This window comes from Oncorhynchus mykiss, chromosome 21 (genome assembly GCF_057628025.1).
Source record: "Oncorhynchus mykiss isolate SJ-2025 chromosome 21, ASM5762802v1, whole genome shotgun sequence".
NCBI lineage: Eukaryota > Metazoa > Chordata > Actinopteri > Salmoniformes > Salmonidae > Oncorhynchus > Oncorhynchus mykiss.
Window position 1 is genome coordinate 56,672,501 of NC_143042.1, and position 65,000 is coordinate 56,737,500.

The following is a 65,000-nucleotide window of genomic DNA, read 5'->3' on the forward strand; positions in this document are numbered from 1 at the left end:
TGTCTTGACCTCTGACCTCTGTCCGTTTCCTGTGTGTTGACCTCTGACCGTTTCCTGTGTGTTGACCTCTGATCTCTGTCCGTTTCCTGTGTTGACCTCTGTCTTGACCTCTGACCTCTGTCCGTTTCCTGTGTGTTGACCTCTGACCGTTTCCTGTGTGTTGACCTCTGATCTCTGTCCGTTTCCTGTGTGTTGACCTCTGTCCTGACCTCTGACCTCTGTCCGTTTCCTGTGTGTTGTCTCCAGGATTCGGAAGGCACAGGATAAACCCAGGAAGGAGTATGTTCCTAAACCCCGGATGGTCCTGGAGCTGCTTCCCTCCAGCGACAGCCACAATGAGGGGCTCAACACCGCCCCAGGCCCCGCCCGCTCCCCAGGCCCCGCCCGCTCCCCAGGCCCCGCCCGCTCCCCAGGCCCCGCCCACTCCCCAGGCCCCCAACGCACTCCTGGGCGCTCCCCTGGTGAGAATACACACAGACACACTTTATTTCATTTTAGTTCTCCTTTATTTAACCATGTATATATATATATATAACCCTTTATTTAACCAGGTATTTATATATATAACCCTTTATTTAACCAGGTATTTATATATATAACCCTTTATTTAACCAGGTATTTATATATATAACCCTTTATTTAACCAGGTATTTATATATATAACCCTTTATTTAACCAGGTATTTATATATATATAACCCTTTATTTAACCAGGTATTTATATATATAACCCTAACCCTTTATTTAACCAGGTATTTATATATATAACCCTTTATTTAACCAGGTATTTATATATATAACCCTTTATTTAACCAGGTATTTATATATATAACCCTTTATTTAACCAGGTATTTATATATATAACCCTTTATTTAACCAGGTATTTATATATATAACCCTTTATTTAACCAGGTATTTATATATATAACCCTTTATTTAACCAGGTATTTATATATATAACCCTTTATTTAACCAGGTATTTATATATATAACCCTTTATTTAACCAGGTATTTATATAAATAACCCTTTATTTAACCAGGTATTTATATATATAACCCTAACCCTTTATTTAACCAGGTATTTATATAAATAACCCTTTATTTAACCAGGTATTTATATATATAACCCTTTATTTTACCAGGTATTTATATATATAACCCTTTATTTAACCAGGTATTTATATATATATAACCCTTTATTTAACCAGGTATTTATATATATAACCCTTTATTTAACCAGGTATTTATATATATAACCCTATCCCTTTATTTAACCAGGTATTTATATATATAACCCTTTAGTTAACCAGGTATTTATATATATAACCCTAACCCTTTATTTAACCAGGTATTTATATATATAACCCTTTATTTAACCAGGTATTTATATATATAACCCTTTATTTAACCAGGTATTTATATATATAACCCTAACCCTTTATTTAACCAGGTATTTATATATATAACCCTTTATTTAACCAGGTATTTATATATATAACCCTTTATTTAACCAGGTATTTATATATATAACCCTTTATTTAACCAGGTATTTATATATATATAACCCTTTATTTAACCAGGTATTTATATATATAACCCTAACCCTTTATTTAACCAGGTATTTATATATATAACCCTTTATTTAACCAGGTATTTATATATATAACCCTAACCCTTTATTTAACCAGGTATATATATATATAACCCTTTATTTAACCAGGTATTTATATATATAACCCTAACCCTTTATTTAACCAGGTATTTATATATATAACCCTAACCCTTTATTTAACCAGGTATTTATATATATAACCCTAACCCTTTATTTAACCAGGTATTTATATATATAACCCTTTATTTAACCAGGTATTTATATATATAACCCTTTATTTAACCAGGTATATATATATATAACCCTTTATTTAACCAGGTATTTATATATATAACCCTAACCCTTTATTTAACCAGGTATTTATATATATAACCCTAACCCTTTATTTAACCAGGTATTTATATATATAACCCTAACCCTTTATTTAACCAGGTATTTATATATATAACCCTTTATTTAACCAGGTATTTATATATATAACCCTTTATTTAACCAGGTATTTATATATATAACCCTTTATTTTACCAGGTATTTATATATATAACCCTTTATTTAACCAGGTATTTATATATATATAACCCTTTATTTAACCAGGTATTTATATATATAACCCTTTATTTAACCAGGTATTTATATATATAACCCTATCCCTTTATTTAACCAGGTATTTATATATATAACCCTTTATTTAACCAGGTATTTATATATATAACCCTAACCCTTTATTTAACCAGGTATTTATATATATAACCCTTTATTTAACCAGGTATTTATATATATAACCCTTTATTTAACCAGGTATTTATATATATAACCCTAACCCTTTATTTAACCAGGTATTTATATATATAACCCTTTATTTAACCAGGTATTTATATATATAACCCTTTATTTAACCAGGTATTTATATATATAACCCTTTATTTAACCAGGTATTTATATATATAACCCTTTATTTAACCAGGTATTTATATATATAACCCTTTATTTAACCAGGTATTTATATATATAACCCTAACCCTTTATTTAACCAGGTATTTATATATATAACCCTAACCCTTTATTTAACCAGGTATTTATATATATAACCCTTTATTTAACCAGGTATTTATATATATAACCCTTTATTTAACCAGGTATTTATATATATAACCCTAACCCTTTATTTAACCAGGTATTTATATATATAACCCTTTATTTAACCAGGTATTTATATATATAACCCTTTATTTAACCAGGTATTTATATATATAACCCTTTATTTAACCAGGTATTTATATATATAACCCTTTATTTAACCAGGTATTTATATATATAACCCTTTATTTAACCAGGTATTTATATATATAACCCTAACCCTTTATTTAACCAGGTATTTATATATATAACCCTAACCCTTTATTTAACCAGGTATTTATATATATAACCCTTTATTTAACCAGGTATTTATATATATAACCCTTTATTTAACCAGGTATTTATATATATAACCCTTTATTTAACCAGGTATTTATATATATAACCCTAACCCTTTATTTAACCAGGTATTTATATATATAACCCTAACCCTTTATTTAACCAGGTATTTATATATATAACCCTTTATTTAACCAGGTATTTATATATATAACCCTTTATTTAACCAGGTATTTATATATATAACTCTAACCCTTTATTTAACCAGGTATTTATATAGATAACCCTTTATTTAACCAGGTATTTATATATATAACCCTTTATTTAACCAGGTATTTATATATATAACTCTAACCCTTTATTTAACCAGGTATTTATATATATAACCCTTTATTTAACCAGGTATTTATATATATAACCCTTTATTTAACCAGGTAGGCCAGTTGAGAACAAGTTCTCATTTACAACTGTGACCTGGCCAAGATAAAGCAAAGCAGTGTGACACAGACAACAACACAGAGTTACACACGCAGACAGACACACACACACACTCCGACACACACACACAGACAGACATACACACACACACACACACACACAGACAGACACACACTCAGACACACACACACACAGACACACACACACACACAGACACACACACAGACACACACACACACACACACACTCACAGACAGACATGACAGGACTAACCTGTAATACGGTCTGTCTGTCTGTCTGTCTGTCTGTCTCTTTCTGTTTGTCTGTCTCTTTCTGTTTGTCTGTCTCTGTCTGACTACCTGTCTCTCTCCCTGTCTCTCTCCCCGTCTCTCCCTGTCTCCCTCCCCGTCTCCCTCCCCGTCTCCCTCCCCGTCTCTCCCTGTCTCCTTCCCCGTCTCCCTCCCTGTCTCCCTCCCCGTCTCTCCCTGTCTCTCCCTGTCTCCCTCCCCGTCTCCCTCCCCGTCTCCCTCCCCGTCTCCCTCCCCGTCTCTCCCTGTCTCCTTCCCCGTCTCCCTCCCTGTCTCCCTCCCCATCTCTCCCCGTCTCTCCCTGTCTCCCTCCCCGTCTCCCTCCCCGTCTCCCTCCCCGTCTCCCTCCCCGTCTCTCCCTGTCTCCTTCCCCGTCTCCCTCCCTGTCTCCCTCCCCGTCTCTCCCTGTCTCCCTCCCGTCTCCCTCCCCGTCTCCCCGTCTCTCCCCGTCTCTCCCTGTCTCCTTCCCCGTCTCTCCCCGTCTCCCTCCCCGTCTCCCTCCCCGTCTCTCCCTGTCTCCCTCCCCGTCTCCCTCCCCGTCTCTCCCTGTCTCCCTCCCGGTCTCTCCCCGTCTCCCTCCCCGTCTCTCCCTGTCTCCCTCCCGTCTCCCTCCCCGTCTCTCCCTGTCTCCCTCCCCGTCTCCCTCCCCGTCTCTCCCTGTCTCCCTCCCGTCTCCCTCCCGTCTCCCTCCCCGTCTCTCCCTGTCTCCCTCCCGTCTCCCTCCCCGTCTCTCCCTGTCTCCCTCCCCGTCTCCCTCCCCGTCTCTCCCTGTCTCCCTCCCGTCTCCCTCCCCGTCTCTCCCTGTCTCCCTCCCCGTCTCCCTCCCCATCTCTCCCCGTCTCCCTCCCCGTCTCCCTCCCCGTCTCTCCCTGTCTCCCTCCCCGTCTCTCCCGTCTCCCTCCCGTCTCCCTCCCGTCTCCCTCCCCGTCTCTCCCTGTCTCCCTCCCCGTCTCCCTCCCCATCTCTCCCCGTCTCCCTCCCCGTCTCTCCCTGTCTCCCTCCCGTCTCCCTCCCCGTCTCTCCCTGTCTCCCTCCCCATCTCCCTCCCCGTCTCCCTCCCCGTCTCTCCCTGTCTCCCTCCCGTCTCCCTCCCCGTCTCCCTCCCCGTCTCTCCCTGTCTCCCTCCCGTCTCCCTCCCTGTCTCCCTCCCCGTCTCTCCCTGTCTCCCTCCCGTCTCCCTCCCCCCCTGTCTCCCTCCCCGTCTCCCTCCCCGTCACCCTCCCCCTCTCTCCCTCTCCCTCCCCCTCTCTCCCCCAGTTCCTATGGACCAGCCGTGCTGCCAGGCGCTGTATGACTTTGACCCCGAGAACGAGGGTGAGATGGGCTTCAAGGAGGGCGACGTCATCACCCTAACCAATCAGATCGACGATAACTGGTACGAGGGCATGATCAACGGCCAATCAGGTTTCTTCCCCATCAACTACGTAGATATCCTGGTTCCACTTCCTCATTAGGCCGTACCCCCGACCCCACCCACCTAACCTTCTTCTCTTCACTTATGTGACACTTTTCACAACTTTGAGGAACAAAAGACTGCAGTTGTACAGGATTCTGCTGACAGACGAAGAAGAGGAGGAGAATAATAAAAGGGAGATGAAGAATCGTCTGCTTCATCCCCCTCAGGGGGTTCAGTGTGCTTGCAGTGGTGAATGTCTGTATTACGGAGGGGATGATTTTAAAGATGGATTCCTGTGTAGAGGCTGCTGAGGGGAGGACGGCTCATAATAATGGCTGGAACGGAATCAATGGAATGGAATAAAACACATAAACCCTCCTGTAGGTTTTAACTCCAACCCTGTTCCTGGAGAGGCACCCTCCTGTAGGTTTTAACTCCAACCCTGTTCCTGGAGAGACACCCTCCTGTAGGTTTTTAACTTCATCCCTGTTCCTGGAGAGAAACCCTCCTGTAGGTTTTAACTCCAACCCTGTTCCTGGAGAGATACCCTCCTGTAGGTTTTAACTCCAACCCTATTCCTGGAGAGAGACCCTCCTGTAGGTTTTAACTCCAACCCTGTTCCTGGAGAGAGACCCTCCTGTAGGTTTTAACTCCAACCCTGTTCCTGGAGAGATACCCTCCTGTAGGTTTTAACTCCAACCCTGTTCCTGGAGAGAAACCCTCCTGTAGGTTTTAACTCCAACCCTGTTCCTGGAGAGAGACCCTCCTGTAGGTTTTAACTCCTACCCTATTCCTGGAGAGAGACCCTCCTGTAGGTTTTAACTCCAACCCTGTTCCTGGAGAGAGACCCTCCTGTAGGTTTTAACTCCAACCCTGTTCCTGGAGAGAGACCCTCCTGTAGGTTTTAACTCCAACCCTGTTCCTGGAGAGAGACCCTCCTGTAGGTTTTAACTCCAACCCTGTTCCTGGAGAGAAACCCTCCTGTAGGTTTTAACTCCAACCCTGTTCCTGGAGAGATACCCTCCTGTAGGTTTTAACTCCAACCCTGTTCCTGGAGAGAGACCCTCCTGTAGGTTTTAACTCCAACCCTGTTCCTAGAGAGAGACCCTCCTGTAGGTTTTAACTCCAACCCTGTTCCTGGAGAGAAACCCTCCTGTAGGTTTTAACTCCAACCCTGTTCCTGGAGAGATACCCTCCTGTAGGTTTTAACTCCAACCCTGTTCCTGGAGAGAAACCCTCCTTTAGGTTTTAACTCCAACCCTGTTCCTGGAGAGATACCCTCCTGTAGGTTTTAACTCCAACCCTGTTCCTGGAGAGAGACCCTCCTGTAGGTTTTAACTCCAACCCTGTTCCTGGAGAGAGACCCTCCTGTAGGTTTTAACTCCAACCCTGTTCCTGGAGAGAGACCCTCCTGTAGGTAACTCCAACCCTGTTCCTGGAGAGAGAGACCCTCCTGTAGGTTTTAACTCTAACCCTGTTCCTGGAGAGAGAGACCCTCCTGTAGGTAACTCCAACCCTGTTCCTGGAGAGAGAGACCCTCCTGTAGGTTTTAACTCCAACCCTGTTCCTGGAGAGAGACCCTCCTGTAGGTTTTAACTCCTACCCTATTCCTGGAGAGAGACCCTCCTGTAGGTTTTAACTCCAACCCTGTTCCTGGAGAGAGACCCTCCTGTAGGTTTTAACTCCAACCCTGTTCCTGGAGAGAGACCCTCCTGTAGGTTTTAACTCCAACCCTGTTCCTGGAGAGAGACCCTCCTGTAGGTTTTAACTCCAACCCTGTTCCTGGAGAGAAACCCTCCTGTAGGTTTTAACTCCAACCCTGTTCCTGGAGAGATACCCTCCTGTAGGTTTTAACTCCAACCCTGTTCCTGGAGAGAGACCCTCCTGTAGGTTTTAACTCCAACCCTGTTCCTAGAGAGAGACCCTCCTGTAGGTTTTAACTCCAACCCTGTTCCTGGAGAGAAACCCTCCTGTAGGTTTTAACTCCAACCCTGTTCCTGGAGAGATACCCTCCTGTAGGTTTTAACTCCAACCCTGTTCCTGGAGAGAAACCCTCCTTTAGGTTTTAACTCCAACCCTGTTCCTGGAGAGATACCCTCCTGTAGGTTTTAACTCCAACCCTGTTCCTGGAGAGAGACCCTCCTGTAGGTTTTAACTCCAACCCTGTTCCTGGAGAGAGACCCTCCTGTAGGTTTTAACTCCAACCCTGTTCCTGGAGAGAGACCCTCCTGTAGGTAACTCCAACCCTGTTCCTGGAGAGAGAGACCCTCCTGTAGGTTTTAACTCTAACCCTGTTCCTGGAGAGAGAGACCCTCCTGTAGGTAACTCCAACCCTGTTCCTGGAGAGAGAGACCCTCCTGTAGGTAACTCCAACCCTGTTCCTGGAGAGAGACCCTCCTGGAGGTTTTAACTCCAACCCTGTTCCTGGAGAGAGACCCTCCTGTAGGTTTTAACTCCAACCCTGTTCCTGGAGAGAGACCCTCCTGTAGGTTTTAACTCCAACCCTGTTCCTGGAGAGAGTCCCTCCTGTAGGTTTTAACTCCAACCCTGTTCCTGGAGAGAAACCCTCCTGTAGGTAACTCCAACCCTGTTCCTGGAGAGATACCCTCCTGTAGGTTTTAACTCCAACCCTGTTCCTGGAGAGAGACCCTCCTGTAGGTTTTAACTCCAACCCTGTTCCTGGAGAGATACCTTCCTGTAGGTTTTAACTCCAACCCTGTTCCTGGAGAGATACCTTCCTGTAGGTAACTCCAACCCTGTTCCTGGAGAGATACCTTCCTGTAGGTAACTCCAACCCTGTTCCTGGAGAGATACCTTCCTGTAGGTTTTAACTCCAACCCTGTTCCTGGAGAGATACCTTCCTGTAGGTAACTCCAACCCTGTTCCTGGAGAGATACCTTCCTGTAGGTAACTCCAACCCTGTTCCTACCTACAAGTAATGTATTGTCCTGTTTTTATCTCTTCTACACCAGCAATCTCAAGCGCTATATTTTTCTGCTCTCTCTCTCTCATTCTCTCTCTTCCTCTCTCCCCACCTCTCTCTCCCCACCTCTCTCTCTCTCATTCTCTCTCTCTCTCTCTCCCCACCTCTCTCTCTCTCATTCTCTCTCTCTCTCTCGTTCAGTGTATAATATCTGTGTCTGACCCTGCACTGAAGCTGGATGAACTAACTAAAGACTAGTAGAAACAGAGAGCTGGTTGAACTAACTAAAGACTGGTAGAAACAGAGAGCTGGTTGAACTAACTAAAGACTGGTAGAAACAGAGTAGAGAGCTGGTTGAACTAACTAAAGACTGGTAGAAACAGAGAGCTGGTTGAACTAACTAAAGACTGGTAGAAACAGAGAGCTGGTTGAACTAACTGAAGACTGGTAGAAACAGAGAGCTGGTTGAACTAACTGAAGACTGGTAGAAACAGAGAGCTGGTTGTATTGAAAGCAATAGATGGATCTATATACAGTATATCTCTGGTTGTATAGACTGTAATCGGGTACAATTTATTGCATGCTGGGACATTTAAGGTTTAGTGTTGACGTTTAAAAAGTGAATAACATAAGAACTGTGACATGAGGATGATAGTGGTGAGGATGAAGATGATGTTACCTATGTACATAGGCTTCTGTTGTTTCCTATATTATGTATGTAATACCTGTCAGAGGTCAATAAACAGTTTAACCTGTCAGAGGTCAATAAACAGTTTAACCTGTCAGAGGTCAATTTACTATCCAGTGGTTGTATCCGTCACAGACTCTCAATTGCACCCCAAAGCCTGGTGGTTAAGAGCGTTGGGCCAATAACTGAAAGGTCGTTGGTTCGAAATCCCAGAGCTGACAAGGTGGACAAATCTGCCGTTCTGCCCTTGAGCACGGCAGTTAACGCCCAACAACTGCTCCCCATGCGCCGATGATGTGGACGCCGATTAAGGCAGCCCCTTAATGGCACTCGAGCATCAACACATTACCCATCCCCCCCAACACTGTCAACCAAGAGTCAAGACTACATTACCCATCCCCCCCAACACTGTCAACCAAGAGTCAAGACTACATTACCCATCCCCCAACACTGTCAACCAAGAGTCAAGACTACATTACCCATCCCCCCAACACTGTCAACCAAGAGTCAAGACTACATTACCCATCCCCCAACACTGTCAACCACTACATTACCCATCCCCCAACACTCAACCAAGATTCAAGACTACAGAGTCAAGACTACATTACCCATCCCCCAACACTCAACCAAGATTCAAGACTACAGAGTCAAGACTACATTACCCATCCCCCAACACTGCCAACCAAGAGTCAAGACTACATTACCCATCCCCCAACACTGTCAACCAAGAGTCAAGACTACATTACCCATCCCCCCAACACTGTCAACCAAGAGTCAAGACCACATTACCCATCTTCCCCAACACTATCAACCAAGAGTCAAGACCACATTACCCATCCCCCAACACTGTCAACCAAGAGTCAAGACTACATTACCCATCCCCCAACACTGTCAACCAATAGTCAAGACTACATTACCCATCCCCCAACACTGTCAACCAAGAGTCAAGACTACATGAGGTCAACCTACCCCCGCCCCCCTACCTCGGGCTTCCAGAGGGGAGACCTGAGGTCAACCTTCCCCCGCCCCCCTACCTCGGGCTTCCAGAGGGGAGACCTGAGGTCAACCTACCCCCGCCCCCCTACCTCGGGCTTCTAGAGGGGAGACCTGAGGTCAACCTACCCCCGCCCCCCTACCTCAGGCTTCCAGAGGGGAGACCTGAGGTCAACCTACCCCCGCCCCCCTACCTCGGGCTTCCAGTGTGGAGACCTGAGGTCAACCTACCCCCACCCCCCTACCTCGGGCTTCCAGAGGGGAGACCTGAGGTCAACCTACCCCCACCCCCCTACCTCGGGCTTCCAGAGGGGAGACCTGAGGTCAACCTACCCCCACTCCCCTCCCCATCTCGTACTTGTGTGCTATTTGATAGATTCCCCCGCTCCCCCTACCTGAGGTCAACCTACCCCCACCCCCCTACCTCGGGCTTCCAGAGGGGAGACCTGAGGTCAACCTACCCCCACCCCCCTACCTCAGGCTTTCTAGTGTGGAAACCCAAGGTCAACCTACCCCCACCCCCCTCCCCATCTCGTACTTCTGAGTGGGAGACCTTCCCAGGAAGTAGCCTGCCTAGCTTACAAACGACAAGGTAAATTGAGCCACAGTCCCACACGGTGACATGATATCATTGACTTGACATGCTAATGAGCGATAGAAAACCCGTGTTTTCCGTGCCGTGTGCCGCCCTGGACGGATGCCCATGTCGCCTATACCTAAATCCTCCACTGATATTACCTATGTAGCTCCTATGTAGCCACCAAGCCTGAATAGAACCCTATTCCTTATGTAGTGCACTATCCTATAGGCCCTGGTCTAAAGTAGTGCACTACCCCTATAGGCCCTGGTTTAAAGTAGTGCACTACCCTATAGGACCAGGTCTAAAGTAGTGCACTACCCTATAGGCCCTGGTCTAAAGTAGTGCACTACCCCTATAGGCCCTGGTCTAAAGTAGTGCACTACCCTATAGGCCCTGGTCTAAAGTAGTGCACTACCCCTATAGGCCCTGGTCTAAAGTAGTGCACTACCCCTATAGTTCCTGGTCTAAAGTAGTGCACTACCCTATAGGCCCTGGTCTAAAGTAGTGAGCTACCCTATAGTCCCTGGTCTAAAGTAGTGCACTACCCTATAAACCCTGGTCTAAAGTAGTGCACTACCCCTATAGGCCCTGGTCTAAAGTAGGCCACTATATTGGGAATAGGGTGCCATTTTTAATGCACACCCAGTCTGTTAAGCTACTATTGAGATAGGTTGGGCTTTATACAGCTGTCTGCCTGCCTGCCTGCCTGTCTGTCTGCCTGTCTGTCTGTCTGCCTGACTGTCTGCCTGTCTGCCTACCTGCCTGACTGTCTGTCTGACTGTCTGTCTGACTGTCTGTCTGACTGTCTGTCTGACTGTTTGTCTGCCTGTCTGTCTGTCTGTCTGCCTGACGGTCTGCCTGACGGTCTGTCTGCCTGTCTGCCTGTCTGTCTGTCTGCCTGTCTGTCTGTCTGTCTGTCTGTCTGTCTGCCTGTCTGTCTGTCTGTCTGTCTGTCTGTCTGTCTGTCTGTCTGCCTGACGGTCTGCCTGACGGTCTGTCTGCCTGTCTGTCTGTCTGTCTGTCTGTCTGCCTGACGGTCTGCCTGACGGTCTGTCTGCCTGTCTGCCTGTCTGCCTGTCTGTCTGTCTGTCTGTCTGCCTGTCTGTCTGCCTGTCTGTCTGCCTACCTGTCTGCCTACCTGTCTGTCTGTCTGCCTGGTGCAATTGGATCACTACAGCGCTTTTATAAAATGTATGGAAAGAATTGTATTTCTTTTTAATCAACGTATGTAAATGAATTATTATAATTGCCTGTGTTACCACAAACAAAACAGCTATTAGTATTTATAAATATTGATTAGTATCCATCATTCCTATATGCTGTAAATGTACTACTGAATGACGTATATACTGTACATACACACCCGTTGTAGGGCTGACAGGCTATTCATATTCAAGGTATTTGAAAGTATATATGTGGTGTGTTTTCTTGTATATGTATTTGAAAGTATATATGTGGTGTGTTTTCTTGTATATGTATTTGAAAGTATATATGTGGTGTGTTTTCTTGTATAGGTATTTGAAAGTATATATGTGGTGTGTTTTCTTGTATATGATACAGTATTGTTTGTTCTTTAGACACCTCTTCCTCTGCTGTTAACTGTTACATGCTGACGATGTTTATCAATGTTGTCATTGAAAGAAAAAAAAAATATTTAACCTTTTATTTAACCAAGTAGTTCAGTTGAGAACAAGTTCTCATTTGGTACGGTGGGATTCGAAATGGTCGGTGATCTGTTTGTTAACTTGGCTTTCGAAGTTACTGTCTGTAACAGTTTGGGTCTAGAGTGTCACCCCCTTTGAAGAGGGGGATGACCGCGGCAGCTTTCCAATCTTTGGGGATCTCAGACGATATGAAAGAGGTTGAACAGGCTAGTAATAGGGGTTGCAACAATTTCTGTGGAAATCTTAGAAAGAGAGGGTCCAGATTGTCTAGCCCAGCTGATTTGTAGGGATCCATTTTTTTGCAGCTCTTTCAGAACATCAGCTATCTAGATTTGGGTGAAGGATCGTTATAATCTGAGCTAATGGCCCAGAACCACAGATAACTCTGAGCATTATAACAGTTCAAACTGGAGCAGCAGCACGGCCAGGTGGACTGGGGACATGACTCCTGATGACTCCTGGCTGTCCCCAGTGTATATATACACCATACGTACCCTATATACACCATACGTACCCTATATACACCTTACGTACTGTATATACACCATACATACTGTATATACACCATACGTACCCTATATACACCAGACATACTGTATATACACCATACGTACCCTATATACACCATACGTACCCTATATACACCATACGTACCCTATATACACCATACGTACTGTATATACACCAGACATACTGTATATACACCATACGTACCCTATATACACCAGACATACTGTATATACACCATACGTACCCTATATACACCATACGTACTGTATATACACCATACGTACCCTATATACACCGGACATACTGTATATACACCATACGTACCCTATATACACCATACGTACCCTATATACACCATACATACTGTATATACACCATACGTACCCTATATACACCAGACATACTGTATATACACCATACGTACTGTATATACACCATACGTACCCTATATACACCATACGTACTGTATATACACCATACGTACTGTATATACACCAGACATACTGTATATACACCATACGTACCCTATATACACCATACGTACCCTATATACACCATACGTACTGTATATACACCATACGTACTGTATATACACCATACGTACTGTATATACACCATACGTACTGTATATACACCATACGTACTGTATATACACCATACGTACTGTATATACACCATACGTACCCTATATACACCATATGTACTGTATATACACCATACGTACCCTATATTCATACGTACCCTACACCATACGTACCCTTTGTTCTATTCACTGCTTTAGCACACTCTGCCAACCCGGATGTTCTAGCTGTGTCTGAATCCTGGCTTAGGAAGACCACCAAAAATTCAGACATTTTAATTCCAAACTACAACATTTTCAGACAAGATAGAACTGCCAAAGGGGGCGGTGTTGCAATCTACTGCAAAGATAGCCTGCAGAGTTCTGTCCTACTATCCAGGTCTGTACCCAAACAATTTGAACTTCTACTTTTAAAAATCCACCTCTCTAAAAACAAGTCTCTCACCGTTGCCGCCTGCTATAGACCACCCTCTGCCCCCAGCTGTGCTCTGGACACCATATGTGAACTGATTGCCCCCCATCTATCTTCAGAGCTCGTGCTGCTAGGCGACCTAAACTGGAACATGCTTAACACCCCAGCCATCCTACAATCTAAACTTGATGCCCTCAATCTCACACAAATTATCAATGAACCTACAAGGTACCTCCCCAAAGCCTTAAACATGGGCACCCTCATAGATATCATCCTAACCAACTTCCCCTCTAAATACACCTCTGCTGTCTTCAACCAAGATCTCAGCGATCACTGTCTCATTGCCTGCATCCGTAATGGGTCAGCGGTCAAACGACCTCCTCTCATCACTGTAAAACGCTCCCTGAAACACTTCAGCGAGCAGGCCTTTCTAATCGACCTGGCCGGGGTATCCTGGAAGGATATTGACCTCATCCCGTCAGTAGAGGATGCCTGGATATTTTAAAAAAATGCCTTCCTAACCATCTTAAATAAACATGCCCCATTCAAGAAATTTAGAACCAGGAACAGATATAGCCCTTGGTTCTCCCCAGACCTGACTGCCCTTAACCAACACAAAAACATCCTATGGCGTTCTGCATTAGCATCGAACAGCCCCCGTGATATGCAGCTGTTCAGGGAAGCTAGAAACCATTATACACAGGCAGTTAGAAAAGCCAAGGCTAGCTTTTTCAAGCAGAAATTTGCTTCTTGCAACACTAACTCAAAAAAGTTCTGGGACACTGTAAAGTCCATGGAGAATAAGAACACCTCCTCCCAGCTGCCCACTGCACTGAAGATAGGAAACACTGTCACCACTGATAAATCCACCATAATTGAAAATTTCAATAAGCATTTTTCTACTGCTGGCCATGCTTTCCACCTGGCTACTCCTACCCCTGTCAACAGCACTGCACCCCCAACAGCAACTCACCCAAGCCTTCCCCATTTCTCCTTCTCCCAAATCCATTCAGCTGATGTTCTGAAAGAGCTGCAAAATCTGGACCCCTACAAATCAGCCGGGCTAGACAATCTGGACCCTTTCTTTCTAAAATTATCTGCCAAAATTGTTGCCACCCCTATTACTAGCCTGTTCAACCTCTCTTTCGTGTCGTCTGAGATTCCCAAAGATTGGAAAGCAGCTGCGGTCATCCCCCTCTTCAAAGGGGGGGACACTCTTGACCCAAACTGCTACAGACCTATATCTATTCTACCATGTCTTTCTAAGGTCTTCGAAAGCCAAGTCAACAAACAGATTACCGACCATTTTGAATCTCACCATACCTTCTCTGCTATGCAATCTGGTTTCAGAGCTGGTCATGGGTGCACCTCAGCCACGCTCAAGGTCCTAAACGATATCTTAACCGCCATTGATAAGAAACATTACTGTGCAGCCGTATTCATTGATCTGGCCAAGGCTTTCGACTCTGTCAATCACCACATCCTCATCGGCAGACTCAACAGCCTTGGTTTCTCAAATGATTGCCTCGCCTGGTTCACCAACTACTTCTCTGATAGAGTTCAGTGTGTCAAATCGGAGGGTCTGTTGTCCGGACCTCTGGCAGTCTCTATGGGGGTGCCACAGGGTTCAATTCTTGGACCGACTCTCTTCTCTGTATACATCAATGAGGTCGCTCTTGCTGCTGGTGAGTCTCTGATCCACCTCTACGCAGACGACACCATTCTGTATACTTCCGGCCCTTCTTTGGACACTGTGTTAACAACCCTCCAGGCAAGCTTCAATGCCATACAACTCTCCTTCCGTGGCCTCCAATTGCTCTTAAATACAAGTAAAACTAAATGCATGCTCTTCAACCGATCGCTACCTGCACCTACCCGCCTGTCCAACATCACTACTCTGGACGGCTCTGACTTAGAATACGTGGACAACTACAAATACTTAGGTGTCTGGTTAGACTGTAAACTCTCCTTCCAGACCCATATCAAACATCTCCAATCCAAAGTTAAATCTAGAATTGGCTTCCTATTTCGCAACAAAGCAACCTTCACTCATGCTGCCAAACATACCCTTGTAAAACTGACCATCCTACCAATCCTCGACTTTGGCGATGTAATTTACAAAATAGCCTCCAATACCGTACTTAACAAATTGGATGCAGTCTATCACAGTGCAATCCGTTTTGTCACCAAAGCCCCATATACTACCCACCATTGCGACCTGTACGCTCTCGTTGGCTGGCCCTCGCTTCATACTCGTCGCCAAACCCACTGGCTCCATGTCATCTACAAGACCCTGCTAGGTAAAGTCCCCCCTTATCTCAGCTCGCTGGTCACCATAGCATCTCCCACCTGTAGCACACGCTCCAGCAGGTATATCTCTTTAGTCACCCCCAAAACCAATTCTTTCTTTGGCCGCCTCTCTTTCCAGTTCTCTGCTGCCAATGACTGGAACGAACTACAAAAATCTCTGAAACTGGAAACACTTATCTCCCTCACTAGCTTTAAGCACCAACTGTCAGAGCAGCTCACAGATTACTGCACCTGTACATAGCCCACCTATAATTTAGCCCTATCAACTACCTCTTTCCCAACTGTATTTAATTTATTTATTTATTTTGCTCATTTGCACCCCATTATTTTTATTTCTACTTTGCACTTTCTTCCATTGCAAAACTACCATTCCAGTGTTTTACTTGCTATATTGTATTTACCTTGCCACCAAGGCCTTTTTTGCCTTTACCTCCCTTCTCACCTCAATTGCTCACATTGTATATAGACTTGTTTATACTTTATTATTGACTGTATGTTTGTTTTACTCCATGTGTAACTCTGTGTTGTTGTATCTGTCGAACTGCTTTGCTTTATCTTGGCCAGGTCGCAATTGTAAATGAGAACTTGTTCTCAACTTGCCTACCTGGTTAAATAAAGGTAAAATAAAATAAATATACACCATACGTACTGTATATACACCATACGTACCCTATATACACCATACGTACTGTATATACACCATATGTACCCTATATACACCATACGTACCCTATATACACCATACGTACTGTATATACACCATACGTACCCTATATACACCATACGTACCCTATATACACCATACGTACTGTATATACACCATACGTACCCTATATACACCATACGTACCCTATATACACCATACATACCCTATATACACCATACGTACCCTATATACACCATACGTACTGTATATACACCATACGTACTGAATATACACCATACGTACCCTATATACACCATACGTACTGTATATACACCATACGTACCCTATATACACCATACGTACCCTATATACACCATACGTACCCTATATACACCATACATACCCTATATACACCATACGTACCCTATATACACCATACGTACTGTATATACACCATACGTACTGTATATACACCATACGTACCCTATATACACCATACGTACTGTATATACACCATACGTACCCTATATACACCATACGTACCCTATATACACCATACGTACCCTATATACACCATACGTACTGTATATACACCATACGTACCCTATATACACCATACGTACCCTATATACACCATACGTACTGTATATACACCATACGTACTGTATATACACCATACGTACTGTATATACACCATACGTACCCTATATACACCATACGTACTGTATATACACCATACGTACTGTATATACACCATACGTACCCTATATACACCATACCTTGGTTGTTAAAGCAGTACTGGTATATATTTTCTTTCTGTGCTTTTTCCAGTGGTCTCACTGTGCTTTGGTGATGGAGTATTGGTGCTGCTGTGGTGGTGACATCATCACTAAGGGCCTGGCTGGAACCTTACAGTGTATATATTTTATTATTACCTCAGTGGTGTTGATGTTGCTATTCATCTCCTGTGTTGGACCACCAACACATGTTATGAATGTGTCTTGTTGTGAGATGACTACAGTATAATCATGTGACTTATTAAAATAAACATTATGACACAACAACAACAAAAAACTAGTCTCTTTCTTAAACTCACACAATATGTTGTTTGAATTACAGACAGACTGCCGCTTTAAAACAGGGAAGGCAGCAATAAACAACAGTAGGCTACAGGGATGCACAATGAATGGGACTTCAGGGGGTAAAACAAGAGACTTGAGAAGGTGTGAAGGAACTGGGTAGAACACCAGAGCTGGTGAAAGTTCTAAATTAGAATAATGGAACCCAGTAAAACATTCAAAGCCACGTGGTTTCATACCTTACAACCGGAGATGGTTCAAATTCGTAATTCTACGGCTCCAACTCCAGACAGTTCCATAGTAGGTGAATTATTGTACTTTTGAATTTAAGGCCTGAGGAACACAGTCTATAGTCATGCAAATGAGATAGCAACATTGCCACCGTGTGGTAACAACTGATAGTCCATCAACATTACCGGCAGCAAAAAACTTGAAAGGAGGGAATTATATTCGATTAATTAAATACAGTAATAATAATAATACCGGTCAAATTATCTCATAAATAGCCAAGAAACAGACAGTTACGTGTCTATCCGTCGTATATTTAAAAAAATGCATCATTTGTTATTTTCAGCTTAATAACAAGCTGCATTAGCAGGAAATCAGGCACGCATGTTTGGTTGCAGTGTGGGAACGCAACCACACGGGGGCGCTGTGGAGGATTTCGTTTCTCCGGGGCTTAGACTCGGCGCAACAAAAAAACAAGTTATTCGCATTTGACCCACTTTCTGATTTGAACGAAAAGGCTGCTCTCTCTCTTCCCGATAGATAGTTATATAGCAGGCGGTAGAAACCAACACTTTCCAACCAGATCCGAGAGAGAGAAGAGGGGAACATGGACATGAAAAAGAGAATTCACCTAGAACTGAGAAATAGGACGCCGTCGGATGTAAGTAACTCATTTGATTTATCTAGATCTGTAGGGATTTAAGTAGGTAACACCAAAGTTTACGGTGTGTGGGAAGTCATGGCGAGCACATGGGGTCCTTTCATATAAGAACCAAGCCTACTGCTAGAAATGTATGATAGTTACAAACTTTACGTTTTCTCCAAATCAAAATTCAGAAGATAAATATGTATATTGTAAACTAGATAGCAAAACTGTATTTGATTTCGTTGGTTTTCGGCACCGCCAGTTTAAGTTAACCGGGTTCATGAGGTAAACATGAGGTAAACAGGAAAATGGTAAGTACACATTTTACCCAAATAAAGAGATGGTTGTATTTCTATATTGCAAGCCATCTGCTGCAGTTTTATTTTATACATATGTATATTTTGTAACAAACAGGCTTACTATCAGCCAGCTATAGTAGTTAGCATCAGCTAGCTATCAGCCAGCTACAGTAGTTAGCATCAGCCAGCTATCGTAGTTAGCATCAGCCAGCTACAGTAGTTAGCATCAGCCAGCTATCGTAGTTAGCATCAGCCAGCTATCGTAGTTAGCATCAGCCAGCTATCGTAGTTAGCATCAGCCAGCTATCGTAGTTAGCATCAGCCAGCTACAGTAGTTAGCATCAGCTAGCTATCGTAGTTAGCATCAGCCAGCTATAGTAGTTAGCATCAGCTAGCTATAGTAGTTAGCATCAGCCAGCTATAATAGTTAGCACACTGAACTTAGCTAGAAGCTAGCATAGCAGTAGCCATTATTATGAGACCTCAACGTGTTAGCATGTTGGCTAACTAGCTAGCTACAAAGACAGCGAATCATCACACCATTTTTCACCGTTTAAAAGCTACCAAATATAAAATTTTTAGTCGACTGAAACTATATTAAATGTACATTGGCCATGAACCGTTTGGGTCCACTTTAACCGGTTAAATATCATTATTTAGTTGGCTAACAACGCGTTTCTACTTTAGCTGGTCAAATAACGCTACATCACGTGTCCCGAGTTTACAAACAGTTCCGTTTCTGAGCATGACCACTATTCACAGGCCAAATAAAATAACTTCGAAACACAAAATGAAAGTTTTTGATATAAATAGTGGTCAAATATTTCCCTATAACTAGCTTTACTAGTGAAACGACAGACTCGTCTCTTTCTCGTGTCCCAGGTTCAGGAGCTGGTCCTGGACAACTGCCGGTCCAACGAGGGGAAGATGGAGGGCGTAACGGAGGAGTTTGAGAACCTGGAACTGTTGAGTCTCATCAACGTCGGCCTCGTCAACGTCTCAAACATACCCAAACTGGGGAAATTAAAAAAGGTACGGCCACAATGGTTTGTGTTTATTTTACATCTCTATACCCAAACTGGGAAAGGGTCGTTAGCCTGCACACTAGGTCTCACTGCTGTAGTACTGTTTTTAAAATAACGTTGCATCATAGTAGACCAGCATGAAACTACTGTAGTAGGTTATCTTATCTCTTTAACTGAAAGTTGGGCCATGTGGAGCAGAATAACGTGTTTACTACCCTCAGCTCGAGGGTATATAAGGTTATATAAAATAAATACAATTTTAGATTAATTTGACTAAAAATAATTGCACTGGGGGCATAGTTATTTCACAGTAAAGCCTTACCTATGGTTTGTAGATCAATGACATGGGGTATCAGTCTACTCAGTGACACCCAGAGTATGTTTCCTCCTCTTCTTCTTCTGTAGTTGGAGCTGAGTGACAACAGGATATCCGGTGGTCTGGAGGTGCTGGCTGAGAGGCTGGTCAACCTCACACACCTCAACCTCTCTGGGAACAAGTTCAAGGACATCAGCACACTGGAACCACTGGTGAGACTGTGTATAAGACGACTTTAGCTGGGAGTACGATTGGTTATAACCTCATTGTCTAACTTGAAATAAGACTGTTCACTGGTCTTCGTGTGTCTTGTAACCGTGACTACGTCAGTTGTAGTTTGAATGAACTGTCATGACCTCCTCACCCCCCCCCCCCACCATTTAGAAAAAACTTCCCGTGTTGAAGTCCCTGGACCTGTTTAACTGCGAGGTCACCAACCTGGGAGACTACAGAGAGAGCATCTTCAAGCTCCTCCCACAGCTCACGTACCTGGATGGCTACGATATCGAAGACTGCGAGGCCTCCGACTCGGACGGCGAGGGAGACGGGATCGATGACGACGACGACGATGAAGGTAGAACTTACATCGGATTTAGAAATAGCAACTGGTTGACAAACGGAAAGAACATCAAGGGACACCGTATGATAGATGGACATAATCTGACTGGACATCTCTCTGTCTCTCTCTGTGTCTCTCTCTGTCTCTCTCTCTCTGTCTCTCTGTCTCTGTCTGTCTCTCTCTCTCTGTCTCTCTCTCTCTCTGTCTCTCTCTCTCTCTGTCTCTCTCTCTGTCTCTCTCTCTGTCTCTCTCTCTGTCTCTCTCTCTGTCTCTCTCTCTGTCTCTCTCTCTCTGTCTCTCTCTCTGTCTCTCTCTGTCTCTCTGTCTCTCTCTCTCTCTCTCTCTCTGTCTCTCTCTGTCTCTCTCTGTCTGTCTCCCTCTCTGTCTCCCTCCCTCTCTGTCTCCCTCTCTGTCTCTCTCTGAATGGACCTGTTTGGTTATTAGTCTTTATGATGGTCTGTTTCTGAAATATCCAACTAGTTGAAATGGCACTTAACTGAGCTGATGTTTTCCATAGTCTGTCCTGTGGAACAGAGGGGGAGGAGGGAGACTGATGTACTCTGATTTTAGAGGTCTTCCGCGTCCGGATCCAGAATTTTAAATGTCACCGGCTGGATCTGGTATGATTGTCTCGAGTGTCGTCTTAACTGATTTGTCTGGAAGGACCCATATAGATCCGAATGTGACCGCTGGGGGGGGGGGGCTGCAGGAGAGGGGCGTGACTGCTGGGGGGGGGCCCTGCTCATGGATTAGTGAAGGCATCTAACTCCGATCAGAATTAGATCAGTGTCCTCGGGATGCGATGTGTTGGCACGTTGTCCTTCCAGTCTCTGCCCAGTGCATCAGGCAACAGCTGTTTTTCAGCCATGTCGTCGCTAGGTGTGTTTTTGAGATTATCGTGCATCGCTAGTGCGATATGTTATATTTGTTGATATTCATTCTTAGTGACTTATTTGTCCTGTAGAACACAGGGGGAGGATAGTGGGTCTAATGTTGTCTCTGGTCTGTCCTGTAGAACACAGGGGGAGGATAGTGGGTCTAATGTTGTCTCTGGTCTGTCCTGTAGAACACAGGGGGGAGGATAGTGGGTCTAATGTTGTCTCTGGTCTGTCCTGTAGAACACAGGGGGAGGATAGTGGGTCTAATGTTGTCTCTGGTCTGTCCTGTAGAACACAGGGGGAGGATAGTGGGTCTAATGTTGTCTCTGGTCTGTCCTGTAGAACACAGGGGGGAGGATAGTGGGTCTAATGTTGTCTCTGGTCTGTCCTGTAGAACACAGGGGGAGGATAGTGGGTCTAATGCTGTCTCTGGTCTGTCCTGTAGAACACAGGGGGGAGGATAGTGGGTCTAATGTTGTCTCTGGTCTGTCCTGTAGAACACAGGGGGGAGGATAGTGGGTCTAATGTTGTCTCTGGTCTGTCCTGTAGAACACAGGGGGGAGGATAGTGGGTCTAATGTTGTCTCTGGTCTGTCCTGTAGAACACAGGGGGAGGATAGTGGGTCTAATGCTGTCTCTGGTCTGTCCTGTAGAACACAGGGGGGAGGATAGTGGGTCTAATGTTGTCTCTGGTCTGTCCTGTAGAACACAGGGGGGAGGATAGTGGGTCTAATGTTGTCTCTGGTCTGTCCTGTAGAACACAGGGGGGAGGATAGTGGGTCTAATGTTGTCTCTGGTCTGTCCTGTAGAACACAGGGGGAGGATAGTGGGTCTAATGTTGTCTCTGGTCTGTCCTGTAGAACACAGGGGGAGGATAGTGGGTCTAATGTTGTCTCTGGTCTGTCCTGTAGAACACAGGGGGAGGATAGTGGGTCTAATGTTGTCTCTGGTCTGTCCTGTAGAACACAGGGGGAGGATAGTGGGTCTAATGTTGTCTCTGGTCTGTCCTGTAGAACACAGGGGGGAGGATGGTGGGTCTAATGTTGTCTCTGGTCTGTCCTGTAGAACACAGGGGGAGGATAGTGGGTCTAATGTTGTCTCTGGTCTGTCCTGTAGAGCACAGGGGGGAGGATAGTGGGTCTAATGTTGTCTCTGGTCTGTCCTGTAGAACACAGGGGGGAGGATGGTGGGTCTAATGTTGTCTCTGGTCTGTCCTGTAGAACACAGGGGGGAGGATAGTGGGTCTAATGTTGTCTCTGGTCTGTCCTGTAGAGCACAGGGGGAGGATAGTGGGTCTAATGTTGTCTCTGGTCTGTCCTGTAGAACACAGGGGGAGGATAGTGGGTCTAATGTTGTCTCTGGTCTGTCCTGTAGAACACAGGGGGAGGATGGTGGGTCTAATGTTGTCTCTGGTCTGTCCTGTAGAACACAGGGGGAGGATAGTGGGTCTAATGTTGTCTCTGGTCTGTCCTGTAGAGCACAGGGGGGAGGATAGTGGGTCTAATGTTGTCTCTGGTCTGTCCTGTAGAACACAGGGGGGAGGATAGTGGGTCTAATGTTGTCTCTGGTCTGTCCTGTAGAACACAGGGGGAGGATAGTGGGTCTAATGCTGTCTCTGGTCTGTCCTGTAGAACACAGGGTGGGGGAGGATAGTGGGTCTAATGTTGTCTCTGGTCTGTCCTGTAGAACACAGGGTGGGGGAGGATAGTGGGTCTAATGTTGTCTCTGGTCTGTCCTGTAGAACACAGGGGGGAGGATAGTGGGTCTAATGTTGTCTCTGGTCTGTCCTGTAGAACACAGGGGGAGGATAGTGGGTCTAATGCTGTCTCTGGTCTGTCCTGTAGAACACAGGGGGGAGGATAGTGGGTCTAATGTTGTCTCTGGTCTGTCCTGTAGAACACAGGGGGGAGGATAGTGGGTCTAATGTTGTCTCTGGTCTGTCCTGTAGAACACAGGGGGGAGGATAGTGGGTCTAATGTTGTCTCTGGTCTGTCCTGTAGAACACAGGGGGAGGATAGTGGGTCTAATGTTGTCTCTGGTCTGTCCTGTAGAACACAGGGGGAGGATAGTGGGTCTAATGTTGTCTCTGGTCTGTCCTGTAGAACACAGGGGGAGGATAGTGGGTCTAATGTTGTCTCTGGTCTGTCCTGTAGAACACAGGGGGAGGATAGTGGGTCTAATGTTGTCTCTGGTCTGTCCTGTAGAACACAGGGGGGAGGATGGTGGGTCTAATGTTGTCTCTGGTCTGTCCTGTAGAACACAGGGGGAGGATAGTGGGTCTAATGTTGTCTCTGGTCTGTCCTGTAGAGCACAGGGGGGAGGATAGTGGGTCTAATGTTGTCTCTGGTCTGTCCTGTAGAACACAGGGGGGAGGATGGTGGGTCTAATGTTGTCTCTGGTCTGTCCTGTAGAACACAGGGGGGAGGATAGTGGGTCTAATGTTGTCTCTGGTCTGTCCTGTAGAGCACAGGGGGAGGATAGTGGGTCTAATGTTGTCTCTGGTCTGTCCTGTAGAACACAGGGGGAGGATAGTGGGTCTAATGTTGTCTCTGGTCTGTCCTGTAGAACACAGGGGGAGGATGGTGGGTCTAATGTTGTCTCTGGTCTGTCCTGTAGAACACAGGGGGAGGATAGTGGGTCTAATGTTGTCTCTGGTCTGTCCTGTAGAGCACAGGGGGGAGGATAGTGGGTCTAATGTTGTCTCTGGTCTGTCCTGTAGAGCACAGGGGGGAGGATAGTGGGTCTAATGTTGTCTCTGGTCTGTCCTGTAGAACACAGGGTGGGGGAGGATAGTGGGTCTAATGTTGTCTCTGGTCTGTCCTGTAGAACACAGGGTGGGGGAGGATAGTGGGTCTAATGTTGTCTCTGGTCTGTCCTGTAGAACACAGGGTGGGGGAGGATAGTGGGTCTAATGTTGTCTCTGGTCTGTCCTGTAGAACACAGGGGGGAGGATAGTGGGTCTAATGTTGTCTCTGGTCTGTCCTGTAGAGCACAGGGGGAGGATAGTGGGTCTGTTGTCTCTGGTCTGTCCTGTAGAACACAGGGGGAGGATAGTGGGTCTAATGTTGTCTCTGGTCTGTCCTGTAGAACACAGGGGGAGGATGGTGGGTCTAATGTTGTCTCTGGTCTGTCCTGTAGAACACAGGGGGGAGGATAGTGGGTCTAATGTTGTCTCTGGTCTGTCCTGTAGAGCACAGGGGGGAGGATAGTGGGTCTAATGTTGTCTCTGGTCTGTCCTGTAGAACACAGGGGGAGGATGGTGGGTCTAATGTTGTCTCTGGTCTGTCCTGTAGAACACATGGGGAGGATAGTGGGTCTAATGTTGTCTCTGGTCTGTCCTGTAGAACACAGGGGGAGGATAGTGGGTATAATGTTGTCTCTGGTCTGTCCTGTAGAACACAGGGGGAGGATAGTGGGTCTAATGTTGTCTCTGGTCTGTCCTGTAGAGCACAGGGGGGAGGATAGTGGGTCTAATGTTGTCTCTGGTCTGTCCTGTAGAGCACAGGGGGGAGGATAGTGGGTCTAATGTTGTCTCTGGTCTGTCCTGTAGAACACAGGGGGAGGATGGTGGGTCTAATGTTGTCTCTGGTCTGTCCTGTAGAACACAGGGGGAGGATGGTGGGTCTAATGTTGTCTCTGGTCTGTCCTGTAGAACACAGGGGGAGGATGGTGGGTCTAATGTTGTCTCTGGTCTGTCCTGTAGAACACAGGGGGGAGGATAGTGGGTCTAATGTTGTCTCTGGTCTGTCCTGTAGAGCACAGGGGGAGGATAGTGGGTCTAATGTTGTCTCTGGTCTGTCCTGTAGAACACAGGGGGAGGATGGTGGGTCTAATGTTGTCTCTGGTCTGTCCTGTAGAACACAGGGGGGAGGATAGTGGGTCTAATGTTGTCTCTGGTCTGTCCTGTAGAGCACAGGGGGAGGATAGTGGGTCTAATGTTGTCTCTGGTCTGTCCTGTAGAACACAGGGGGAGGATGGTGGGTCTAATGTTGTCTCTGGTCTGTCCTGTAGAACACAGGGGGAGGATGGTGGGTCTAATGTTGTCTCTGGTCTGTCCTGTAGAACACAGGGTGGGAGAGGATAGTGGGTCTAATGTAGTTTCTGGTCTGTCCTGTAGAACACAGGGGGAGGATAGTGGGTCTGTTGTCTCTGGTCTGTCCTGTAGAACACAGGGGGGAGGATGGTGGGTCTAATGTTGTCTCTGGTCTGTCCTGTAGAACACAGGGGGAGGATGGTGGGTCTAATGTTGTCTCTGGTCTGTCCTGTAGAACACAGGGTGGGAGAGGATAGTGGGTCTAATGTTGTCTCTGGTCTGTCCTGTAGAACACAGGGGGGAGGATAGTGGGTCTAATGTTGTCTCTGGTCTGTCCTGTAGAACACAGGGGGAGGATAGTGGGTCTAATGTTGTCTCTGGTCTGTCCTGTAGAGCACAGGGGGAGGATAGTGGGTCTAATGTTGTCTCTGGTCTGTCCTGTAGAACACAGGGGGAGGATGGTGGGTCTAATGTTGTCTCTGGTCTGTCCTGTAGAACACAGGGGGGAGGATGGTGGGTCTAATGTTGTCTCTGGTCTGTCCTGTAGAACACAGGGGGGAGGATAGTGGGTCTAATGTTGTCTCTGGTCTGTCCTGTAGAACACAGGGGGGAGGATGGTGGGTCTAATGTTGTCTCTGGTCTGTCCTGTAGAACACAGGGGGGAGGATAGTGGGTCTAATGTTGTCTCTGGTCTGTCCTGTAGAGCACAGGGGGAGGATAGTGGGTCTAATGTTGTCTCTGGTCTGTCCTGTAGAACACAGGGGGAGGATAGTGGGTCTAATGTTGTCTCTGGTCTGTCCTGTAGAACACAGGGGGAGGATGGTGGGTCTAATGTTGTCTCTGGTCTGTCCTGTAGAGCACAGGGGGGAGGATAGTGGGTCTAATGTTGTCTCTGGTCTGTCCTGTAGAGCACAGGGGGGAGGATAGTGGGTCTAATGTTGTCTCTGGTCTGTCCTGTAGAACACAGGGGGAGGATGGTGGGTCTAATGTTGTCTCTGGTCTGTCCTGTAGAACACAGGGGGAGGATGGTGGGTCTAATGTTGTCTCTGGTCTGTCCTGTAGAACACAGGGGGAGGATGGTGGGTCTAATGTTGTCTCTGGTCTGTCCTGTAGAACACAGGGGGGAGGATAGTGGGTCTAATGTTGTCTCTGGTCTGTCCTGTAGAGCACAGGGGGAGGATAGTGGGTCTAATGTTGTCTCTGGTCTGTCCTGTAGAACACAGGGGGAGGATAGTGGGTCTAATGTTGTCTCTGGTCTGTCCTGTAGAACACAGGGGGGAGGATAGTGGGTCTAATGTTGTCTCTGGTCTGTCCTGTAGAACACAGGGGGGAGGATAGTGGGTCTAATGTTGTCTCTGGTCTGTCCTGTAGAACACAGGGGGGAGGATAGTGGGTCTAATGTTGTCTCTGGTCTGTCCTGTAGAACACAGGGGGGAGGATAGTGGGTCTAATGTTGTCTCTGGTCTGTCCTGTAGAACACAGGGGGAGGATAGTGGGTCTAATGTTGTCTCTGGTCTGTCCTGTAGAACACAGGGGGAGGATAGTGGGTCTAATGTTGTCTCTGGTCTGTCCTGTAGAACACAGGGGGAGGATAGTGGGTCTAATGTTGTCTCTGGTCTGTCCTGTAGAACACAGGGGGAGGATAGTGGGTCTAATGTTGTCTCTGGTCTGTCCTGTAGAACACAGGGGGGAGGATAGTGGGTCTAATGTTGTCTCTGGTCTGTCCTGTAGAACACAGGGGGAGGATAGTGGGTCTAATGTTGTCTCTGGTCTGTCCTGTAGAACACAGGGGGAGGATAGTGGGTCTAATGTTGTCTCTGGTCTGTCCTGTAGAACACAGGGGGGAGGATAGTGGGTCTAATGTTGTCTCTGGTCTGTCCTGTAGAACACAGGGGGAGGATAGTGGGTCTAATGCTGTCTCTGGTCTGTCCTGTAGAACACAGGGGGGAGGATAGTGGGTCTAATGTTGTCTCTGGTCTGTCCTGTAGAACACAGGGGGGAGGATAGTGGGTCTAATGTTGTCTCTGGTCTGTCCTGTAGAACACAGGGGGGAGGATAGTGGGTCTAATGTTGTCTCTGGTCTGTCCTGTAGAACACAGGGGGAGGATAGTGGGTCTAATGCTGTCTCTGGTCTGTCCTGTAGAACACAGGGGGGAGGATAGTGGGTCTAATGTTGTCTCTGGTCTGTCCTGTAGAACACAGGGGGGAGGATAGTGGGTCTAATGTTGTCTCTGGTCTGTCCTGTAGAACACAGGGGGGAGGATAGTGGGTCTAATGTTGTCTCTGGTCTGTCCTGTAGAACACAGGGGGAGGATAGTGGGTCTAATGTTGTCTCTGGTCTGTCCTGTAGAACACAGGGGGAGGATAGTGGGTCTAATGTTGTCTCTGGTCTGTCCTGTAGAACACAGGGGGAGGATAGTGGGTCTAATGTTGTCTCTGGTCTGTCCTGTAGAACACAGGGGGAGGATAGTGGGTCTAATGTTGTCTCTGGTCTGTCCTGTAGAACACAGGGGGGAGGATGGTGGGTCTAATGTTGTCTCTGGTCTGTCCTGTAGAACACAGGGGGAGGATAGTGGGTCTAATGTTGTCTCTGGTCTGTCCTGTAGAGCACAGGGGGGAGGATAGTGGGTCTAATGTTGTCTCTGGTCTGTCCTGTAGAACACAGGGGGGAGGATGGTGGGTCTAATGTTGTCTCTGGTCTGTCCTGTAGAACACAGGGGGGAGGATAGTGGGTCTAATGTTGTCTCTGGTCTGTCCTGTAGAGCACAGGGGGAGGATAGTGGGTCTAATGTTGTCTCTGGTCTGTCCTGTAGAACACAGGGGGAGGATAGTGGGTCTAATGTTGTCTCTGGTCTGTCCTGTAGAACACAGGGGGAGGATGGTGGGTCTAATGTTGTCTCTGGTCTGTCCTGTAGAACACAGGGGGAGGATAGTGGGTCTAATGTTGTCTCTGGTCTGTCCTGTAGAGCACAGGGGGGAGGATAGTGGGTCTAATGTTGTCTCTGGTCTGTCCTGTAGAGCACAGGGGGGAGGATAGTGGGTCTAATGTTGTCTCTGGTCTGTCCTGTAGAACACAGGGTGGGGGAGGATAGTGGGTCTAATGTTGTCTCTGGTCTGTCCTGTAGAACACAGGGTGGGGGAGGATAGTGGGTCTAATGTTGTCTCTGGTCTGTCCTGTAGAACACAGGGTGGGGGAGGATAGTGGGTCTAATGTTGTCTCTGGTCTGTCCTGTAGAACACAGGGGGGAGGATAGTGGGTCTAATGTTGTCTCTGGTCTGTCCTGTAGAGCACAGGGGGAGGATAGTGGGTCTGTTGTCTCTGGTCTGTCCTGTAGAACACAGGGGGAGGATAGTGGGTCTAATGTTGTCTCTGGTCTGTCCTGTAGAACACAGGGGGAGGATGGTGGGTCTAATGTTGTCTCTGGTCTGTCCTGTAGAACACAGGGGGGAGGATAGTGGGTCTAATGTTGTCTCTGGTCTGTCCTGTAGAGCACAGGGGGGAGGATAGTGGGTCTAATGTTGTCTCTGGTCTGTCCTGTAGAACACAGGGGGAGGATGGTGGGTCTAATGTTGTCTCTGGTCTGTCCTGTAGAGCACAGGGGGAGGATAGTGGGTCTAATGTTGTCTCTGGTCTGTCCTGTAGAACACAGGGGGAGGATGGTGGGTCTAATGTTGTCTCTGGTCTGTCCTGTAGAACACATGGGGAGGATAGTGGGTCTAATGTTGTCTCTGGTCTGTCCTGTAGAACACAGGGGGAGGATGGTGGGTCTAATGTTGTCTCTGGTCTGTCCTGTAGAACACAGGGGGAGGATGGTGGGTCTAATGTTGTCTCTGGTCTGTCCTGTAGAACACAGGGGGAGGATAGTGGGTCTAATGTTGTCTCTGGTCTGTCCTGTAGAACACAGGGGGAGGATAGTGGGTCTAATGTTGTCTCTGGTCTGTCCTGTAGAGCACAGGGGGGAGGATAGTGGGTCTAATGTTGTCTCTGGTCTGTCCTGTAGAGCACAGGGGGGAGGATAGTGGGTCTAATGTTGTCTCTGGTCTGTCCTGTAGAACGCAGGGGGAGGATGGTGGGTCTAATGTTGTCTCTGGTCTGTCCTGTAGAACACAGGGGGAGGATGGTGGGTCTAATGTTGTCTCTGGTCTGTCCTGTAGAACACAGGGGGAGGATGGTGGGTCTAATGTTGTCTCTGGTCTGTCCTGTAGAACACAGGGGGGAGGATAGTGGGTCTAATGTTGTCTCTGGTCTGTCCTGTAGAGCACAGGGGGAGGATAGTGGGTCTAATGTTGTCTCTGGTCTGTCCTGTAGAACACAGGGGGAGGATGGTGGGTCTAATGTTGTCTCTGGTCTGTCCTGTAGAACACAGGGGGGAGGATAGTGGGTCTAATGTTGTCTCTGGTCTGTCCTGTAGAGCACAGGGGGAGGATAGTGGGTCTAATGTTGTCTCTGGTCTGTCCTGTAGAACACAGGGGGAGGATGGTGGGTCTAATGTTGTCTCTGGTCTGTCCTGTAGAACACAGGGGGAGGATGGTGGGTCTAATGTTGTCTCTGGTCTGTCCTGTAGAACACAGGGTGGGAGAGGATAGTGGGTCTAATGTAGTTTCTGGTCTGTCCTGTAGAACACAGGGGGAGGATAGTGGGTCTGTTGTCTCTGGTCTGTCCTGTAGAACACAGGGGGGAGGATGGTGGGTCTAATGTTGTCTCTGGTCTGTCCTGTAGAACACAGGGGGAGGATGGTGGGTCTAATGTTGTCTCTGGTCTGTCCTGTAGAACACAGGGTGGGAGAGGATAGTGGGTCTAATGTTGTCTCTGGTCTGTCCTGTAGAACACAGGGGGGAGGATAGTGGGTCTAATGTTGTCTCTGGTCTGTCCTGTAGAACACAGGGGGAGGATAGTGGGTCTAATGTTGTCTCTGGTCTGTCCTGTAGAGCACAGGGGGAGGATAGTGGGTCTAATGTTGTCTCTGGTCTGTCCTGTAGAACACAGGGGGAGGATGGTGGGTCTAATGTTGTCTCTGGTCTGTCCTGTAGAGCACAGGGGGGAGGATAGTGGGTCTAATGTTGTCTCTGGTCTGTCCTGTAGAGCACAGGGGGGAGGATGGTGGGTCTAATGTTGTCTCTGGTCTGTCCTGTAGAACACAGGGGGGAGGATAGTGGGTCTAATGTTGTCTCTGGTCTGTCCTGTAGAACACAGGGGGGAGGATGGTGGGTCTAATGTTGTCTCTGGTCTGTCCTGTAGAACACAGGGGGGAGGATAGTGGGTCTAATGTTGTCTCTGGTCTGTCCTGTAGAGCACAGGGGGAGGATAGTGGGTCTAATGTTGTCTCTGGTCTGTCCTGTAGAACACAGGGGGAGGATGGTGGGTCTAATGTTGTCTCTGGTCTGTCCTGTAGAACACAGGGGGAGGATGGTGGGTCTAATGTTGTCTCTGGTCTGTCCTGTAGAACACAGGGGGAGGATGGTGGGTCTAATGTTGTCTCTGGTCTGTCCTGTAGAACACAGGGGGGAGGATAGTGGGTCTAATGTTGTCTCTGGTCTGTCCTGTAGAGCACAGGGGGAGGATAGTGGGTCTAATGTTGTCTCTGGTCTGTCCTGTAGAACACAGGGGGAGGATAGTGGGTCTAATGTTGTCTCTGGTCTGTCCTGTAGAACACAGGGGGGAGGATAGTGGGTCTAATGTTGTCTCTGGTCTGTCCTGTAGAACACAGGGGGGAGGATAGTGGGTCTAATGTTGTCTCTGGTCTGTCCTGTAGAACACAGGGGGGAGGATAGTGGGTCTAATCTTGTCTCTGGTCTGTCCTGTAGAACACAGGGGGGAGGATAGTGGGTCTAATGTTGTCTCTGGTCTGTCCTGTAGAACACAGGGGGAGGATAGTGGGTCTAATGTTGTCTCTGGTCTGTCCTGTAGAACACAGGGGGAGGATAGTGGGTCTAATGTTGTCTCTGGTCTGTCCTGTAGAACACAGGGGGAGGATAGTGGGTCTAATGTTGTCTCTGGTCTGTCCTGTAGAACACAGGGGGAGGATAGTGGGTCTAATGTTGTCTCTGGTCTGTCCTGTAGAACACAGGGGGGAGGATAGTGGGTCTAATGTTGTCTCTGGTCTGTCCTGTAGAACACAGGGGGAGGATAGTGGGTCTAATGTTGTCTCTGGTCTGTCCTGTAGAACACAGGGGGAGGATAGTGGGTCTAATGTTGTCTCTGGTCTGTCCTGTAGAACACAGGGGGGAGGATAGTGGGTCTAATGTTGTCTCTGGTCTGTCCTGTAGAACACAGGGGGAGGATAGTGGGTCTAATGCTGTCTCTGGTCTGTCCTGTAGAACACAGGGGGGAGGATAGTGGGTCTAATGTTGTCTCTGGTCTGTCCTGTAGAACACAGGGGGGAGGATAGTGGGTCTAATGTTGTCTCTGGTCTGTCCTGTACAACACAGGGGGGAGGATAGTGGGTCTAATGTTGTCTCTGGTCTGTCCTGTAGAACACAGGGGGAGGATAGTGGGTCTAATGCTGTCTCTGGTCTGTCCTGTAGAACACAGGGGGGAGGATAGTGGGTCTAATGTTGTCTCTGGTCTGTCCTGTAGAACACAGGGGGGAGGATAGTGGGTCTAATGTTGTCTCTGGTCTGTCCTGTAGAACACAGGGGGGAGGATAGTGGGTCTAATGTTGTCTCTGGTCTGTCCTGTAGAACACAGGGGGAGGATAGTGGGTCTAATGTTGTCTCTGGTCTGTCCTGTAGAACACAGGGGGAGGATAGTGGGTCTAATGTTGTCTCTGGTCTGTCCTGTAGAACACAGGGGGAGGATAGTGGGTCTAATGTTGTCTCTGGTCTGTCCTGTAGAACACAGGGGGAGGATAGTGGGTCTAATGTTGTCTCTGGTCTGTCCTGTAGAACACAGGGGGGAGGATGGTGGGTCTAATGTTGTCTCTGGTCTGTCCTGTAGAACACAGGGGGAGGATAGTGGGTCTAATGTTGTCTCTGGTCTGTCCTGTAGAGCACAGGGGGGAGGATAGTGGGTCTAATGTTGTCTCTGGTCTGTCCTGTAGAACACAGGGGGGAGGATGGTGGGTCTAATGTTGTCTCTGGTCTGTCCTGTAGAACACAGGGGGGAGGATAGTGGGTCTAATGTTGTCTCTGGTCTGTCCTGTAGAGCACAGGGGGAGGATAGTGGGTCTAATGTTGTCTCTGGTCTGTCCTGTAGAACACAGGGGGAGGATAGTGGGTCTAATGTTGTCTCTGGTCTGTCCTGTAGAACACAGGGGGAGGATGGTGGGTCTAATGTTGTCTCTGGTCTGTCCTGTAGAACACAGGGGGAGGATAGTGGGTCTAATGTTGTCTCTGGTCTGTCCTGTAGAGCACAGGGGGGAGGATAGTGGGTCTAATGTTGTCTCTGGTCTGTCCTGTAGAGCACAGGGGGGAGGATAGTGGGTCTAATGTTGTCTCTGGTCTGTCCTGTAGAACACAGGGTGGGGGAGGATAGTGGGTCTAATGTTGTCTCTGGTCTGTCCTGTAGAACACAGGGTGGGGGAGGATAGTGGGTCTAATGTTGTCTCTGGTCTGTCCTGTAGAACACAGGGTGGGGGAGGATAGTGGGTCTAATGTTGTCTCTGGTCTGTCCTGTAGAACACAGGGGGGAGGATAGTGGGTCTAATGTTGTCTCTGGTCTGTCCTGTAGAGCACAGGGGGAGGATAGTGGGTCTGTTGTCTCTGGTCTGTCCTGTAGAACACAGGGGGAGGATAGTGGGTCTAATGTTGTCTCTGGTCTGTCCTGTAGAACACAGGGGGAGGATGGTGGGTCTAATGTTGTCTCTGGTCTGTCCTGTAGAACACAGGGGGGAGGATAGTGGGTCTAATGTTGTCTCTGGTCTGTCCTGTAGAGCACAGGGGGGAGGATAGTGGGTCTAATGTTGTCTCTGGTCTGTCCTGTAGAACACAGGGGGAGGATGGTGGGTCTAATGTTGTCTCTGGTCTGTCCTGTAGAACACATGGGGAGGATAGTGGGTCTAATGTTGTCTCTGGTCTGTCCTGTAGAACACAGGGGGAGGATAGTGGGTCTAATGTTGTCTCTGGTCTGTCCTGTAGAACACAGGGGGAGGATAGTGGGTCTAATGTTGTCTCTGGTCTGTCCTGTAGAGCACAGGGGGGAGGATAGTGGGTCTAATGTTGTCTCTGGTCTGTCCTGTAGAGCACAGGGGGGAGGATAGTGGGTCTAATGTTGTCTCTGGTCTGTCCTGTAGAACACAGGGGGAGGATGGTGGGTCTAATGTTGTCTCTGGTCTGTCCTGTAGAACACAGGGGGAGGATGGTGGGTCTAATGTTGTCTCTGGTCTGTCCTGTAGAACACAGGGGGAGGATGGTGGGTCTAATGTTGTCTCTGGTCTGTCCTGTAGAACACAGGGGGGAGGATAGTGGGTCTAATGTTGTCTCTGGTCTGTCCTGTAGAGCACAGGGGGAGGATAGTGGGTCTAATGTTGTCTCTGGTCTGTCCTGTAGAACACAGGGGGAGGATGGTGGGTCTAATGTTGTCTCTGGTCTGTCCTGTAGAACACAGGGGGGAGGATAGTGGGTCTAATGTTGTCTCTGGTCTGTCCTGTAGAGCACAGGGGGAGGATAGTGGGTCTAATGTTGTCTCTGGTCTGTCCTGTAGAACACAGGGGGAGGATGGTGGGTCTAATGTTGTCTCTGGTCTGTCCTGTAGAACACAGGGGGAGGATGGTGGGTCTAATGTTGTCTCTGGTCTGTCCTGTAGAACACAGGGTGGGAGAGGATAGTGGGTCTAATGTAGTTTCTGGTCTGTCCTGTAGAACACAGGGGGAGGATAGTGGGTCTGTTGTCTCTGGTCTGTCCTGTAGAACACAGGGGGGAGGATGGTGGGTCTAATGTTGTCTCTGGTCTGTCCTGTAGAACACAGGGGGAGGATGGTGGGTCTAATGTTGTCTCTGGTCTGTCCTGTAGAACACAGGGTGGGAGAGGATAGTGGGTCTAATGTTGTCTCTGGTCTGTCCTGTAGAACACAGGGGGGAGGATAGTGGGTCTAATGTTGTCTCTGGTCTGTCCTGTAGAACACAGGGGGAGGATAGTGGGTCTAATGTTGTCTCTGGTCTGTCCTGTAGAGCACAGGGGGAGGATAGTGGGTCTAATGTTGTCTCTGGTCTGTCCTGTAGAACACAGGGGGAGGATGGTGGGTCTAATGTTGTCTCTGGTCTGTCCTGTAGAACACAGGGGGGAGGATGGTGGGTCTAATGTTGTCTCTGGTCTGTCCTGTAGAACACAGGGGGGAGGATAGTGGGTCTAATGTTGTCTCTGGTCTGTCCTGTAGAACACAGGGGGGAGGATGGTGGGTCTAATGTTGTCTCTGGTCTGTCCTGTAGAACACAGGGGGGAGGATAGTGGGTCTAATGTTGTCTCTGGTCTGTCCTGTAGAGCACAGGGGGAGGATAGTGGGTCTAATGTTGTCTCTGGTCTGTCCTGTAGAACACAGGGGGAGGATAGTGGGTCTAATGTTGTCTCTGGTCTGTCCTGTAGAACACAGGGGGAGGATGGTGGGTCTAATGTTGTCTCTGGTCTGTCCTGTAGAGCACAGGGGGGAGGATAGTGGGTCTAATGTTGTCTCTGGTCTGTCCTGTAGAGCACAGGGGGGAGGATAGTGGGTCTAATGTTGTCTCTGGTCTGTCCTGTAGAACACAGGGGGAGGATGGTGGGTCTAATGTTGTCTCTGGTCTGTCCTGTAGAACACAGGGGGAGGATGGTGGGTCTAATGTTGTCTCTGGTCTGTCCTGTAGAACACAGGGGGAGGATGGTGGGTCTAATGTTGTCTCTGGTCTGTCCTGTAGAACACAGGGGGGAGGATAGTGGGTCTAATGTTGTCTCTGGTCTGTCCTGTAGAGCACAGGGGGAGGATAGTGGGTCTAATGTTGTCTCTGGTCTGTCCTGTAGAACACAGGGGGAGGATAGTGGGTCTAATGTTGTCTCTGGTCTGTCCTGTAGAACACAGGGGGGAGGATAGTGGGTCTAATGTTGTCTCTGGTCTGTCCTGTAGAACACAGGGGGGAGGATAGTGGGTCTAATGTTGTCTCTGGTCTGTCCTGTAGAACACAGGGGGGAGGATAGTGGGTCTAATGTTGTCTCTGGTCTGTCCTGTAGAACACAGGGGGGAGGATAGTGGGTCTAATGTTGTCTCTGGTCTGTCCTGTAGAACACAGGGGGAGGATAGTGGGTCTAATGTTGTCTCTGGTCTGTCCTGTAGAACACAGGGGGAGGATAGTGGGTCTAATGTTGTCTCTGGTCTGTCCTGTAGAACACAGGGGGAGGATAGTGGGTCTAATGTTGTCTCTGGTCTGTCCTGTAGAACACAGGGGGAGGATAGTGGGTCTAATGTTGTCTCTGGTCTGTCCTGTAGAACACAGGGGGGAGGATAGTGGGTCTAATGTTGTCTCTGGTCTGTCCTGTAGAACACAGGGGGAGGATAGTGGGTCTAATGTTGTCTCTGGTCTGTCCTGTAGAACACAGGGGGAGGATAGTGGGTCTAATGTTGTCTCTGGTCTGTCCTGTAGAACACAGGGGGGAGGATAGTGGGTCTAATGTTGTCTCTGGTCTGTCCTGTAGAACACAGGGGGAGGATAGTGGGTCTAATGCTGTCTCTGGTCTGTCCTGTAGAACACAGGGGGGAGGATAGTGGGTCTAATGTTGTCTCTGGTCTGTCCTGTAGAACACAGGGGGGAGGATAGTGGGTCTAATGTTGTCTCTGGTCTGTCCTGTAGAACACAGGGGGGAGGATAGTGGGTCTAATGTTGTCTCTGGTCTGTCCTGTAGAACACAGGGGGAGGATAGTGGGTCTAATGCTGTCTCTGGTCTGTCCTGTAGAACACAGGGGGGAGGATAGTGGGTCTAATGTTGTCTCTGGTCTGTCCTGTAGAACACAGGGGGGAGGATAGTGGGTCTAATGTTGTCTCTGGTCTGTCCTGTAGAACACAGGGGGGAGGATAGTGGGTCTAATGTTGTCTCTGGTCTGTCCTGTAGAACACAGGGGGAGGATAGTGGGTCTAATGTTGTCTCTGGTCTGTCCTGTAGAACACAGGGGGAGGATAGTGGGTCTAATGTTGTCTCTGGTCTGTCCTGTAGAACACAGGGGGAGGATAGTGGGTCTAATGTTGTCTCTGGTCTGTCCTGTAGAACACAGGGGGAGGATAGTGGGTCTAATGTTGTCTCTGGTCTGTCCTGTAGAACACAGGGGGGAGGATGGTGGGTCTAATGTTGTCTCTGGTCTGTCCTGTAGAACACAGGGGGAGGATAGTGGGTCTAATGTTGTCTCTGGTCTGTCCTGTAGAGCACAGGGGGGAGGATAGTGGGTCTAATGTTGTCTCTGGTCTGTCCTGTAGAACACAGGGGGGAGGATGGTGGGTCTAATGTTGTCTCTGGTCTGTCCTGTAGAACACAGGGGGGAGGATAGTGGGTCTAATGTTGTCTCTGGTCTGTCCTGTAGAGCACAGGGGGAGGATAGTGGGTCTAATGTTGTCTCTGGTCTGTCCTGTAGAACACAGGGGGAGGATAGTGGGTCTAATGTTGTCTCTGGTCTGTCCTGTAGAACACAGGGGGAGGATGGTGGGTCTAATGTTGTCTCTGGTCTGTCCTGTAGAACACAGGGGGAGGATAGTGGGTCTAATGTTGTCTCTGGTCTGTCCTGTAGAGCACAGGGGGGAGGATAGTGGGTCTAATGTTGTCTCTGGTCTGTCCTGTAGAGCACAGGGGGGAGGATAGTGGGTCTAATGTTGTCTCTGGTCTGTCCTGTAGAACACAGGGTGGGGGAGGATAGTGGGTCTAATGTTGTCTCTGGTCTGTCCTGTAGAACACAGGGTGGGGGAGGATAGTGGGTCTAATGTTGTCTCTGGTCTGTCCTGTAGAACACAGGGTGGGGGAGGATAGTGGGTCTAATGTTGTCTCTGGTCTGTCCTGTAGAACACAGGGGGGAGGATAGTGGGTCTAATGTTGTCTCTGGTCTGTCCTGTAGAGCACAGGGGGAGGATAGTGGGTCTGTTGTCTCTGGTCTGTCCTGTAGAACACAGGGGGAGGATAGTGGGTCTAATGTTGTCTCTGGTCTGTCCTGTAGAACACAGGGGGAGGATGGTGGGTCTAATGTTGTCTCTGGTCTGTCCTGTAGAACACAGGGGGGAGGATAGTGGGTCTAATGTTGTCTCTGGTCTGTCCTGTAGAGCACAGGGGGGAGGATAGTGGGTCTAATGTTGTCTCTGGTCTGTCCTGTAGAACACAGGGGGAGGATGGTGGGTCTAATGTTGTCTCTGGTCTGTCCTGTAGAGCACAGGGGGAGGATAGTGGGTCTAATGTTGTCTCTGGTCTGTCCTGTAGAACACAGGGGGAGGATGGTGGGTCTAATGTTGTCTCTGGTCTGTCCTGTAGAACACATGGGGAGGATAGTGGGTCTAATGTTGTCTCTGGTCTGTCCTGTAGAACACAGGGGGAGGATGGTGGGTCTAATGTTGTCTCTGGTCTGTCCTGTAGAACACAGGGGGAGGATGGTGGGTCTAATGTTGTCTCTGGTCTGTCCTGTAGAACACAGGGGGAGGATAGTGGGTCTAATGTTGTCTCTGGTCTGTCCTGTAGAACACAGGGGGAGGATAGTGGGTCTAATGTTGTCTCTGGTCTGTCCTGTAGAGCACAGGGGGGAGGATAGTGGGTCTAATGTTGTCTCTGGTCTGTCCTGTAGAGCACAGGGGGGAGGATAGTGGGTCTAATGTTGTCTCTGGTCTGTCCTGTAGAACACAGGGGGAGGATGGTGGGTCTAATGTTGTCTCTGGTCTGTCCTGTAGAACACAGGGGGAGGATGGTGGGTCTAATGTTGTCTCTGGTCTGTCCTGTAGAACACAGGGGGAGGATGGTGGGTCTAATGTTGTCTCTGGTCTGTCCTGTAGAACACAGGGGGGAGGATAGTGGGTCTAATGTTGTCTCTGGTCTGTCCTGTAGAGCACAGGGGGAGGATAGTGGGTCTAATGTTGTCTCTGGTCTGTCCTGTAGAACACAGGGGGAGGATGGTGGGTCTAATGTTGTCTCTGGTCTGTCCTGTAGAACACAGGGGGGAGGATAGTGGGTCTAATGTTGTCTCTGGTCTGTCCTGTAGAGCACAGGGGGAGGATAGTGGGTCTAATGTTGTCTCTGGTCTGTCCTGTAGAACACAGGGGGAGGATGGTGGGTCTAATGTTGTCTCTGGTCTGTCCTGTAGAACACAGGGGGAGGATGGTGGGTCTAATGTTGTCTCTGGTCTGTCCTGTAGAACACAGGGTGGGAGAGGATAGTGGGTCTAATGTAGTTTCTGGTCTGTCCTGTAGAACACAGGGGGAGGATAGTGGGTCTGTTGTCTCTGGTCTGTCCTGTAGAACACAGGGGGGAGGATGGTGGGTCTAATGTTGTCTCTGGTCTGTCCTGTAGAACACAGGGGGAGGATGGTGGGTCTAATGTTGTCTCTGGTCTGTCCTGTAGAACACAGGGTGGGAGAGGATAGTGGGTCTAATGTTGTCTCTGGTCTGTCCTGTAGAACACAGGGGGGAGGATAGTGGGTCTAATGTTGTCTCTGGTCTGTCCTGTAGAACACAGGGGGAGGATAGTGGGTCTAATGTTGTCTCTGGTCTGTCCTGTAGAGCACAGGGGGAGGATAGTGGGTCTAATGTTGTCTCTGGTCTGTCCTGTAGAACACAGGGGGAGGATGGTGGGTCTAATGTTGTCTCTGGTCTGTCCTGTAGAGCACAGGGGGGAGGATAGTGGGTCTAATGTTGTCTCTGGTCTGTCCTGTAGAGCACAGGGGGGAGGATGGTGGGTCTAATGTTGTCTCTGGTCTGTCCTGTAGAACACAGGGGGGAGGATAGTGGGTCTAATGTTGTCTCTGGTCTGTCCTGTAGAACACAGGGGGGAGGATGGTGGGTCTAATGTTGTCTCTGGTCTGTCCTGTAGAACACAGGGGGGAGGATAGTGGGTCTAATGTTGTCTCTGGTCTGTCCTGTAGAGCACAGGGGGAGGATAGTGGGTCTAATGTTGTCTCTGGTCTGTCCTGTAGAACACAGGGGGAGGATGGTGGGTCTAATGTTGTCTCTGGTCTGTCCTGTAGAACACAGGGGGAGGATGGTGGGTCTAATGTTGTCTCTGGTCTGTCCTGTAGAACACAGGGGGAGGATGGTGGGTCTAATGTTGTCTCTGGTCTGTCCTGTAGAACACAGGGGGGAGGATAGTGGGTCTAATGTTGTCTCTGGTCTGTCCTGTAGAGCACAGGGGGAGGATAGTGGGTCTAATGTTGTCTCTGGTCTGTCCTGTAGAACACAGGGGGAGGATAGTGGGTCTAATGTTGTCTCTGGTCTGTCCTGTAGAACACAGGGGGGAGGATAGTGGGTCTAATGTTGTCTCTGGTCTGTCCTGTAGAACACAGGGGGGAGGATAGTGGGTCTAATGTTGTCTCTGGTCTGTCCTGTAGAACACAGGGGGGAGGATAGTGGGTCTAATGTTGTCTCTGGTCTGTCCTGTAGAACACAGGGGGGAGGATAGTGGGTCTAATGTTGTCTCTGGTCTGTCCTGTAGAACACAGGGGGAGGATAGTGGGTCTAATGTTGTCTCTGGTCTGTCCTGTAGAACACAGGGGGAGGATAGTGGGTCTAATGTTGTCTCTGGTCTGTCCTGTAGAACACAGGGGGAGGATAGTGGGTCTAATGTTGTCTCTGGTCTGTCCTGTAGAACACAGGGGGAGGATAGTGGGTCTAATGTTGTCTCTGGTCTGTCCTGTAGAACACAGGGGGGAGGATGGTGGGTCTAATGTTGTCTCTGGTCTGTCCTGTAGAACACAGGGGGAGGATAGTGGGTCTAATGTTGTCTCTGGTCTGTCCTGTAGAACACAGGGGGAGGATAGTGGGTCTAATGTTGTCTCTGGTCTGTCCTGTAGAACACAGGGGGGAGGATAGTGGGTCTAATGTTGTCTCTGGTCTGTCCTGTAGAACACAGGGGGAGGATAGTGGGTCTAATGCTGTCTCTGGTCTGTCCTGTAGAACACAGGGGGGAGGATAGTGGGTCTAATGTTGTCTCTGGTCTGTCCTGTAGAACACAGGGGGGAGGATAGTGGGTCTAATGTTGTCTCTGGTCTGTCCTGTAGAACACAGGGGGGAGGATAGTGGGTCTAATGTTGTCTCTGGTCTGTCCTGTAGAACACAGGGGGAGGATAGTGGGTCTAATGCTGTCTCTGGTCTGTCCTGTAGAACACAGGGGGGAGGATAGTGGGTCTAATGTTGTCTCTGGTCTGTCCTGTAGAACACAGGGGGGAGGATAGTGGGTCTAATGTTGTCTCTGGTCTGTCCTGTAGAACACAGGGGGGAGGATAGTGGGTCTAATGTTGTCTCTGGTCTGTCCTGTAGAACACAGGGGGAGGATAGTGGGTCTAATGTTGTCTCTGGTCTGTCCTGTAGAACACAGGGGGAGGATAGTGGGTCTAATGTTGTCTCTGGTCTGTCCTGTAGAACACAGGGGGAGGATAGTGGGTCTAATGTTGTCTCTGGTCTGTCCTGTAGAACACAGGGGGAGGATAGTGAGTCTAATGTTGTCTCTGGTCTGTCCTGTAGAACACAGGGGGGAGGATGGTGGGTCTAATGTTGTCTCTGGTCTGTCCTGTAGAACACAGGGGGAGGATAGTGGGTCTAATGTTGTCTCTGGTCTGTCCTGTAGAGCACAGGGGGGAGGATAGTGGGTTTAATGTTGTCTCTGGTCTGTCCTGTAGAACACAGGGGGGAGGATGGTGGGTCTAATGTTGTCTCTGGTCTGTCCTGTAGAACACAGGGGGGAGGATAGTGGGTCTAATGTTGTCTCTGGTCTGTCCTGTAGAGCACAGGGGGAGGATAGTGGGTCTAATGTTGTCTCTGGTCTGTCCTGTAGAACACAGGGGGAGGATAGTGGGTCTAATGTTGTCTCTGGTCTGTCCTGTAGAACACAGGGGGAGGATGGTGGGTCTAATGTTGTCTCTGGTCTGTCCTGTAGAACACAGGGGGAGGATAGTGGGTCTAATGTTGTCTCTGGTCTGTCCTGTAGAGCACAGGGGGGAGGATAGTGGGTCTAATGTTGTCTCTGGTCTGTCCTGTAGAGCACAGGGGGGAGGATAGTGGGTCTAATGTTGTCTCTGGTCTGTCCTGTAGAACACAGGGTGGGGGAGGATAGTGGGTCTAATGTTGTCTCTGGTCTGTCCTGTAGAACACAGGGTGGGGGAGGATAGTGGGTCTAATGTTGTCTCTGGTCTGTCCTGTAGAACACAGGGTGGGGGAGGATAGTGGGTCTAATGTTGTCTCTGGTCTGTCCTGTAGAACACAGGGGGGAGGATAGTGGGTCTAATGTTGTCTCTGGTCTGTCCTGTAGAGCACAGGGGGAGGATAGTGGGTCTGTTGTCTCTGGTCTGTCCTGTAGAACACAGGGGGAGGATAGTGGGTCTAATGTTGTCTCTGGTCTGTCCTGTAGAACACAGGGGGAGGATGGTGGGTCTAATGTTGTCTCTGGTCTGTCCTGTAGAACACAGGGGGGAGGATAGTGGGTCTAATGTTGTCTCTGGTCTGTCCTGTAGAGCACAGGGGGGAGGATAGTGGGTCTAATGTTGTCTCTGGTCTGTCCTGTAGAACACAGGGGGAGGATGGTGGGTCTAATGTTGTCTCTGGTCTGTCCTGTAGAGCACAGGGGGAGGATAGTGGGTCTAATGTTGTCTCTGGTCTGTCCTGTAGAACACAGGGGGAGGATGGTGGGTCTAATGTTGTCTCTGGTCTGTCCTGTAGAACACATGGGGAGGATAGTGGGTCTAATGTTGTCTCTGGTCTGTCCTGTAGAACACAGGGGGAGGATGGTGGGTCTAATGTTGTCTCTGGTCTGTCCTGTAGAACACAGGGGGAGGATGGTGGGTCTAATGTTGTCTCTGGTCTGTCCTGTAGAACACAGGGGGAGGATAGTGGGTCTAATGTTGTCTCTGGTCTGTCCTGTAGAACACAGGGGGAGGATAGTGGGTCTAATGTTGTCTCTGGTCTGTCCTGTAGAGCACAGGGGGGAGGATAGTGGGTCTAATGTTGTCTCTGGTCTGTCCTGTAGAGCACAGGGGGGAGGATAGTGGGTCTAATGTTGTCTCTGGTCTGTCCTGTAGAACACAGGGGGAGGATGGTGGGTCTAATGTTGTCTCTGGTCTGTCCTGTAGAACACAGGGGGAGGATGGTGGGTCTAATGTTGTCTCTGGTCTGTCCTGTAGAACACAGGGGGAGGATGGTGGGTCTAATGTTGTCTCTGGTCTGTCCTGTAGAACACAGGGGGGAGGATAGTGGGTCTAATGTTGTCTCTGGTCTGTCCTGTAGAGCACAGGGGGAGGATAGTGGGTCTAATGTTGTCTCTGGTCTGTCCTGTAGAACACAGGGGGAGGATGGTGGGTCTAATGTTGTCTCTGGTCTGTCCTGTAGAACACAGGGGGGAGGATAGTGGGTCTAATGTTGTCTCTGGTCTGTCCTGTAGAGCACAGGGGGAGGATAGTGGGTCTAATGTTGTCTCTGGTCTGTCCTGTAGAACACAGGGGGAGGATGGTGGGTCTAATGTTGTCTCTGGTCTGTCCTGTAGAACACAGGGGGAGGATGGTGGGTCTAATGTTGTCTCTGGTCTGTCCTGTAGAACACAGGGTGGGAGAGGATAGTGGGTCTAATGTAGTTTCTGGTCTGTCCTGTAGAACACAGGGGGAGGATAGTGGGTCTGTTGTCTCTGGTCTGTCCTGTAGAACACAGGGGGGAGGATGGTGGGTCTAATGTTGTCTCTGGTCTGTCCTGTAGAACACAGGGGGAGGATGGTGGGTCTAATGTTGTCTCTGGTCTGTCCTGTAGAACACAGGGTGGGAGAGGATAGTGGGTCTAATGTTGTCTCTGGTCTGTCCTGTAGAACACAGGGGGGAGGATAGTGGGTCTAATGTTGTCTCTGGTCTGTCCTGTAGAACACAGGGGGAGGATAGTGGGTCTAATGTTGTCTCTGGTCTGTCCTGTAGAGCACAGGGGGAGGATAGTGGGTCTAATGTTGTCTCTGGTCTGTCCTGTAGAACACAGGGGGAGGATGGTGGGTCTAATGTTGTCTCTGGTCTGTCCTGTAGAGCACAGGGGGGAGGATAGTGGGTCTAATGTTGTCTCTGGTCTGTCCTGTAGAGCACAGGGGGGAGGATGGTGGGTCTAATGTTGTCTCTGGTCTGTCCTGTAGAACACAGGGGGGAGGATAGTGGGTCTAATGTTGTCTCTGGTCTGTCCTGTAGAACACAGGGGGGAGGATGGTGGGTCTAATGTTGTCTCTGGTCTGTCCTGTAGAACACAGGGGGGAGGATAGTGGGTCTAATGTTGTCTCTGGTCTGTCCTGTAGAGCACAGGGGGAGGATAGTGGGTCTAATGTTGTCTCTGGTCTGTCCTGTAGAACACAGGGGGAGGATAGTGGGTCTAATGTTGTCTCTGGTCTGTCCTGTAGAACACAGGGGGAGGATGGTGGGTCTAATGTTGTCTCTGGTCTGTCCTGTAGAGCACAGGGGGGAGGATAGTGGGTCTAATGTTGTCTCTGGTCTGTCCTGTAGAGCACAGGGGGGAGGATAGTGGGTCTAATGTTGTCTCTGGTCTGTCCTGTAGAACACAGGGGGGAGGATAGTGGGTCTAATGTTGTCTCTGGTCTGTCCTGTAGAACACAGGGGGAGGATGGTGGGTCTAATGTTGTCTCTGGTCTGTCCTGTAGAACACAGGGGGAGGATAGTGGGTCTAATGTTGTCTCTGGTCTGTCCTGTAGAACACAGGGGGAGGATGGTGGGTCTAATGTTGTCTCTGGTCTGTCCTGTAGAACACAGGGTGGGAGAGGATAGTGGGTCTAATGTTGTTTCTGGTCTGTCCTGTAGAACACAGGGGGAGGATAGTGGGTCTAATGTTGTCTCTGGTCTGTCCTGTAGAACACAGGGGGAGGATAGTGGGTCTAATGTTGTCTCTGGTCTGTCCTGTAGAACACAGGGGGAGGATGGTGGGTCTAATGTTGTCTCTGGTCTGTCCTGTAGAGCACAGGGGGAGGATAGTGGGTCTAATGTTGTCTCTGGTCTGTCCTGTAGAACACAGGGGGAGGATAGTGGGTCTAATGTTGTCTCTGGTCTGTCCTGTGAAAAAGAGGGAGAGTCTGAGGACTTTGATGAGGAGGAGGATGATGATGATGAAGAGGTCATTGCAGAGGAAGATGACGACAGTGCGGAGAGTGAAGAGGTAAGATCCGGCCCATTTTTGTATTTATAGGATTTCGGGGGGGGAAACTCTATATACTTTTATACAACCAATTTTCAGTGCAGCCCTCGAACTGGTTAAACACCGACTGACCCCCTGAAAAACAAATCTGGGGTAACGGGGTGCCCTCGGGGGGGGTAACGGGATGCCCTCGGGGGGGTAACGGGATGCCCTCGGCCCTAGGACCATGCCCCAGGAATACCTGACATGATGACTCCTTGCTGTCCCCAGTCCACCTGACTGTGCTGCTGCTCCAGTTTCAACTGTTCTGCCTTATTATTATTCGACCATGCTGGTCATTTATGAACATTTGAACATCTTGGCCATGTTCTGTTATAATCTCCACCCGGCACAGCCAGAAGAGGACTGGCCACCCCACATAGCCTGGTTCCTCTCTAGGTTTCTTCCTAGGTTTTGGCCTTTCTAGGTAGTTTTTCCTAGCCACCGTGCTTCTTCACCTGCATTGCTTGCTGTTTGGGGTTTTAGGCTGGGTTTCTGTACAGCACTTTGAGATATCAGCTGATGTACGAAGGGCTATATAAATACATTTGATTTAACAATATTCTAACAGTAGGCCCACTCCCTAAATACAGCCTCTGCTGACACCTATGAGTTTCTTATATGAACACCACACCGTTTCGCATGAGCAACAAGTTAGCGCGCTAACGTTAGCTAACCCTGAAACTACACTGCAGACGTTAGCACACACATCCCTGGGTCGCTCGTCTTTTCAGTTCGCCGCAGCTAGCGACTGGAACGAGCTGCAACAAACACATCCCTGGGTCGCTCGTCTTTTCAGTTCGCTGCAGCTAGCGACTGGAACGAGCTGCAACAAACACATCCCTGGGTCGCTCGTCTTTTCAGTTCGCTGCAGCTAGCGACTGGAACGAGCTGCAACAAACACATCCCTAGGTCGCTCGTCTTTTCAGTTCGCTGCAGCTAGCGACTGGAACGAGCTGCAACAAACACATCCCTAGGTCGCTCGTCTTTTCAGTTCTCTACAGCTAGCGACTGGAACGAGCTGCAACAAACACTCAAACTGGACAGTTTTATCTCCATCTCTTCATTCAAAGACTCAATCATGGACACTCTTACTGACAGTTGTGGCTGCTTCTCGTGATTTATTGTTGTCTCTACCTTCTTGCCCTGTGTGCTGTTGTCTCTACCTTCTTGCCCTGTGTGCTGTTGTCTCTACCTTCTTGCTGTTGTCTCTACCTTCTTGCTGTTGTCTCTACCTTCTTGCTGTTGTCTCTACCTTCTTGCCCTGTGTGCTGTTGTCTCTACCTTCTTGCCCTCTGTGCTGTTGTCTCTACCTTCTTGCCCTCTGTGCTGTTGTCTCTACCTTCTTGCCCTGTGTGCTGTTGTCTCTACCTTCTTGCCCTGTGTGCTGTTGTCTCTACCTTCTTGCCCTGTGTGCTGTTGTCTCTACCTTCTTGCCCTGTGTGCTGTTGTCTCTACCTTCTTGCCCTGTGTGCTGTTGTCTCTACCTTCTTGCCCTGTGTGCTGTTGTCTCTACCTTCTTGCCCTGTGTGCTGTTGTCTCTACCTTCTTGCCCTGTGTGCTGTTGTCTCTACCTTCTTGCCCTCTGTGCTGTTGTCTCTACCTTCTTGCCCTGTGTGCTGTTGTCTCTACCTTCTTGCCCTCTGTGCTGTTGTCTCTACCTTCTTGCCCTCTGTGCTGTTGTCTCTACCTTCTTGCCCTCTGTGCTGTTGTCTCTACCTTCTTGCCCTCTGTGCTGTTGTCTCTACCTTCTTGCCCTGTGTGCTGTTGTCTCTACCTTCTTGCCCTGTGTGCTGTTGTCTCTACCTTCTTGCCCTCTGTGCTGTTGTCTCTACCTTCTTGCCCTCTGTGCTGTTGTCTCTACCTTCTTGCCCTCTGTGCTGTTGTCTCTACCTTCTTGCCCTGTGTGCTGTTGTCTCTACCTTCTTGCCCTGTGTGCTGTTGTCTCTACCTTCTTGCCCTCTGTGCTGTTGTCTCTACCTTCTTGCCCTGTGTGCTGTTGTCTCTACCTTCTTGCCCTGTGTGCTGTTGTCTCTACCTTCTTGCTGTTGTCTCTACCTTCTTGCTGTTGTCTCTACCTTCTTGCTGTTGTCTCTACCTTCTTGCTGTTGTCTCTACCTTCTTGCTGTTGTCTCTACCTTCTTGCTGTTGTCTCTACCTTCTTGCTGTTGTCTCTACCTTCTTGCTGTTGTCTCTACCTTCTTGCTGTTGTCTCTACCTTCTTGCTGTTGTCTCTACCTTCTTGCTGTTGTCTCTACCTTCTTGCTGTTGTCTCTACCTTCTTGCTGTTGTCTCTACCTTCTTGCTGTTGTCTCTACCTTCTTGCTGTTGTCTCTACCTTCTTGCTGTTGTCTCTACCTTCTTGCCCTGTGTGCTGTTGTCTGTCTAATAATGTTTGTATCCTGTTTTGTGTTGCTGCCTTGTTTACGTCTAGGGTGTCTGTGTGTTGTAGTGTCTCTTGTTGTTGGCTGTATTCTGTCCTACAGTTTCAGTTAGAATCGTCCCTGCCAGAGGCCTCAGGCCATCGTTGTATATAAGACGTTGTTAACTGACTTGCCTGGTAAAATAAACGGAATAACCCTGAAACTACACTGGGTGATCGTTGTACTAACTAACTGTTACTCTCTCTAGGATGGGGAGGTGAACGGAGATATCGATGACGATGATGATGACGACGACGAAGATGATGGTTAGTGGTGTTATCCAATCACGTCTGGTGTAGGTCTATCCTGGTCTAAGTCTATTCTGGTGTAGGTCTATCCTGGTCTGGTGTAGGTCTATCCTGGTCTGGTGTAGGTCTATCCTGGTCTTGTGTACGTCTATCCTGGTCTGGTGTAGGTCTATCCTGGTCTGGTGTAGGTCTATCCTGGTTTGGTGTAGGTCTATCCTGGTCTGGTGTAGGTCTATCCTGGTCTGGTGTAGGTCTATCCTGGTTTGGTGTAGGTCTATCCTGGTTTGGTGTAGGTCTATCCTGGTCTGGTGTAGGTCTATCCTGGTCTGGTGTAGGTCTATCCTGGTCTGGTGTAGGTCTATCCTGGTCTGGTGTAGGCCTATCCTGGTCTGGTGTAGGTCTATCCTGGTCTGGTGTAGGTCTATCCTGGTCTGGTGTAGGTCTATCCTGGTCTAAGTCTATTCTGGTGTAGGTCTATCCTGGTTTGGTGTAGGTCTATCCTGGTCTGGTGTAGGTCTATCCTGGTCTAAGTCTATTCTGGTGTAGGTCTATCCTGGTTTGGTGTAGGTCTATCCTGGTGTAGGTCTATCCTGGTCTAAGTAGGTCTATCCTGGTTTGGTGTAGGTCTATCCTGGTCTGGTGTAGGTCTATCCTGGTCTAAGTCTATTCTGGTGTAGGTCTATCCTGGTCTAGTGTAGGTCTATCCTGGTTTGGTGTAGGTCTATCCTGGTTTGGTGTAGGTCTATCCTGGTTTGGTGTAGGTCTATCCTGGTTTGGTGTAGGTCTATCCTGGTTTGGTGTAGGTCTATCCTGGTCTGGTGTAGGCCTATCCTGGTTTGGTGTAGGTCTATCCTGGTTTGGTGTAGGTCTATCCTGGTTTGGTGTAGGTCTATCCTGGTTTGGTGTAGGCCTATCCTGGTTTGGTGTAGGCCTATCCTGGTCTGGTGTAGGCCTATCCTGGTCTGGTGTAGGCCTATCCTGGTCTGGTGTAGGTCTATTCTGGTCTGGTGTAGGCCTATTCTGGTCTGGTGTAGGCCTATCCTTGTCTGGTGTAGGTCTATCCTGGTCTGGTGTAGGTCTATCCTGGTCTGGTGTAGGTCTATACTGGTCTAAGTAGGTCTATACTGGTCTAGCCTGGTCTAAGTAGGTCTAGCCTGGTCTGGTGTAGGTGTATCCTGGTGTAGGTGTAGGTCTATCCTGGTCTAAGTAGGTCTATCCTGGTCTAAGTAGGTGTATCCTGGTCTGGTGTAGGTGTATCCTGGTCTGGTGTAGGTGTATCCTGGTCTGGTGTAGGTGTATCCTGGTCTGGTGTAGGTCTATCCTGGTCTAAGTAGGTCTATCCTGGTCTGGTGTAGGTCTATCCTGGTCTGGTGTAGGTCTATCCTGGTCTGGTGTAGGTCTATCCTGGTCTGGTGTAGGTCTATCCTGGTCTGTGTAGGTCTATCCTGGTCTAAGTAGGTCTATCCTGGTCTAAGTAGGTCTATCCTGGTCTAAGTAGGTCTATCCTGGTCTGGTGTAGGTCTATCCTGGTCTAAGTAGGTCTATCCTGGTCTGGTGTAGGTCTATCCTGGTCTAAGTAGGTCTATCCTGGTCTAAGTAGATCTATCCTGGTCTGGTGTAGGTCTATCCTGGTCTGGTGTAGGTCTATCCTGGTCTGGTGTAGGTCTATCCTGGTCTGGTGTAGGTCTATCCTGGTCTGGGTAGGTCTATCCTGGTCTAAGTAGGTCTATCCTGGTCTAAGTAGGTCTATCCTGGTCTGGTGTAGGTCTATCCTGGTCTAAGTAGGTCTATCCTGGTCTAAGTAGGTCTATCCTGGTCTAAGTAGGTCTATCCTGGTCTGGTGTAGGTCTATCCTGGTCTAAGTAGGTCTATCCTGGTCTAAGTAGGTCTATCCTGGTCTAAGTAGGTCTATCCTGGTCTGGTGTAGGTCTATCCTGATCTGGTGTAGGTCTATCCTGGTCTAAGTAGGTCTATCCTGGTGTAGGTCTATCCTGGTCTAAGTAGGTCTATCCTGGTCTAAGTAGGTCTATCCTGGTCTGGTGTAGGTCTATCCTGGTCTGGTGTAGGTCTATCCTGGTCTAAGTAGGTCTATCCTGGTCTGGTGTAGGTCTATCCTGGTCTAAGTAGGTCTATCCTGGTCTAAGTAGGTCTATCCTGGTCTGGTGTAGGTCTATCCTGGTCTGGTGTAGGTCTATCCTGGTCTAAGTAGGTCTATCCTGGTCTAAGTAGGTCTATCCTGGTCTAGTGTAGGTCTATCCTGGTCTAAGTAGGTCTATCCTGGTCTAAGTAGGTCTATCCTGGTCTGGTGTAGGTCTATCCTGATCTGGTGTAGGTCTATCCTGGTCTAAGTAGGTCTATCCTGGTGTAGGTCTATCCTGGTCTAAGTAGGTCACTACGTAGGGTCTTTTGGGACACAACCAGACGTTCTTCTGTTTGTTGCCCGTGTCTAAATGTCTTCTCTTTCTTTAGATGAGGATGACTCTCCAGCGAAAGGAGAGAAGAGGAAGAGGGATCCTGAGGATGATGACGATGATGAAGATTCAGTGTCCTCCCCACCACCCATCAATCTCTGATACCTCCCCTCACCCCCTCAATATCTCTGATACCTCCCCTCAATATCTCTGATACCTCCCCTCAATATCTCTGATACCTCCCCTCAATATCTCTGATACCTCCCCTCAATATCTCTGATACCTCCCCTCAATATCTCTGATACCTCCCCTCAATATCTCTGATACCTCCCCTCAATATCTCTGATACCTCCTCTCAATATCTCTGATACCTCCCCTCACCCCCTCAATATCTCTGATACCTCCCCTCTACCCCCTCAATATCTCTGATACCTCCCCTCCACCCCCTCAATATCTCTGATACCTCCCCTCCACCCCCTCAATATCTCTGATACCTCCCCTCCACCCCCTCAATATCTCTGATACCTCCCCTCCACCCCCTCAATATCTCTGATACCTCCCCTCCACCCCCTCAATATCTCTGATACCTCCCCTCCACCCCCTCAATATCTCTGATACCTCCCCTCCACCCCCTCAATATCTCTGATACCTCCCCTCCACCCCCTCAATATCTCTGATACCTCCCCTCCACCCCCTCAATATCTCTGATACCTCCCCTCCACCCCCTCAATATCTCTGATACCTCCCCTCCACCCCCTCAATATCTCTGATACCTCCCCTCCACCCCCTCAATATCTCTGATACCTCCCCTCCACCCCCTCAATATCTCTGATACCTCCCCTCCACCCCCTCAATATCTCTGATACCTCCCCTCAATATCTCTGATACCTCCCCTCCACCCCCTCAATATCTCTGATACCTCCCCTCCGCCCCTCAATCTCTGATACCTCCCCAACCAACGTTCCCTCAAATTTTGGCTGAGTGAAACAGGAAGTGACTGACAATGTCATATTTGATACAAGGAACTATTTCTTTTACAAAATAAAATGCCTTATTATTCCCATACCATTACTACAGAGAATTAGATATATTATGCTGCCCCTCTGTCTATTGGCTACTGAGCTTATTCAAGCCGGTCTCAAAATACAACACTGTCCCTTTAAGACATGGGGGAAAAAAAGTTCTTTACCTGACTCACTAGATGTCTAGACATGTACATGTTGTGCTCTTGTAGGAAGCTATCACTCCTCTATTGCTGACTACAAATTATCTATAGGTTCTCACTAACTACAAAAGGATATGAACAACGTGGCCACATGTAGCTTTCTTTAATCTCACAACAGGCCGTCTACTCAACCTCCGCTGTGAACCCAGTCCAAGGTAAATGTCACAGAGCCAAATATGGCAACGGTCTATTTGCATATAGGCCTAGTTCGTTTTTGTTTCGGTATGTTTCACTGAATGTGGCTAATATTGCGTTGATTCGGTCACAATTCCTCCCCCGACTCCTCGGTATCTCACACCTCCCGACCCCTCGGTATCTCGCACCTCCCGACCCCTCGGTATCTCACACCTCCCGACCCCTCGGTATCTCAGATACCCCTCTTTGCCTTCTGTTGCCCCCTACTTGCCTGTCTCTGCCCTTTCCCCCAAATCCCTCCAGCCAACCTAGGATGTTCCCCCAAATCCCTCCAGCCAACCTAGGATGTTCCCCCAAATCCCTCCCTCCAGCCAACCAACAAACCACCCACCTTTCCCAAACAAGGGAACCTCCCCCCACCAGTGCCTGTATACCAAATGACACCCTATTGGCTATTTCGTGCACGTACTACTTTTGGTTAGGGCCCACGTAGGTCTCTTTAGTGCACTATATAGGGAATAGGGGGCCATGTAGGACACAACCAGAGCTTTTAATAACATATTTTTTCAGAAGACTTTGTTTTTTTCCCTTTATTTGTTGTTGTTGTTGCTGTCTGTCTCCTCCCTCCCTTGTGTTTTGGGTTGGACCGGAGCTAGCAGCCACACCCTATCCCCTACGTAGTGCACTACTCTATGGGCCCTGGTCAAAGTAGTGCACTACGTAGGGTACCACTGGGGATGCAAGCCTCCTAGTTGTGGCTTTGTTTTTTTTTTTTTTTACTTTCTGTAAGTTAAGACAAAATGTACAAAAAAATGTACTTTGTAAATAAAATCTTAACATTTTGCTCCTTGCTCTCGTATGTCCTTCTATTTGTTTTGTGTGGTTTTTATACCGTTGTCTACCGACGTTCTAACTAACCACTTTGCCATGAACTAGAACACGTTCAGCTGGCGTTTTTAGAGCACAGGACTATTTTCTGTGTTGGCAGGCTCTTGTTCCTCACCGGGGACCAGTTGGGGGGGCGGGGGGAACGGACATTAAAACTGGTCGTCAAAAGTCCCCTCTTGGGCCCCCACCTGTTCTAGGTAGACTATATATGCAAAAGTATGTGGATACCGCTTCAAATTAGTGGATTAGGCTATTTTAGCCTCATCCGTTGCTGACAGGTGTATAAAATCGAGCACACCGCCATGCAATCTCCATAGACAAACATTAACAGTAAAATGGCCTTACTGAAGAGCTCAGTGACTTTCAACGTGGCACCGTCATAGGATGACACCTTTCCAACAAGTCAGTAAGTACACATTTCTGTCCTGCTAGAGCTTCCCCGGTCAACTGTAAGAGCTGTTATTGTAAAGTGGAAACGTCTAGGAGCAACAACGGCTCGGCCGCGAAGTGGTAGGCCACACAGTCTCACAGAACGGGACAGCAGAGTGCTGAAGCGCGTAAAAATCGTCTGTCCTCAGTTGCAACAGAGTTCCAAAGTGCCTTTTCTTAAATGAGTCCGACTTTGGCCAACGTGCTATCATTGGATAATAAACTTGATGATCTACGATTAAGACAATCATTGGATAATAGTCTTAATCGTAGATCATTCAGTAATATCTTATTATCCGTGCTCTCCACAAGAAAATAGGATAATGCTCACCCAGAAGCAGCGCTCCTAGTGGCCAGGGACTTTAATGCAGGCAGACTTAAATCAGTTTTACCTCATTTCTTCCAGCATGTCACATGTGCAACCACTATGATCCTCCCTAGACTAGCCTACAACCACTATGATCCTCCCTAGACTAGCCTATAACCACTATGATCCTCCCTAGACTAGCCTACAACCACTGATCCTCCCTAGACTAGCCTACAACCACTATGATCCTCCCTAGACTAGCCTATAACCACTATGATCCTCCCTAGACTAGCCTACAACCACTATGATCCTCCCTAGACTAGCCTACAACCACTATGATCCTCCCTAGACTAGCCTATAACCACTATGATCCTCCCTAGACTAGCCTACAACCACTATGATCCTCCCTAGACTAGCCTACAACCACTATGATCCTCCCTAGACTAGCCTACAACCACTATGATCCTCCCTAGACTAGCCTACAACAACACTATGATCCTCCCTAGACTAGCCTACAACCACTATGATCCTCCCTAGACTAGCCTATAACCACTATGATCCTCCCTAGACTAGCCTACAACCACTATGATCCTCCCTAGACTAGCCTACAACAACACTATGATCCTCCCTAGACTAGCCTACAACAACACTATGATCCTCCCTAGACTAGCCTACAACAACACTATGATCCTCCCTAGACTAGCCTACAACCACTATGATCCTCCCTAGACTAGCCTATAACCACTATGATCCTCCCTAGACTAGCCTACAACCACTATGATCCTCCCTAGACTAGCCTACAACCACTATGATCCTCCCTAGACTAGCCTATAACCACTATGATCCTCCCTAGACTAGCCTACAACAACACTATGATCCTCCCTAGACTAGCCTATAACAACACTATGATCCTCCCTAGACTAGCCTACAACAACACTATGATCCTCCCTAGACTAGCCTACAACAACACTATGATCCTCCCTAGACTAGCCTACAACCACTATGATCCTCCCTAGACTAGCCTATAACCACTATGATCCTCCCTAGACTAGCCTACAACCACTATGATCCTCCCTAGACTAGCCTACAACCACTATGATCCTCCCTAGACTAGCCTATAACCACTATGATCCTCCCTAGACTAGCCTACAACCACTATGATCCTCCCTAGACTAGCCTATAACCACTATGATCCTCCCTAGACTAGCCTACAACCACTATGATCCTCCCTAGACTAGCCTACAACAACACAATGATCCTACCCAGACTAGCCTACAACAACACTATGATCCTACCTAGACTAGCCTACAACAACACTATGATCCTACCTAGACTACAACAACACTATGATCCTCCCTAGACTAGCCTACAACCACTATGATCCTCCCTAGACTAGCCTACAACCACTATGATCCTACCTAGACTAGCCTACAACAACACTATGATCCTACCTAGACTACAACAACACTATGATCCTCCCTAGACTACAACAACACTATGATCCTACCTAGACTAGCCTACAACAACACTATGATCCTACTAGCCTACAACAACACTAATTTGGATCTGTTGTGGGTCGACTCTGGACAGTGAAGTGAATGTTTAATTTGGATCCGTTGTGGGTCGACTCTGGACAGTGAAGTGAATGTTTAATTTGGATCCGTTGTGGGTCGACTCTGGACAGTGAAGTGAATGTTTAATTTGGCTCCGTTGTGGGTCGACTCTGGACAGTGAAGTGAATGTTTAATTTGGATCCGTTGTGGGTCGACTCTGGACAGTGAAGTGAATGTTTAATTTGGATCCGTTGTGGGTCGACTCTGGACAGTGAAGTGAATGTTTAATTTGGATCCGTTGTGGGTCGACTCTGGACAGTGAAGTGAATGTTTAATTTGGATCCGTTGTGGGTCGACTCTGGACAGTGAAGTGAATGTTTAATTTGGATCCGTTGTGGGTCGACTCTGGACAGTGAAGTGAATGTTTAATTTGGATCCGTTGTGGGTCGACTCTGGACAGTGAAGTGAATGTTTAATTTGGATCCGTTGTGGGTCGACTCTGGACAGTTTAGAAGATCTAGAAAGTATAGAGGCTCTTATTCGGGTGACACGATGATCGATACCTGGCTGCCCTTTGACAAATAAAAATTATCATCTCACACTTTTGTCCATATTATTCTTGTTAGTGTAGTAGGCAATACCAGACCTGTATCTGTCAACTGTTGGCTAGAGTGCACGTGACAATACCAGACCTGTATCTGTCAACTGTTGGCTAGAGTGCACGTGACAATACCAGACCTGTATCTGTCAACTGTTGGCTAGAGTGCACGTGACAATACCACTCCAGCTGTTGGCTAGAGTGCACGTGACAATACCAGACCTGTATTTGTCAGCTGTTGGCTAGAGTGCACGTGACAATACCAGACCTGTACCTGCCAGCTGTTGGCTAGAGTGCACGTGATAATACCAGACCTGTACCTGCCAGCTGTTGGCTAGAGTGCACGTGACAATACCAGACCTGTACCTGCCAGCTGTTGGCTAGAGTGCACGTGATAATACCAGACCTGTATCTGTCAGCTGTTGGCTAGAGTGCACGTGACAATACCAGAGTGGGGACATTCGCTATACCTACGTAACGTTGTGACAGAACTATCAGAAAGAGTTGAAAATGCCATGGAAACAGATTGAACTTGTCCTTTTTGTATTCGGTACATGGGGATTTAACCTCCAACGGTATTGTTATGAGCACTACATATTTACTCACAGACTATTATCTGCTACAAGTCAATTTGACGGAAACAACATGTTTATTTTTTTTTACATATTAATTTCATTTTTTTTTATAGATGATAAATACAATTTTAGCAGGCCAAATTGTCCAGGAGAGGCTGTCTGTCATAGTCTACACCTCCAGGAAAGGCTGTCTATCATAGTCTACACCCCCAGGAGAGGCTGTCTATCATAGTCTACACCCCCAGGAGAGGCTGTCTATCATAGTCTACACCCCCAGGGAGAGGCTGTCTGTCATAGTCTACACCCCCAGGGAGAGGCTGTCTGTCATAGTCTACACCCCCAGGAGAGGCTGTCTATCATAGTCTACACAACCCAGGAGAGGCTGTCTGTCATAGTCTACACCTCCAGGAAAGGCTGTCTATCATAGTCTACACCCCCAGGAGAGGCTGTCTATCATAGTCTACACCCCCAGGAGAGGCTGTCTATTATAGTCTACACCCCCAGGAGAGGCTGTCTGTCATAGTCTACACCCCCAGGGAGAGGCTGTCTGTCATAGTCTACATCCCCAGGAGAGGCTGTCTGTCATAGTCTACACCCCCAGGGAGAGGCTGTCTGTCAGTCTACACCCCCAGGAAAGGCTGTCTATCATAGTCTACACCCCCAGGGAGAGGCTGTCTATCATAGTCTACACCCCCAGGAGAGGCTGTCTATCATTCTCTACACCCCCAGGAGAGGCTGTCTGTCATAGTCTACACCCCCAGGGAGAGGCTGTCTGTCATAGTCTACACCCCCAGGAGAGGCTGTCTGTCATAGTCTACACCCCCAGGGAGAGGCTGTCTATCATAGTCTACACCCCCAGGAGAGGCTGTCTATCATAGTCTACACCCCCAGGAGAGGCTGTCTGTCATAGTCTACACCCCCAGGAAAGGCTGTCTATCATAGTCTACACCCCCAGGGAGAGGCTGTCTATCATAGTCTACACCCCCAGGAGAGGCTGTCTATCATTCTCTACACCCCCAGGAGAGGCTGTCTGTCATAGTCTACACCCCCAGGGAGAGGCTGTCTGTCATAGTCTACACCCCCAGGAGAGGCTGTCTGTCATAGTCTACACCCCCAGGGAGAGGCTGTCTATCATAGTCTACACCCCCAGGAGAGGCTGTCTATCATAGTCTACACCCCCAGGAGAGGCTGTCTGTCATAGTCTACACCCCCAGGAAAGGCTGTCTATCATAGTCTACACCCCCAGGGAGAGGCTGTCTATCATAGTCTACACCCCCAGGAGAGGCTGTCTATCATAGTCTACACCCCCAGGAGAGGCTGTCTGTCATAGTCTACACCCCCAGGGAGAGGCCGTCTGTCATAGTCTACACCCCCAGGAGAGGCTGTCTATCATAGTCTACACCCCCAGGAGAGGCTGTCTGTCATAGTCTACACCCCCAGGAGAGGATGTCTATCATAGTCTACACCCCCAGGAGAGGCTGTCTGTCATAGTCTACACCCCCAGGAGAGGCTGTCTGTCAGTCTACACCCCCAGGAAAGGTTGTCTATCATAGTCTACACCCCCAGGGAGAGGCGGTCTGTCATAGTCTACACCCCCAGGGAGAGGCTGTCTATCATAGTCTACACCTCCAGGAGAGGCTGTCTGTCATAGTCTACACCCCCAGGAGAGGCTGTCTATTATAGTCTACACCCCCAGGAGAGGCTGTCTATCATAGTCTACACCCCCAGGAGAGGCTGTCTGTCATAGTCTACACCCCCAGGAGAGGCTGTCTGTCATAGTCTACACCCCCAGGGAGAGGCTGTCTGTCATAGTCTACACCCCCAGGGAGAGGCTGTCTATCATAGTCTACACCCCCAGGAGAGGCTGTCTGTCATAGTCTACACCCCCAGGAGAGGCTGTCTATTATAGTCTACACCCCCAGGAGAGGCTGTCTGTCATAGTCTACACCCCCAGGAGAGGCTGTCTGTCATAGTCTACACCCCCAGGAGAGGCTGTCTGTCATAGTCTACACCCCCAGGAGAGGCTGTCTATCATAGTCTACACCCCCAGGGAGAGGCTGTCTATCATAGTCTACACCCCCAGGAGAGGCTGTCTATCATAGTCTACACCCCCAGGAGAGGCTGTCTATTATAGTCTACACCCCCAGGAGAGGCTGTCTATTATAGTCTACACCCCCAGGAGAGGCTGTCTATTATAGTCTACACCCCCAGGAGAGGCTGTCTATTATAGTCTACACCCCCAGGAGAGGCTGTCTATTATAGTCTACACCCCCAGGAGAGGCTGTCTGTCATAGTCTACACCCCCAGGAGAGGCTGTCTATTATAGTCTACACCCCCAGGAGAGGCTGTCTATTATAGTCTACACCCCCAGGAGAGGCTGTCTATTATAGTCTACACCCCCAGGAGAGGCTGTCTATCATAGTCTACACCCCCAGGAGAGGCTGTCTATCATAGTCTACACCCCCAGGAGAGGCTGTCTGTCATAGTCTACACCCCCAGGAGAGGCTGTCTGTCATAGTCTACACCCCCAGGAGAGGCTGTCTATCATAGTCTACACCCCCAGGGAGAGGCTGTCTATTATAGTCTACACCCCCAGGAGAGGCTGTCTATTATAGTCTACACCCCCAGGAGAGGCTGTCTATCATAGTCTACACCCCCAGGAGAGGCTGTCTGTCATAGTCTACACCCCCAGGAGAGGCTGTCTATTATAGTCTACACCCCCAGGAGAGGCTGTCTATTATAGTCTACACCCCCAGGAGAGGCTGTCTATCATAGTCTACACCCCCAGGAGAGGCTGTCTATCATAGTCTACACCCCCAGGAGAGGCTGTCTGTCATAGTCTACACCCCCAGGAAAGGCTGTCTATCATAGTCTACACCCCCAGGGAGAGGCTGTCTATCATAGTCTACACCCCCAGGAGAGGCTGTCTATCATAGTCTACACCCCCAGGAGAGGCTGTCTATCATAGTCTACACCCCCAGGAGAGGCTGTCTATCATAGTCTACACCCCCAGGAGAGGCTGTCTATCATAGTCTACACCCCCAGGAGAGGCTGTCTATCATAGTCTACACCCCCAGGAGAGGCTGTCTATTATAGTCTACACCCCCAGGAGAGGCTGTCTGTCATAGTCTACACCCCCAGGAGAGGCTGTCTGTCATAGTCTACACCCCCAGGGAGAGGCTGTCTGTCAGTCTACACCCCCAGGAGAGGCTGTCTATCATAGTCTACACCCCCAGGAGAGGCTGTCTATCATAGTCTACACCCCCAGGAGAGGCTGTCTATCATAGTCTACACCCCCAGGAGAGGCTGTCTATCATAGTCTACACCCCCAGGAGAGGCTGTCTATTATAGTCTACACCCCCAGGAGAGGCTGTCTATCATAGTCTACACCCCCAGGAGAGGCTGTCTGTCATAGTCTACACCCCCAGGAGAGGCTGTCTATTATAGTCTACACCCCCAGGAGAGGCTGTCTATCATAGTCTACACCCCCAGGAGAGGCTGTCTGTCATAGTCTACACCCCCAGGAGAGGCTGTCTATTATAGTCTACACCCCCAGGAGAGGCTGTCTATCATAGTCTACACCCCCAGGGAGAGGCTGTCTGTCATAGTCTACACCCCCAGGAGAGGCTGTCTATTATAGTCTACACCCCCAGGAGAGGCTGTCTATCATAGTCTACACCCCCAGGAGAGGCTGTCTATCATAGTCTACACCCCCAGGAGAGGCTGTCTGTCATAGTCTACACCCCCAGGAGAGGCTGTCTGTCATAGTCTACACCCCCAGGAGAGGCTGTCTATCATAGTCTACACCCCCAGGAGAGGCTGTCTGTCATAGTCTACACCCCCAGGAGAGGCTGTCTATCATAGTCTACACCCCCAGGGAGAGGCTGTCTGTCAGTCTACACCCCCAGGAGAGGCTGTCTATCATAGTCTACACCCCCAGGAGAGGCTGTCTATCATAGTCTACACCCCCAGGAGAGGCTGTCTATCATAGTCTACACCCCCAGGAGAGGCTGTCTATTATAGTCTACACCCCCAGGAGAGGCTGTCTATCATAGTCTACACCCCCAGGGAGAGGCTGTCTGTCATAGTCTACACCCCCAGGAGAGGCTGTCTATTATAGTCTACACCCCCAGGAGAGGCTGTCTATCATAGTCTACACCCCCAGGAGAGGCTGTCTATCATAGTCTACACCCCCAGGAGAGGCTGTCTATTATAGTCTACACCCCCAGGAGAGGCTGTCTATCATAGTCTACACCCCCAGGAGAGGCTGTCTATCATAGTCTACACCCCCAGGGAGAGGCTGTCTATTATAGTCTACACCCCCAGGAGAGGCTGTCTGTCATAGTCTACACCCCCAGGAGAGGCTGTCTGTCATAGTCTACACCCCCAGGAGAGGCTGTCTATCATAGTCTACACCCCCAGGGAGAGGCTGTCTATCATAGTCTACACCCCCAGGAGAGGCTGTCTATCATAGTCTACACCCCCAGGAGAGGCTGTCTATTATAGTCTACACCCCCAGGAGAGGCTGTCTATTATAGTCTACACCCCCAGGAGAGGCTGTCTATTATAGTCTACACCCCCAGGAGAGGCTGTCTATTATAGTCTACACCCCCAGGAGAGGCTGTCTATTATAGTCTACACCCCCAGGAGAGGCTGTCTGTCATAGTCTACACCCCCAGGAGAGGCTGTCTATTATAGTCTACACCCCCAGGAGAGGCTGTCTATTATAGTCTACACCCCCAGGAGAGGCTGTCTATTATAGTCTACACCCCCAGGAGAGGCTGTCTATCATAGTCTACACCCCCAGGAGAGGCTGTCTATCATAGTCTACACCCCCAGGAGAGGCTGTCTGTCATAGTCTACACCCCCAGGAGAGGCTGTCTGTCATAGTCTACACCCCCAGGAGAGGCTGTCTATCATAGTCTACACCCCCAGGGAGAGGCTGTCTATTATAGTCTACACCCCCAGGAGAGGCTGTCTGTCATAGTCTACACCCCCAGGAGAGGCTGTCTATTATAGTCTACACCCCCAGGAGAGGCTGTCTGTCATAGTCTACACCCCCAGGAGAGGCTGTCTATTATAGTCTACACCCCCAGGAGAGGCTGTCTATTATAGTCTACACCCCCAGGAGAGGCTGTCTATCATAGTCTACACCCCCAGGAGAGGCTGTCTATCATAGTCTACACCCCCAGGAGAGGCTGTCTGTCATAGTCTACACCCCCAGGAAAGGCTGTCTATCATAGTCTACACCCCCAGGGAGAGGCTGTCTATCATAGTCTACACCCCCAGGAGAGGCTGTCTATCATAGTCTACACCCCCAGGAGAGGCTGTCTATCATAGTCTACACCCCCAGGAGAGGCTGTCTATCATAGTCTACACCCCCAGGAGAGGCTGTCTATCATAGTCTACACCCCCAGGAGAGGCTGTCTATCATAGTCTACACCCCCAGGAGAGGCTGTCTATTATAGTCTACACCCCCAGGAGAGGCTGTCTGTCATAGTCTACACCCCCAGGGAGAGGCTGTCTGTCAGTCTACACCCCCAGGAGAGGCTGTCTATCATAGTCTACACCCCCAGTATCCCCAAATAATATTTATTAATCAAAAGCAGTTGTTTAAATTTGTTTCTTTAATGCTGTTGAGACATTTTCATTGACAAAATTGATTCTGATCTTTCTAATAGTGTGCTCCATTTTTTGTTTAGGTAGGTTGGTCTGTTGTTGAATACATAACATTAGGTTGGGTAGGCACTAGCCTTTGTATATAAATACTGCAATATAGTAATACTACTACTAATTATACAAATGTTTGCTTAGGTTTGAATCCTAAGCAACCTACCTATACATTGAGGTACAGCAGACCAACATAGCTACTGTAGTAGGTCAAAGCTGTGTGCTTGGAAAAACCCCTTGGTATATATGAGTGTGGAGTAGGGCATTGTGGTGCTCATGTGAATTTCCTTTATTTTTCATTTTCAGACTAATGCCTACTTCTCACTGGAAATGTAGTTTTGTTGTTCTTAAATCAATCTGGAGTCGGGAACACCTTATCTCAGCTGTTGGACACGAGTGTTTGACTTTGATGTAAGAGAATACAATCATATAAGAGAATGGTATTGTCACTCATGTTATTGTAATTACATTGAATCTGCTGCAGTAGTATTAAAAACATAAATTGACCTTATACAGTGCCTTGCGAAAGTATTCGGCCCCCTTGAACTTTGCGACCTTTTGCCACATTTCAGGCTTCAAACATAAAGATATAAAACTGTATTTTTTTGTGAAGAATCAACAACAAGTGGGACACAATCATGAAGTGGAACGACATTTATTGGATATTTCAAACTTTTTTAACAAATCAAAAACTGAAAAATTGGGCGTGCAAAAATCCAATAAATGTCGTTCCACTTCATGATTGTGTCCCACTTGGTGTTGATTCTTCACAAAAAAATACAGTTTTATATCTTTATGTTTGAAGCCTGAAATGTGGCAAAAGGTCGCAAAGTTCAAGGGGGCCGAATACTTTCGCAAGGCACTGTAAATATACAGCTGGATTGAGGACATGCGTTTGAGTATTGAAACAGGACATGATGTATGAATGGACCTACTGAACTATATAAACTAACAGGACTAGCTGTGTTAGGACATGCAAAGGGCTTGAGTTAGTTCAGTTAAATTACAAAATGACTGGAGAGAATGAAGACAGTCCAGAATAGAAGAGGTGAAACAGTATATGGTATCTGGACGTGAGCATGTCAGACAGGATAGAAGAGGTAAAACAGTATATGGTATCTGGACATGAGCATGTCAGACAGGATAGAAGAGGTAAAACAGTATATGGTATCTGGACGTGAGCATGTCAGACAGGATAGAAGAGGTAAAACAGTATATGGTATCTGGACGTGAGCATGTCAGACAGGATAGAAGAGGTAAAACAGTATATGGTATCTGGACGTGAGCATGTCAGACAGGATAGAATAGGTAAAACAGTATATGGTATCTGGACGTGAGCTTTCTGTCTAACAAAATCCATTGTGATCAACCATCACGACAGAGTGGTATGGAATGTTTGGATCCTTATTCAAGCTGTCCTCCATCGAGTAGATCTGAGGAGATCCGATTGGTGGTTGCGATCTGATTGGCCGGTTCAGGCAGAGGAGAGGATCTGATTGGCCGGTTCAGGCTGAGGAGAAGCTGTCCTCTTCCAGAGCGGCAGAGATCAAGATGGATATCTGAGAGAACGATGGCCTTTCCTCCGCTCTCTAGAGAGGGAGGGAGGGAGGGAGGGAGGGAGGGAGGGAGGGAGGGAGGGAGGGAGGGAGGGAAGCAAAGAGAGAGAGAGATTTTGAGTACATGTCCTCAGTGAAATCAATGTACTGAGCAAATGTCAAATATTACTGTACGACAGACCACGTATTCACCCTGCACACCCCAATTGACTAACAAACAAACCAAAACAAAGGCAAAGTCTTCTCATGACTTGTTGAATTTCAAAAAAGCTTTTGACTCAATTTGGCGTGAGGGTCTGCTATACAAATTGATGGAAAGTGGTGTCAAGGGAAAAACAAATGGCATTATAAAATCCATGCACACAAACAAGAAGTGTGTGGTTAAAAATGGCAAAAAAACACATTTCTTTCCACAGGGTCAGGGGATGAGACAGGGATGCAGCTTAAGCCCCTCCCTCTTCAACATATATATCAACAAATTGGCGAGGGCACTAGAACAGTCTGCAGCACCCGGCCTCACCCTACTAGAATCTAAAGTCAAATGTCTGCTGTTTGCTGATGATCTGGTGCTTCTGTCACCAACCAAGGAAGGTCTACAGCAGCACCTAGATCCTCTGCACAGATTCTGTCAGACCTGGGCCCTGACAGTAAATCTCAGTAAGACAAAAATAATGGTGTTCCAAAAAAGGTCCAGTCGCCATGACCACAAATACAAATTCCATCTACACACCGTTGCCCTAGAGCACACAAAAAATTATACATTCCTCGGCCTAAACATCAGCACCACAGGTAACTTACACAAAACTGTGAACAATCTGAGAGACAAGGCAAGAAGGGCCTTCTATGCCATCAAAAGGAACATAACATTTGACATACCAATTAGGATCTGGCAAAAAATACTTGAATCAGTCATCTTCTTATGGCTGCAGGGGCAGTATTGAGTAGCTTGGATGAATAAGGTGCCCAGAGTAAACTGCCTGCTACTCAGTCCCAGTTGCTAATATATGCATATTATTAGTATATTTGGATAGAAAACACCCTGAAGTTTCTAAAACTGTTTGAATGATGTATGTGAGTATAACAGAACTCATGTGGCAGGCAAAAACCTGAGAAAAAATCCAACCAGGAAGTGGGAAATCTGAGGTTGGTCGTTTTTCAACTCATTCCCTTTTGAAGATACAGTGGGATATTGGTCATGTTGCACTTCCTAAGGCTTCCGCTAGATGTCAGTCTTTAGAAACTTGTTTGAGGATTCTACTCTAAAGGAGGGGCTCATAAGGGCTCTTTGAGTCAGTGGTCTTGCAGAGTGCCACGGGCTCGTGACACGCGGTCATGAGAGAGTTAGCTCACGTTCCATTGCTTTTCTACAGACAAAGGAATTCTCCAGTTGGAACATTATTGAAGATTTATGTTAAAAACGTCCTAAAGATTGATTCTATACATCGTTTGACATGTTTCTACGGACTGTAACGGAACATTTTGACATTTCGTCTGCTCCTAGTGAACGAGCTTTGTGAGTTTGGATTTGTAACAAAACACGCTAACAAAAGTAGCTATTTGGACATAAATGATGGACATTATCGAACAAAACAAACATTTATTGTGGAACTGGGATTCCTGGGAGCGCATTCTGATGAAGATCATCAAAGGTAAGTGAATATTTCTAATGTTATTTCTGACTTCTGTTGACTGCACAACATGGCAGATATCTGTTTGGCTGTTTTGGTCTCTGAGCGCCGTACTCAGATTATTGCATGGTTTGCTTTTTCCGTAAAGCTTTTTTGAAATCTGACACAGCGGTTGCATTAAGTAGAAGTGTATCTAAAGTGGCATATATAACACCTGTATTTTCATCATGATGTGGCTCTCTGCAAAATCACCGGATGTTTTTGGAACTACTGAAGATAACGCGCCAATGTAAACTGAGATTTTTTTATATAAATATGAACTTTATTGAACAAAACATACATGCATTGTGTAACATGAAGTCCTATGAGTGTCATCTGATGAAGATCATCAAAGGTTAGTGATTCATTTTATCTCTATTTCTGATTTTTGTGACTCCTCTATTTGGCTGGAAAAAATGGCTGTGTTTTCCTGTGACTTGGCTCTGACCTAACATAATCGTTTGTGGTGCTTTCACCGTAAAGTCTATTTAAAATCGGACACTG

At 48.1% G+C, this 65,000-nt stretch overlaps 3 protein-coding genes across 6 annotated transcripts in view; 2 read left to right on the forward strand and 1 right to left on the reverse strand.

Moving 5' to 3' along the window:
* The window catches only part of LOC118942972 (endophilin-A1-like), a 26,328-nt gene extending 20,780 nt beyond the window's left edge, over window positions 1–5,548 (forward strand). The window contains exons 9-10 of the mRNA XM_090214945.1: window positions 247–461; window positions 5,031–5,548. Of these exons, the coding sequence (XP_090071071.1) occupies window positions 247–461; window positions 5,031–5,227 (412 nt within the window). The 3' untranslated portion in view covers window positions 5,228–5,548. The remainder of the gene's footprint in view (window positions 1–246; window positions 462–5,030) is intronic.
* Window positions 5,549–18,194: 12,646 nt separating this feature from the next.
* LOC110530874 (acidic leucine-rich nuclear phosphoprotein 32 family member D) lies at window positions 18,195–52,097 on the forward strand. 2 transcript variants are annotated; one of them, XR_016490403.1, is made up of 8 exons: window positions 18,195–18,443; window positions 19,610–19,759; window positions 20,158–20,280; window positions 20,453–20,642; window positions 44,702–44,793; window positions 47,443–47,500; window positions 49,952–50,110; window positions 50,295–52,097. XR_016490403.1 is itself a non-coding variant. In XM_036958369.2 (7 exons), the coding sequence occupies exons 1-7, from the start codon at window positions 18,390–18,392 to the stop codon at window positions 50,053–50,055; spliced, it is 771 nt and encodes a 256-aa protein (XP_036814264.2). In that variant the 5' UTR covers window positions 18,195–18,389; the 3' UTR covers window positions 50,056–52,097. The 2 variants fall into 2 exon arrangements, 1 of the variants encoding a protein (XP_036814264.2); XM_036958369.2 differs by having other exon boundaries at window positions 49,952–52,097.
* A 9,441-nt stretch (window positions 52,098–61,538) lies between these two features.
* The window catches only part of LOC110514818 (tyrosine-protein kinase Tec), an 83,910-nt gene continuing 80,448 nt past the window's right edge, over window positions 61,539–65,000 (reverse strand). For all 3 annotated transcript variants that reach the window (XM_090214946.1, XM_090214947.1, XM_090214948.1), the window contains one exon: window positions 61,539–62,862. In XM_090214946.1, coding sequence (XP_090071072.1) covers window positions 62,779–62,862 — 84 coding nt within the window. In that variant the 3' untranslated portion in view covers window positions 61,539–62,778. The remainder of the gene's footprint in view (window positions 62,863–65,000) is intronic.

Excerpts from the sequence above, each read along its gene's own strand:
- LOC110530874 (XM_036958369.2), top strand. The coding sequence starts at position 18,390 with ATGGACATGAAAAAGAGAATTCACCTAGAACTGAGAAATAGGACGCCG. Across the intron at positions 20,643-44,701 it reads TGACGACGACGACGATGAAG|AGGGAGAGTCTGAGGACTTT; the intron begins GTAGAACTTACA and ends CCTGTGAAAAAG. Across the intron at positions 44,794-47,442 it reads ACAGTGCGGAGAGTGAAGAG|GATGGGGAGGTGAACGGAGA; the intron begins GTAAGATCCGGC and ends TACTCTCTCTAG.